The 60,948-nt window shown below is 41.8% G+C and overlaps 2 protein-coding genes and 1 long non-coding RNA gene across 11 annotated transcripts in view; all 3 read left to right on the top strand.

Annotated features, from left to right (window-relative positions):
* The first annotated feature begins 1,113 nt into the window (after positions 1-1,113).
* Positions 1,114-2,665, top strand: LOC148005108 (uncharacterized). The gene is made up of 2 exons (XR_015622862.1): positions 1,114-1,434; positions 2,191-2,665. It is a non-coding gene; the product is annotated as an uncharacterized LOC148005108 (long non-coding RNA).
* Positions 2,666-20,171: 17,506 nt separating this feature from the next.
* Positions 20,172-51,950, top strand: Ppp1cb (protein phosphatase 1 catalytic subunit beta). 4 transcript variants are annotated; one of them, XM_087552333.1, is made up of 9 exons: positions 20,172-20,235; positions 20,387-20,529; positions 37,423-37,554; positions 39,708-39,938; positions 42,001-42,105; positions 43,993-44,064; positions 44,622-44,773; positions 46,404-46,538; positions 50,166-51,950. In XM_087552333.1, the coding sequence occupies exons 2-9, from the start codon at positions 20,478-20,480 to the stop codon at positions 50,268-50,270; spliced, it is 984 nt and encodes a 327-aa protein (XP_087408459.1). In that variant the 5' UTR covers positions 20,172-20,235; positions 20,387-20,477; the 3' UTR covers positions 50,271-51,950.
* A 6,096-nt stretch (positions 51,951-58,046) lies between these two features.
* Spdya (speedy/RINGO cell cycle regulator family member A) overlaps positions 58,047-60,948 on the top strand; it is a 44,710-nt gene continuing 41,808 nt past the window's right edge. For 3 of the 6 annotated variants that reach the window (XM_087552228.1, XM_087552224.1, XM_087552230.1), the window contains exon 1: positions 58,047-58,158. The gene's annotated coding sequence lies outside the window, so the exon portion shown is untranslated. Of the gene's footprint in view, positions 58,159-58,306; positions 58,745-60,948 lie in introns of those variants that run through there. The other 3 variants (NM_138855.2, XM_087552226.1, XM_087552227.1) reach the window with 3 other exon arrangements.

Raw genomic sequence — 60,948 nt, 5'->3', positions numbered from 1 at the left:
ACTCGTCAGCTTTGTACTCAGCACACCTTTAAAATCTCTGATAGAAATCCAAAGGAGGTAGAAAAAAAAATTCTGCCCTTAAGCAAAGAAATAGTTGGATGCCCCTAATGTCTCAGGCCAGACGAATCTCTCTCCCTTTTGTTTCCTTTTACTCTCTACTTTTCTCTCTCCTCCCCATACATTAGGGGAGTCTGAACAGGGAAAATATAATATTATAAAAGTTCTTGGTTCTGCTGGGCATGGCAGAAGAAGAAGATGGAGGGAAGAGGGAGATGGATCTCTGAGTTAGAGGCCAGCCTGGGGTACAGAGTGAGTTTCAGGACAGCCAGGGGGACACAGAGAGACCCTGTCTCAAAAAACAAAAACAAAAATATATAGATAGATAAGATATATACGTGTGTGTGTGTGTGTGTGTGTGTGTGTGTGTGTGTGTGTGTGTCTGTGCGCGCGCGCGCGTGCACACTGATTTATTTTCTAGTTTGGAAAGACAGACTTTTGTACAAAATGGATGGGCTGGAGATGTTGTTCAATTGGTAAAGACCTTATGTAGCATACATGAGGCCTGGGCTTGATCCCTGAGCCTCCTAAACCAGGCTTGGACTCTAAAGGATATGCTAGAGAGTAATTAGATGAGGTCATCAGTGACAGCCTCTCTGAAGGGTAGCATTTTAGATGAAACTTAAATGACAAGAGAGGAGCTAATCCCTCCCCCCACCCAATACAGGGAGCAGGGAGGTGCTATTACAGGAGAATGAGGATGGGAAGGAGGTCAGGGGCAGCAAAGGTCAGGACAGAGCTCAGCAGTAGGGGCCATCTGGGGAAAGACAGGAGGAGAAGGAGACCAAGAGGAACAATCTTCCATTAAGAGGCTATAAAATGTGTGCGTGGCAAACACCACCCATAATTTCCTCATTTAGAGACCATGGTCACTGCGATTACTTTATGCTGCCTTGTTTTATTTGCCCTGTTTTTAAAATGTGTGATAAGGAAGGAGGAGTGGACCATATGGGCTATTTCAGCCTTCATGACATTGGCCCTGGCCAAGTTCACTGTGTATCTTTTCCAAATTTACAAGGCTATGTATGACTCAAGCCAACCATGACAAGTGGCTGGGAAAAGCAAAAGGGTAGGGATGTTTAAACTGGGTCGACATGGGCCTCAGTGTCTCAGAGGTCATAGGTGTTGAAAAGCAGAAGGGAAAAAGTCAGGACCCAGGGGAGTGACTCCGGCTGAACAGTTCTCGTAAGCTGAGTAAACTCCCTCTCTGCCCCCGAAAGGATGGAAGCATCAGAATTCTGAATTTCTACGTTTCTTCCCATTTGGTGCATGTGCAAATTAATGGAAATATAGAGCTTGCTTTAAAATGTGTGTTGGATCCAGGCATGTGCCTCAGCACTTAGAAACCTGAGGCAGGAGCACTGCCAGGAGTTCAAGGTAATTCAAGGCCAAGGTTATAAGACTGTGTGTGTGTGTGTGTGTGTGTGTGTGTGTGTGTGTGTGTGTGTGTGTGAGAGAGAGAGAGAGAGAGAGAGAGAGAGAGAGAGAGAAGAGAGAGAGAGATAATGAAAAAGTAGAGGAAAGAAAATGGGGAGCTAAGCAGAGAACTCTAGGTGTAAAATCTTTGCTGAGCAAATATGAGAACGCGAGCTCAATGTGAAAAAGCAAAGCATGGTGGTACAAACTTGTAAGCCCAGCCTGAAGAGTCAAAGATGATTACTGGGGCTCGCTGACCAGCCATCCTGACCAAATCAGTGAGCCCCGGGTCTCGGTGAGAAACCCTGTCTCAACCCTGGCTCCTGAGGAACAACACTCAAAGTTAACCTGGGGCTTCCACGCACACATGCACACATAGCGCACAGGCACACTCTCACACACATGCGCCCATAATACATTCTTTTTCTGTAGTATGTTGGTCTGAGGTCAAGGGTTTCTAATTCCATCGCTCTCAGCTCATTTAAGAAAGAGCTGGCTCTGAAAAGATGATTAGCATTAATTAGATTATGATGAGCTGACTAATAAGTACAATATCATTTATTCATTATTGATATCTGTTGCTCAGCACAGGCTCTCAGTGGTAGGATTTATGGCTGTGGGAGGGCCTGGGGACTGAATCCAGGACTTAGTACAGGGCAGATAAGCACTCTACCACAGAGCTACACCTCAATCCTTAATTTTATTTTGTATTTCCAGACAGAATCACTAAGTGGACTGGCCTCAAACTCAACAATCCTCTTGCATCAGCCTCCAGAACTGGAATTACAAGCAGGTACTACTGTACTCAGCTAGATCAATGGAGTTAGGAAACCAAATTAAGGCCAGAAAGGAGGCGTCTCCCTGTATTCCTAATACCTCAGAGGCTACTGAAGGAGGATAGCCAGTCAAAAGCCAGCCTGGGATACATAGCCAGAACCTGTCTCCAAAAAAGTGGGGATGGGGGCAAAGGAGAAAAAGAGGAATGGATTTCCCGTTGAAATTGAAAAGAAGTTGAAATTTTAGATATTCTGCTATACTCAAAGATTGGTGCCTAGCTGAAGTGTCATCACAGAGGGGTCATTCAGCAGCCGATGGAAACAGATGCAGAGACCCACGGCCAAACATCAGGTGGAGCTTGAGGAATCCACGGAAGAGTGGGTAGAAAGATCGTAGGAGCCAGAGGGGTCAAGAACACCACAAGAGGGGTTGGGGATTTAGCTCAGTGGTAGAGCGCTTGCCTAGCAAGCGCAAGGCCCTGGGTTCGGTCCCCAGCTCCGAAAAAAAAAAAGAACACCACAAGAAAAATCACAGAATCAACCTGGCTTATGGGAGACTGAACCACCATCCAGGGAACCTGCATTGGATTGACCTAGGCCCTCTACATATATGTTACAGCGGTATAGCTTGGTTTCTGTGTGGGACTCCTAACAGTGGGAGCAGGCTGTTTCTAACTCTTATGGCGGCTTTGGGACCCTTTTCCTTATACTGAGTGCCTCCTCCAGCCTAAATACAAGGGGAGGTGCCTTCTCTTACTGCAATTTGATGTGCCATGTTTGGTTGATATCCGTGGGAGGCCTGCCCTTTTCTGAAGAGAAACAAAGGAGTGGATGGGGGAGGGGAGGGGAGCAGAGGGGAGGTAGCAGGGAGGGACAGGGAGGAGAGGAGAGGGGAAATTTTGGTAGGGATATGGTCGTCGTCATCGTCGTCATCGTCATCACCACCACCAAGCTGAACAGCGTTGGTGTTACAGAGCATTTCCATCAAGCAATAGAAGGCTGATGCATCCTTTGTTCATCATGGGGAACGTTGACAATCATTTTCTGGGGTGATGGAAAGAAGCTCAAATAGACCCAAGACAAGATTCCATCCAAGTCCAGAACTCTAGAGTTTATCGGGGTTGCTCGATAGGCACACAGGTTACTTAAAGGTAAAAACGCTTACAGTTACGGTCAGCTTACAGTCAGTCACAGCACTGGCGAGCCCTCCACAAAGGAAGCTATGCTACTGAAGGGTTCAACCTGCAGTCAGCCTCTACCTACACAACCTCAGGGGGGAGGGACCCTTGTGAGGAACGCATGAAGACTACCAATCTTGCTGAGCCTGTAAGCCTTGTGAGAGCCCGCCTCACCCAGTCCCTCCACGAGGGAATATTAACAGGTCGGATCTCACGAGGATCTCAATCAAACGGTCATAGATGCTCTGACTCAAGAAGGCAACGGCCACCCAAGTCCAAGAGAGAGGGACCAATCTCATAACAAGGGAATATGGTTCCAGTTGGGCAAATGACAGTCAATTCATCTGGACAGGGAAAGCCAGTACCAGAGAAACAGTGGCAAAGTGTTCTTTTCAGTCTTTTCTCTAAGCCTGCACCCCAATTCCCAAAAGCTAGTCTAGAGGTCATTCACAGTTCATTTGCCTGGAGGATGACTTTTAAGCCACACCTGTAATCCTAGCACTGGAGAGGCTAATGAAGCAGGACAGCCAAGAGTTCTAGGCTAACCTAGGCTACATAGCAAGCCGTGGTGTGGGACACTGTCTCCAAAAACAAACAGCCGCAGGTAAATGTGTATTCATCATTTTTTCTATCCTACTTCTGAACCAGAGCGTCTGGTTTTGGATTGGGAATATCCATTTCTCCCTGTTCTCTGAAGGACTATAGTGAACATTTATGTTCAGAAAGTCATTGTTAGTAGCCAAGATGTATAGCCTTGAAGCAGTTGCTAAACTCCTTTGAGCCTCGGTTTGCCTGTAAAACAGAAACGCAGCAGGTTCTGCCTTCTAGGATTATTTCGGGCATCAAAGGATGTATGAGCTAAGAGTATAGCACTCGCTCGCTCACTGCTGTTGCTATGACCTCCTTTGCTGCCGTTTTTCACGTCCTTATTCAGCGACCACAATTCTGTTCACTCAAATTTGAGTTTCTCAAAATCAAGCACACCCAAGTTCACTGGTTACAGTACCAAGAGATCACACTCTTGTCCGACTCTTAGTATCGTCTCTCAAATTGCTTTGTATTAATATTTCAATGCTATGATTCTTAAGGCTGGACAAGATGGCATAAGTGCCCTAAGCCATTTTCCAACCGCACTTCTAGCAGTCGCCACAGAGTTTGACTTAAAGTTCGTTCACCTTTGACCTCAAAGCTTGACATATTTTGCCCTGCCTTAGAAGATGAGTGGTATACTATTTCTGAGCTGAAAGTTTCTTGTGTGTGTGTGTGTGTGTGTGTGTGTGTGTGTGTGTGTGTTCCTGTGGAGATCAAAGGCTAACCTCAAGTGTTGTTCTTCAGGTTCCAATAGCCTTGAACTCATAGAGAGCTGCCTGCTTCTGTTTCCTAAGTGCTGGGACTTTATAAAGACATGCACCACTATGCCTGCCCTGCCTTGTTTTTGGGAACAAGAGTTTCTTACTGGCCTGGAACTCATCAGATAAGTAAGGCTACCCGGCCATCGAGGCCTAGGAATACTTCCATCCCATAAGTGAGATTACAATAACAGCACAGGCCGTCATGCTTAGGTTCTTTCTGTGTTCTGAGGACAGAAGTCAAGCCCTCCTGCTTGGAAGGCAAGCGCTGCACTGACTGAGCTGTCTTCCCAATTGCAAGCTGGAAGTTCCTTATGGACTTCAACCACATACCAACTTATTTAGAATCATGCCTCTAAATGCTTTAATTACACACTATGTTAGATTCACACTATCCTTAAAAAACGAGCAAAAATTAAAATTAGAGTCCTGTCGTTGGCTGAGGATCAGCAATCAGAAGGCGGTAGGGAGGTCCTGTGCAAGCAGAGCTGGAGGGCGAGCCACACAGCGTTTTCCAACCTAGCCGGACTTTGAAGGGAGAGCTGCCTCTTCATCGGAACACTTCAAAGCCGTTTATGAACTCTCATTAGGCCTCAAAGCATCGCTGTGACTTGGATAATTACTCCAACCAAAGAGGGAAGAAGATAAGTGGTGCAAATTCCTAGACCTGGTTGAGCCGGCAGCAAAACCACCCAGCCAACCTTTTGTCCCTACAAGGCAACTGTTTCTGCACCTGTTTTCCCCAAATGTCAGCATAAGATTTAGAACTGAGCTGTTGGGGGTTGGGAAGATGGCTCAGTTAATTGAGCGCTTGTCTTATAAGCACAAGGACTTGAGTTCAACCCCTGGAACTCAATCCCTAGGATCCATGCCTAAAAGCTGGCCGGGTGCACAGTTGTAGTCCAGGCAATGGGGAGACGGAGGTAAGGAGATGACTGGAGCCCCGTGCCTGGACAGAGCAGCTTACCTGGAGAACTACAGACCAGTAAAAGACCCTGTCAAGAAAGGAAGGAAGGAAAACAAAATAGGGGTTGGTAAGATGACTCAGAGGTTAAAATTATATTTTAGGAGAAAATTAAATTAAAATTTAGGAGAAAAAAATCTCTGGAAAGTTATCCTCTGACCTCCATACCATGTGCTGCCATGGTACACACACACACACACACACACACACACACACACACACACACACTAGATTGGTGGGTGGGTGGGTGGATGGATGGGATAGATGATAGACTGATAGATATTTAGATACCTACATACATACATAGGTAGGCAGATAGATGATACATACACAGACAGATGATAGATGGATGGATGGATAGATAGATAGATAGATAGATAGATAGATAGATAGATAGATAGATAACATAGTTTTAAAAATTAAAGCAGAAAGTGTTTGAGGACTGTCCTTTGGCCTTTACACGGTATCCAAACACACATACTTGCACATACATAAAAACAAAACAAACAAACAAAAAACCGGGACCTCCTGAAGAGTTGATCTATTTTTACAAAAACAAAAACTGGCTAGTCTCACCAGGAGGAGGAAAGGAAAGTATGGCTGGTATATTGGGGGAATAGCCGGGGTTTGTCTAGCTACTCTGAGATCTTTTATGTATGTCTGCTTTCCAGTGGACTCCTGTCCCTCCCTCACCCCCCACCTCCCAGTAACTGAGCTCCTATACTGTGATACTGGCCAGACTAGAACAACTGGGGTTCCGTTTGGCTGGTCTAACCTGGCTTAAAGAGCGCTGTGGAGAATCAGCCCTACCAGACAGAAAGCGTGTGCTCTGCTCTACCCCATTCTACTCCAGTTCAGTTTCTGCTAAACATAGCTCAGCTCCCAGCTGGCAGGACTCTGAACTATTTTTAGCTGGGTTCAGAGATCAGGGCAATAAATGGAGATAGGTACCTGAGATTTAGATCTAGTTAAATACACACATGCGCAGGCACACACGGACACACACACACACACACACACACACACACACACACACACACACACGGACACAACACAGCTCTTCAAATTGTTTTATTCCTCTCATTACAAGTGATATTGCCTTCAATGTAGATTTCTTTTTTAAAAAACTGTGCCAAGAGGAAAGGTCACATATTGAAAACAGCAAAAGGAAGAAAACTGAAATGCCCTGTAACCGGACATGCTGCCAACACTCTTCATAAGAACTTTTGTGTAAGCATGTAAGTGTATGCTTGCCTAATCACCACTCACATTAACTTAGTAAGACCTCCAGCATTAAACCAAGCTCTCCCTTGCCCCTTCCTACACAATGTGCCGCAGAAGTAAACCCATGTCTGACTTTTCATTAATTTCATGATATTTGTTTCATTTAAGGCTTGTTGGTCTGGTTTTGGTGCTCTGAGAAGGGGTCTCTCGTGGGTCATTCTAACCATAAGCTCACTGTGTAGCTGAGGGGAACCTTGAACTCTCGATCCTTCTGCCTCTGCCTTCCGAATGCTGAGATTGCAGGTGTGCACCAAGGTGCCCAGCTTGGTTTGACCTGTTTTTAAATTCCATGCAAATGAAACTCTGCCCCTCACCAGTTTTACACGAGTGTGACATTCGTCTGTGCTGTCACATGTAGTAGGTAGGGTTTGGTTTTACTGTGCGGAAATCTACCGTGCGAACTTGCTGTGGTTTTGTTACGGGCTCACTGTGTGGCACTTAGCTTGTTTCCAATTTGGCAGTTATTACAGTAAAATCGAAAGTGAGCCTTTTAGTGGTTGCACGCACTCATTTCTCTTCAATACCTTCTAGGGCTAGGACTGCTAAGCCACAGGATCGGCTCACATCTAGTTTTCAGAATGGTACCAATATTCTGAAGTAGCCATATGAGTTCACATTCTCACTATCAATGTGAGGAATTCTAGTGGTCTGTATCCTCGCCAACACTTGATGTTATCTGTCTTTTAACACTAGCAAAGTTGTGGCTTTCAGTACATTCTCTGACGTGTGTCTTCTGTACTTTCTTAGATACTTGATGAATATTTAGAATCCTCTGTAAAATCCTTGTTCCTGTTTTTAAATTGGGTTATTTACTTTTTCTCATTGGTTTTTAGGAGTTGAGTTGTTGAATGTACATATGCATATATATGTGAATACACAGACACACAGACATACACACACAGACACACACACACAGTCATACACACAGACACACACAGACACACAGACACAACACACACGCACAGACACAGAGACACACACTCAAACATACACACAGACACACAGACACAGACACACACACAGACACAACACACACAGACACACACACACAGACACACAGTCATACACACAGAGACACATACACACACAGACAGACACACAGACACACAGACACACAGTCATACACACAGAGACACATACACACACAGACAGACACACAGACACACAGACACAGACAGACATACACAGACACACAGACACACACAGACACACAGACACACACAGATACACATACACACACAGAGACTCACACACAGACACACAGACACACACACAGAGACTCACACACAGACACACACAGACATACACAGAGACACACAGACACACACAGAGACACATACATACACTCACACACACACAGACACAGACATACACACACAGACATACACTCACACACAACACACAGACACACACAGAGACACACACTCATACATACACACAGACACACACACAGACACACAGTCATACACACAGACACACACAGAGACACATACTCACACACACCCACACACACAGACACACAGACAAACAGACATACACAGACACACAGACACACACAGACATACACAGAGACACACACACACACAGAGACACTTACTCACACACACACACAGAGACACACAGAGACACATAAACACACACCCACACACACAGACACACACACACACACTCACATTTTCTTTAGGGAAGAAGTCCCTTGTGACTATCCAATGCCAAGCGGCCAGGCCTGAAATCATATACATACAATTGATGAATTATAAATTATAAAATTGAGCAGGTTACATTATTTGTATAATAATATAATTTATATTATTATGTGTAACAACTAAACAAAAAGAGGTCATGAATTTAAATTTAGGAAGGAGCAAGATAAGGTACATTCAAGGGCTTGGAAGAAGGAAAGGGAAAGGGAGACAATGGAATTATATTTTAATTTAAAAAATAAAGAAAGGAGTGGCATGGTGGCACAAGACTTTAATCCCAGCACTTCGGAAGCAGAGGCAGGTGGATCTCTGTGAGTTTGAGGCCAGCCTGGTTTTCACAGTGAGTACCAGGGCTGGAGAAACCCTGTCTCCAAAAGCCAAAATAAATAAATAATTAAATAGGATTAAAAAGTTCTTATTTTTTAAATTAAATTTTTGTTTTCAGCCTTTTCTTTCATAGTTAGTATTTTTTTTTCACTGTTTAGGAAACTTTGATGGCCCTAAAGTTATGAATATATCCTCTGATTTGTTACTCACAAGCTGTACTTTTTGTTATGTAGGACTCTACATAAAAATTACTCCAAGGTAATTTTCACAGGCTATAAAGTAGAGATCAAAACTCTTTTCGTAAGATTAGATAATGTCAGAATATTATTGACCAATGATTCTCTTGCCTTCACATCCCAAGTGCTTTGTTAAAACTCCTTATATAGATCAAAGTAGCTTTGAACTCATAGAAATCTGCCTGCCTCTGCCTCCCCAGTTCTGATAAAGGTGTGTGCCACCATGTCCATCCCTAGGTGGACTTCTTGATACTGTGTTTCCCAGGTCCTATACATGAGTGTGATGTATAGCTCTGTTTCTTTAGTCTTATGGCTACCATGGTCCTTTTTCACTTTAGTGTTAATGTATGCATAACTGTCTTTAAAGATTCTCCTAGAACATTGCATTTAATGAGTTATATATTCCACTATATGGAAATACCATAATTAACTGCATCCCTAAACACTGGGCATTTGTTTCTACTGTTTGTTTTTACAGGAAATTTGGAGAGAGTAATTATTCCAAATTATCTCAGAGCAAAAGCACTGCTGTGTAAAAGGATGTGTCTGTGTACATGCACATGTGCAATGTATGTGTGCGTGTATGTGTGCAAATGTGTATACTGCTGGAGACAGATCTCAGGGCCTTGCACAAGCTAAGCCAACACTCTATGGCTGAGCTATATCCCTGGCCCTGAAAGAGACTTTAAAAAGAGATTGCATATGTGTGCCCGTGTGTGGTGTAAGTATACACTCATGTAGGTGCTTGCATATGTGCGTGTAGTGCACAAGCTCATGTGTGCGCATGGGTATGCAGGCCAAAGGTTGAAATTAGCCATCTTCCTCAGTGTCTCTCCATTTTATTTTTCAGACGGGCTTCCATTGAGTCTAGAGCCCGTCCATTTAGTTAGAGTGGACTCTATCACCTGTGGACCCTTAACTCAGCACTGGATTTACTGATGCACCCACTGTGCCTAGGTTTTCATGTGAGTGACAGAGATTCAGACCCAAGACCTATTTGTGCAGCTCACACTTTCCAACTGAGCCGTCTCACCAAACCCCTCAAGAAAACACTTCTGAGGAGAAAAAAACAAGACCTCCCACCCAACCAGCCTCACATACCTACACACTCACCCATACACCCCAACCCCCAGAGGGAAAGGGAGAGGGAGAGAGAGAGAGAGGGAGAGAGGGAGAGAGGGAGGGAGAGAGAGGGAGAGAGGGAGAGAGGGAGAGAGGGAGAGAGGGAGAGAAACAATTTTTTGGATTCTTGGTTGGCAAAAGATTAAACCATTTTAAACATTTTTTTCTTTTCTGACTAAACATTATATTAGACATTTTTCATGACTTACACAAAACCTATTCTATGTAGAAAATTCCAGATTCCTAAAAGTGAAAGGCTAGAAAATGTTCTACTCAGCCCATGAGCGGAAGAAATTTTGTTTTTTAACTGCCATTAAAAACGGCATTTTTTGGCATGTTTCTCAGATTTTTAATATTCTATGGCATAGGCCGTAGAATAAGGAGCCCAACAGGGTGGCTCACACCTGTAATCCTGCTGTGGAGGCAGAGGCAGGATATCCGCCAGTTGCAGGCTAGCCTATGCTCTACTGTGAGTTCAAGGCTAACCTGAGCTACATAGTGAATCACTGTATCAAAACCAAGGGCTGGGGGTGGAGCTCGATGGCATAGGCAGGGCTAGGACTCAGTCCAATCCCCAGCAGTTCAAAGGGGGAAACAAGGAGATGGGTCCTGACATTTAGATTCCCCCCAACTTCTAACATCTCACTATTTCACTTCATGCAGCTCATGAAGTTCATGGGGTCAAAATAGAAGAGTTGAAACAACCAAAGCCTATATAAGGAAAGCCCAGAATGACTTATGGAAATACATATGTTAAACATAAATGGTAGGAGTTGCCCATCTGTGACGGCTCACATCGCTTGTCAGCTTGACAGAACCTGCAATCACCTAGGAGACAGGCTTCTGGATAGCCTTGTGAATGGTTATCTAGATAAAGTTAATTAAGGTGGGAAGACCTGACCTAAGTAAGGAATGCTACTGGGGTTGAATAAAAAGGAGAAAGGAAGTCGAGCATCCGTATTCCCTTCCCTCTGCAACTGATCGCAGTGTGAACAGTGGCTTCCAGCTCCTGCCCTTATGACTTCTCTATTATGGTGGACTGTACCCTGAACTGTGAGCAAAAAATAAACCTTCCTCCTTTATTGCTTTGATTAGTTGCAGCAGTAGGAAAAGCAGCATGCCACCCAAAATATGGAAACAGAAACAAATAGATAGTTTTAAGTATGAATAGCCAATGTCCAGTCATCGTCCTTAAGTACTTGAGAAAAGTGAACAAGAAGTTCATAAATCGTAAACACAATAAAGCTCATTAAAATAAACAATTAACATGTCATCAGCCTATCACCAGATACCTGCTAAACTACCAAAAATAAATAGAAATGTTAAAACGCCAATAATGGATAGATGGTGGGGAGACCCGCCATGGTTATGAAGCATGAAATTATAGGTTTGGCAAGGGCAAAGAGCAGAGGGCAGGGCCAGATCAGGGAGAGCAAGATGTAGAAAAGGCAAAAGACACACCTTGGATTGGGCAAGGCATGGTACACCCAGCTAGGTATTTAGATGCTATCCCAAGGGTGAAGTGCAGTGGCTGGATGGGAGCTGGTAAATGGTGCAATTGTGCTATTCCGGTGAAGTGTGAGTCGGAGGAACGAGGAGGAAACACAGTTGGAACAGTGTTCATGCTCAAGAAGATGAATTGACACTATCCTTCTCCTGCCAGCCATAGATGCTTGGTGAGGAAAACCACCTGACTTTGCTGTCTTCCCAGCATAGTGGATACCCAATAACTACATATGAAATGAACACACCCAGATCATTTCCTGGGTCAAAGAGCATCCAGTTCCCCTGCCTTCATATCCCGGGTCCTTCAGGATTGTTATCTAGTCCTATACAACACCATCTGCTCCGGGGTGTCCAGCCTCCCCACTACTGTGCAAACTTCACCGGGGGCAGTGAAGAGCCCTTTCCGGCTCCTTACCAGAATGAGTCTTTTTAATAAGTTTTGTTGTGCTTCCTCTTGCTTGGTTTTTGAAATCTACATCCGTGAGAAGTTGGGGAGGGAATAGATAGTGCTGTGAGGGGACTTCCAGGGGCAATGTCTCAAAATACAACATTGATTATCGTGGAGAAAGTTCCCTAAGTAATTCTTGGTTTTGAAACAATCTCACTTTGCAGTCGAGTCTGGCTTTGAACCCACCCCATAGGACTGGCTTTGCCTCCCATGTGCTGGGGTTATAAATGTAGACCACCAGAGCAAACACAGTAGCCACTTCTAACTGCAAGTCGCTGATCTAAATGGCCCAGTGTTTCACATGCCAGGTCAAATCCTCTCTCTCAGCATTGGTGCTCTGAAGACTTTGTGACCTTCCTGACCTCCCTGACCTCTTTTTAGTTGGAATTCTAAAAAAGGCTCAGGAACTGACTCACACCTCTCAAAGCAGTCCTGCTGGATTTGCACAAAAGAAGGACAGATGAAGGGCTTCTTGGGTTTGTTTTGGTTTTTCTGTTTGTTTGTTTGTTTGTTTGTTTGTTTGTTTTGAGTTTTGGTTTTTGAAGGGAGGGTTTCTTTGTGTAGTACTGGTTGTCCTGGAACTAACTCTGTAGACCAGGTTGAACTCGAACTCAGAGATCTGTCTGCCTCTTCATCCGAAGTGCTGGGATTAAAGATTTGTGCCACCACTGTCCAGCTAGATGAAGGTCTCTTGTGTGAGTATTGATCTGACCAGGGAACTATATGCCAAGACAGGAGACTTCCTGTCCTTCTTCAAGTAGGGGGCTTGGAATCCTTCTTGTGGTTCACTTCCTAGAGGGCTACCTTCACTGTCTGAATTGCCTGCATTCCTTTCTGCTGTGAGTCTCAGCTGACACCCACTTGGCTGCCCCCACAGCCCCAGGTCGTCCCTATACATTCCTCTTCCTCTCACTATAGCTTCCAGAGCTGCTACCTAACTAGCCCTAGGCAGTTTGAGACAATCAACGCCCCTCAGCCTTCAGTTCCAATCTAGGAAAGGAAAACTACTTATTGTAAGCATTCTCAGCCTGTGACCCTGGGATGTATCTCAGCGGGTTGAGCTCTTACCAAGCCTGGGTTCAGTTTCCAGGACTCCATAAAACTGGGTGTGGTGGAGCACGCCTGTAATCCTAGTATTCCAAAGGTAGACTGGTTAGAGGCTAGAAGTGACGTGATGATCCTCGGCTGTATAACAAGCTTATGGGCAGCCTTAACTACGAGAAGCCTCGCCTAAAACAAAACAAAATACCACAAAACACAAATCAAACAAACAAAAACAGAAAACCCCAACAACAACAACAACAAAACCAGCAGCACTCGGCATCTCCAGCCTATGGCGTCTAATAAAAGAACAATGGGTGTGGTTTGGGCACTGGGACCCAGAGCATCCCTGTGAGAGTGCTAGAGTTTGGGTTGCTCATCACACTCTCTAGGTGGATTATGCAAGCTTTCCGTGGAAGAGCAAAGATCAGAGCAGCCTCTGGTGAGCAAGTGGGATGGCATCCTCTGGGCTGCTGGTATTAAAGCGAACCATGGAGACAAAAGGAAAGTTGTTCTGGTTGTCCTGAAAAACAAAGAATGTGGGCAGGCAGGGGATGCCAGGTTCTAAGGTCCCAGAGCAGGAAGAAGAGACGCAGAAAAGAGGAGTTCCTTGAGTGGTGTTAAAATCCTTGAGAGACAAAGAAGAGTAGAAACAGCAAGGTCCAGATTGCAGCAGGTTCCAGCTTCAAGATTATGTCAGCGAGATTTAACCTTTATAGACCTCAACTTTTAATTAAAAATAATTGCGTCTTTTTTCTTTTTTAACTTCTTAGCATAGTCTGCTCACTTGCCGTTTCCCTTTTGTCCTTCCATCCCTATCCTTCCATTCAGAAGCCAACCTCTTCCTAGCAACCAAATCCCTGGACACCATGGCTCTGCTGAGTTCACCACCCTAGGGTAGGCTCCGAGGTATCAAAGCATCCCTGCCTTTTCAGTCTACAACGCTAAGCTTTGGACTAGGACCATATGAAGTTGGAAGAGAATAGTCTTCATACTTATTATGCAGGGCAGTAGAAACCCCTGAGAGGTGTTTTCTGCCGTGGCCAGTTAGAATCCAGGGGAATGTTCTTCACTGATGTTTCAGAGACTGGTTGAAGTCTGCACAGCCATCAACTTTTCCTTATAACTGCATTAAATATCAAAATGGTTTTTGCAGACCAATCTGGAAATTCATCATGGTCTCTGTGGAAAAATATATTCTGTGTTCCAAACAATTGACCTTTTGGAGTTGAGCCAGTTCCTAAGTTGGGGACACTTTGTACACTGTTATATTGTATATATGGGCCTCATTTGTGAGCCTTAGAATCAAATAATTCTCAGAAGTCAAAGGTGCTTTGAAGACTTTAGTAATAGAAACCTTTCGTAGATAATAACACCACGAGTCAGAAACACAAGTTTAGTCCTTCATCTTCTTTGGTCTCACACCTTTAAGCCAATTCCTTTCCTCCAAACCAACTCAATTTAGTTGGATTTGAGCTTAGTTTTCTTTTCCTCATGTGATCACTGACTTTCCCAAAATATCTCCTTCAGTGTAAAATTAAACACAGTTTCTTTTTTTTTTTTGGTTCTTTTTTTCGGAGCTGGGGACCGAACCCAGGGCCTTGCGCTTCCTAGGTAAGCGCTCTACCACTGAGCTAAATCCCCAGCCCCTAAACACAGTTTCTTAATGTTCAATTGGTCCGTTACACATTTAATTTTAAAGTCTGATCATTGTAAGCTTTCTGTAAATAACAAAGACCACAGGTTATTTCAATTAATCACATGTGTTGGGGGTGAAATGGTTCACTTAGTAAAGGTGTTTGCTGTTCCAATCCCTGGACCTCATGTAAAGGTAGAAAGAGATGACCAACCCCACTAAGTTGTTCTTTACCTGTGTACATGCACACAGACTCTCACACACAGCAATCATACAACTTTTTAAAAAGAACATATGAAATGAACTGAATGCACTTTAAGTTGCAAATAATAACTCGTAAATACTATATTCAATCACTATTTTCTACCTAAAAAGATCTATTGGTGATGAGTCTAACCCCAGTGAATATTTCTCAGTCACAGATAAATATATGGTTTTATATTAAATATAAATATAAATGTTTTTAGTTTGGGGAGATCTATTGATTTCATAACATTTTAGAAAGCTCATCTTGATATAGTTCAAAGGCAGAGCAATTTCTTAGTAAGTGTGTGGCTCTATGTTCAATCCCCAGAGCTAAAAGGAGAGAGTGGCAGGGAGGGAGTGGGGAACAAGAAAGGAAGGAAGGAAGAGGGAGAGAGGGAGAGAGGGAGAGAGGGAGAGAGGGAGGGAGAGAGGGAGAGAGGGAGAGGGGAGAGGTAGAGAGAATGTTAGTTAAACCTTCAACTGAGAAGGTGAATGGGTTTTGGTTACAGGAGACAAACTTGTATTAATGACAAAACGTTTCAAGTATTTCATTTGAAACAAAGTTTCACTTTGTATACTTTCCCTCCCCAACAAGAGGCTACTGGTGTGAACTCCTGGTGTGCTGTGTCTCCTCGAATACTGAAAGAGAAACATTTTTACATATGTAGATGATAGCTTTTTTCTTTGTAACAAACTAAGGCTGGCCTAGATACTTACGGTCTCTTTAAACTCCTTGTAAGAGAAAGGCGATGGCCATAGACTCAACAGTTCAGCCACTAATCTAACTGTAATGGCCCTCTACTGAACCTCTCTCCCAGCTAACTGTGGCTAGTTAACTCCTTCAATCACTAGGGATTTGTTTTCTAGTCAGTTTATCTTGAAGGATAAAGATAAAATGTTCCACTGAAAATCAACTCCCCCACTCCTGATGGCAGTGGGGCTGGTGGTGCCGGGTGGGTGAGGAGAATGTCTGTGTGTCCCTTTTGGGGGCCAGGATAAAGGAAAAGTCTTTGCCCAAGGTCAGGGGAGAGGCATTTGGTTATATTTGCTTTAATTATTTTGGACTAGGGCAGGGTAGCATGTGTACAATAAAAGTACATATGTATGTATAAATATAAAAGATGGGGAGTGTCTTAAAATGATTGAGAACGTGTCTCATGACCGAGTTCTTTTGGTTTGTTTGTTTTTTGAGACAAAGACTAAAGAAGGGAGCCACCACACCCAGTTTTAATTACTTTTCTATAGCTGCGATAGACACCTTGGCCAAGGCAACTTTGAAAGTGTTTAGTTTGGGATTTACAGTTTCAGAGGGTTAGAGAACGTGACCATTGTGAGGGAGAACATGGCAGCAGGCAGATGTGGCACTGAAGCAGTAGCTGAGAGTTGACGTCCTTTTTGATTCTTGGGTTTGTTTGTTTGGTTGTTTTGTCGGTTTTTTGTTTGTTTGTTTTGTTTTTGATAAGCTTTCTCTGTGTAGCCCTGGCTGTCCTGGAACTTGATCTGTAGACCAGGCTGGCCTCAAACTCAGAGATCTGCCCGCCTCTGTCTTCCAAGTACAAGGATTAAAGGTGTCCATCACTGCGGCCCTGGTAAATTTTTACATTTCTCTTGAAGGGACACCACAGAAAAGTTCGTTGGACTACTAGTAATAAAAATCCTCTCAGCCCTGTGTAATGACACACACGTTTAATCCTAGCACTAGAGAAAAATAGGCAGGCAGATTGCTGAGTTTGATGCCAGCCTGGCCTACAGAGTGAGTTCCAAGCCAGCAAGGGGGCTGCATAGTGAGACCCTGTCGCAAAGCCAAAAATACCAAAATGATGCTCTTCCCTGAAAAAAAAAAAAAAACCAAAAAACTCCCAACTTTTTTTTTTTTTTTTTTTTTTTTTTTTTTTTTTTTTTTTTTTTACTATGATCCATTTCTCTCTCAGTCTTCCAAGACACTGGAAAATCTGACAGGAGTGGAAATCCCGAACTTCTCTATTGTTTCCTCCAGCCCATAATTCTGTTAGACCAAATCACGCTCCATTTACAGCAACTCTCTTTTCAATGTTCACTTTCTCTCTTTTCAATCCCTTTGGAGGGGAATACCCCCTGCCCTTTTCAGCATGTCTGCATATAATTGAACCCTAGTTGTGGCTAAGACTTAAAGTTCTTTCCCAAGGGATTTATGGGTCTCATAAAAACATAAGACATCTATGTAAGCACTCCCAAGTATTCTGAATTCATAAACTCATAGTAGAGATTTGGAGAAGTGACATCACAATATTTACCTCCATCTATAACTGATGTTTCAGTTTCTTAGTTTCTAGAAAGCAGAGAGTTAATTTTGTGGCCCATCTTTATCAAATCAACAGGATCCTATAGCACGCATTTTGCAAATAAAGCTCCTGGTTTAATCTAATCTTTCCCATGCTTAGTTTCCTTTTTTCTATTCTCCTCTGTACTTCTAAAAAACATTTTTTATGTATATGGGTGCTTTGTCTGCATGTATGTTTGTGCACTATCTATGTTTAGGGCCCACAGAGAGGGTTGGGGGGGGGCATCAGATGCCCTGGAACTTGTTAGGTCTCAAACCCAGGACAAATGACAGAGGTACTTAATTAACATGTTAAAGTGGATGTCAGCCACCAGGTTCTCTCAGCCATTCCTACCTGTCACAGGGTATGGCTGGCATACCCACCCCCTGGGCTGCCCTTCCCTATATAATCCAGCCATTTTGGTTATCTGCTTTTTTTTTTTTTTTTAGCATCTTGCCCTCTTGGCTGCTGATATGGCTCTCCTCTCTCTTTCTCTCCTCCTCAGGGTCATGTTCACTCTAAACTTTCCCAGATGCCTCTCCCTCTAACTATGCTCTCCTTTTTATCTATAATAAACCTTCTCCTCCATCAATCTTGGAGCAATCATGTTCTTTCCTTTTTTATTTTATTTTATTTTTTTCAGAATCAAAATTACAGATGGTTGTGAATAACCATCGTGGGTGCTGGGAATCGAACCCATGTCCTCTGCGAAAACAAGAAGTGCTCCTAACCTCTGAACCATCTCTCCAGCCCCTGTATTTGTTTTTAAATTACCCCAACTGTAAGCATTTATTTAAGTTAACTTAAATACTTTCTAGAATAAAGTTAGGCATAAATGAATAAAATATAGAGAAAAGGAGCCATCCCTTTACCACTAAAAATCCCCAAAGCAAACTGCTAACAGGCTAAATTTTAAGATAGAGAAATAATTAAGGGGAGGGAATAAGGAAATTCTAGCATTCATCTGGATGTGTATGCACTTGATTAGACAATGTCTTTCCAAAACAAAGCACATATTCACTCGTGTGCATGCGCGCACGCGCACGTGTACACACACACACACACACACACACACACACAAACCTTAGTTCCTAGTCTCCAAGCTTGAGATAAAGCATATGCATGATTGAGAAAGTATATTGCAATTTAGTATACATTCTAGCACTAGATTCCTGGGTTGGAATCCCAGCTCTGATGTTTGTTTGGAGTGAGACTTATTCATCCATTGTGTCTCAAATAATCTCATCCACTTAGCAGATGTAATAATGCTCCCTGACACCTAGGGCTTGCTGTAAGGGTTAAATGAGATAATATTGTGTATTACATCTAAAATAATGCCAGGACACATGATCCCAGTAAGTGTTAGCTATTAGCGGTATGTGAGCAAGGGACTCAGCATCGTCAAGTCTGAGATTTGGAAAAGCACAGATTTGAGAATAGGTAAAGGCTTTGACCTGACCTCTTCGAATCTTTGCCTAGATCTTTTTTCGTGGTTACTCTTCCTACTGCCCTTTGATGGCAATATTAGGTGTTGGAAGGAAAGGTGAGCCACGAACATTTCCAAGTCCCTGAGTTTCTATTTCTCCCTGACTTGTATAAAGTAGATAAATACTTGGTGGGTGCTGCAGACTCAAAGATTGAGTTGGTTTCTTGAGATGGGAACTTTTTACACACACACACACACACACACACACACACACACACACACACACACACACACCAATTATGTAGCTGAAGATGACCTTGGACTTCTGGATCTTCTGCTTCCACCTGCCAATTATAGGGATTACAGGCGTCTCATGCCCAGCAAATGTGATTTTTATCCTCTAGGAACCGAGTGCAGGAGAGAAATGTTTAAAATCACAGGATAAGATGATTAAGCAATATAATAAATCAATGAGCAGAAAAGAACTATAGATAGTGGTATCCTGAGTGTTCGGAGATGTATGATATGATGAACGGGCTACAGAAAGAGAAACCGGAAGCGTGTAAAATCTTATTGCTGTTGACTGAGGCCAACTTTTAGTCTTGTTTCATCTAAGGCTCGCCTGGCGAAATCAGCCACACTGGTGACGCGATGAAGTTCCTCTGATCTGCAATGTCAATCTTTTCAGCAGAGAAGTCTATCTCTAACACACCTAGGTTTCCAACATGGGCAACTGCAGCCCACGTTTCCGGGCTAGCGGAAATACGAGCAATTGTTTGGAAAACCAGTGAATGAAGCCAAGAAAAGAAAAGCTAGGCGGGAAGAACGCAATCATTAATTCTGCGGAACCACCAGGCCCCAGGGAGCAGGAAAGAGGAAGGTCATTCGTGCCTACGCGGGCTCTGCGTTCACTTTGTACAACAAGGCTGGCTCCGCCCTGCGCCTGCGTACTGGCGACTATTCGGCGCAGTGGCCCTGGAGAGGGAGGGAGTCGCACCTGCGCGTTAGCGTCCGCGGAGGGGAGGACGAGGAGCAGGAGAGGCTGGAGGGGGACGTGGCGCGCACGCGCGCCGCTCGGCAAGGCTGGGCAAGGGCGGAGGGGAGGGAGTGACGCTGAGGGCGGGGCTGTCCGCGTCGCCCGCGAGCTTGCGGAGCTGGGCGGTGCCGAGGAGGAGGAGGAGGTGGAGGAGGCGGTGGCGGCTGGGGTCTGACGCGGCCCGGTTCGTGGGGGCCCGCTTGTTTATTTATTTATTTCTAGTGGGTGCCGCCGGCGTGTGCGCGCGCTCTCGCTGCTCGGCGGGGAGGGGGGGGGGGGAGGGCCGGCGCCCGGGGGGAGTTGGAGCCGGGGTCGAAACGCCGCGTGACTCGTAGGTGAGAACGCCGAGCTACCACCGCCGCCGCCGCTGCCGCCGCGGAGAAGCCCTTGTTCCCGCTGCGGGGAGGAGAGTCTGGTGCCTACAAGATGGCGGACGGGGAGCTGAACGTGGACAGCCTCATCACCCGCCTGCTGGAGGGTGAGTGCGGCGCCGGGTCTCCTCTCAGCCCGGCCGCGGGGCCCTTCCCGCTCGAGCCGAGCTCCCGGAGGAGGGCGGGCGGGTCGGGTGCCCCAGGAGGCCCAGAGCGCGGGCTGGCGGGCGGGCGGGGAGGCCGGGCTGAGGCCCGAGGCCCATCGACCGGTACAGCCTTCCGGAGAGGCGGCCGTGCTCTGCTTGGCCGCTGTGCTTGCCTCTGCTGACTGTTCCAGAGAAGGGGCGAGGATGCCTGCCTCTGGGCTTTGTGTGTCCGTGGAATGTGTATTTCTCAATTCTCTTTGTGCGTTGCCCTTGGCAGCCCCCGATTGTCGTTCCGGTAGTGAATTTTACAAAAAAAGTCCTTCCGAGTAAGGCTCTCGGATCGTTTGCATTTTACTGGATGCTCTAGAAAGAATTAAGGAGAGGATACGATGACTAGCTTACCATTTATTCTCTGGCGTACAAAAAATAGTAAAAAATCTTGGATCAGGTTAAAGACGTCCGTTGGAAATATGAATCGCCCGGATACATGTGCTGGTTTGGGGGGGCTTACTTTTTTTTTTTTTAAACATGTTTGAGCCGTGTTTAATTTCTTCACAAACTTAGTAAATGTCTGTTGTAAAGAACCTCTTGGGCTTAAAAGGTATTTTACAAGTGTTCGCAGCATTTAAAGTTCCGGGTTCTTAGGCTTTTATAGATCAGTTTTGTGTTGGTGGGAACATAGGGAGAAAAGAGATGGAGAGGCCAGCGGTTACATGTATTAGTCCGTTGTGGGATACTATTCAAAGTTAAAGGCGGGCCTTGGTCAAAAGAAGCCTTTTACTCTAAAATTTGCGTCGTCACTAATTGTTTGGGGAGTGTGTAAAAAATGAATTGTCTTTTTGAATGATTAAGAGTCCTCTTTGTCAGCCTCCTAATGAATGCGTGTGTTTACTACAGCGAAGCATTTTGTGTTTGTGTTTGGAATTTTACCAAAGAGCGAGGAGAGGGGTGACTTCTTCAGTTAAAGTATGAAGTATCTATTCTTTGTTTAAAAAGAAAAAAAAAGAAAACCTCTATATTTGCTCCAGATGTTAAAGCTTGCCAGCAGTCTTAAGGCTGAGAAAGGCAGAACTTTTACCAGGAACTCTTTCTTATTTACCTTTTCCTTGAGTATCAAGTTATTCCTGGGAGGCCCCCTGGTGCTTGCTGAGCTCACTACTCGGGACTTCGTGGTCTTTAATTGATAGGAACATCTTGCTGGGTCTGTGAGAAATTTGTTTAAAAAAAAAAAAAGTATGCTTGTAGTGCATGGCTGACTCTATTAGGGAAATATAGTTATCTTAGATTTTTATATCTTGTCACTCTTCGGAGAAGGGGGAATTTAAGCCCACCGCTGTTTTCATATAATTTAAAATTTAAATTGTTTGAATCGGATTTTACTAATATTTTTAATTTTTCATAAATACCTTACAGCAGATGCATGCATTTTAAATCGATCTAGAAGCCCTTAAATCAAATGTACTTCTGTATGGTTACAGATACTTAATGTAACTAATAGAGTGAGAGTTGTAGAGAAAAAGGGAAAAGTAACCTCAGCTATATCATCGTTAAATATTTGGTTCTAGCATCAGTTGCCACCACCCACTACCCCCCCCCCCACTTTCGTGGTTAGTAATTCTTGTCAAGATGCATTGTTCTTTTTTCTAATAGATCAAGTGTTTATTGATTGCACTGCCAGGCACCAGGAATCAAAAATAAGGCAGTTCTCACTCAAGGAGCTCAGTATAAACAAGTGACTTTTCAGCGTTTGCTAGCCTTTCTGTTCTTCCTGTGTTGAACGGACAATTTATCAGTAGTTTTGTTACACCCTTATTCCTTAATCCAGTTGAAGACTGTTTACCTCCAGTCCCTCCCTCCCCAAATCTAAACCTGTTCAAATAATTTTCAAAGACTTGGATTTTCTAGTGAGTCATTTCAGTCCTTTAAAAAAAGTTTTTTGAGACAGGGTTTCTTTGTGTAGTTCTAGCTTTCCTGGAACTTGCTCTGTAGAACAGGCTGCCTCAAACTCTGCCTCCCCCAGTACTGGGAATTACGGCTTGTACCTCCTCTGCCGGGTGGTCTACCTTAGTTTTCAATGATGTTGCATTCTAATTTAACTCAAATTCAAGTGGTGCTATTCTGAAAAGTTGCCTAGCAGAACAGAATGACTTGGTTATATATATTGTGTGTGTCCTAAATGACAGTGAACATTAAAAGATACGTAATTATAGTTAATATAAATTTCAGAAGACGATTATCATAGCAAGGTACTACAGTTAGTGGTCATTGTATTGAAGAATGTGAAGAGAACCCCTGTGCTGTGCTCTAAGGACAAATATGATAACTATGACAGCCTTGGGAGATAGGTGTGTGAATTCAGTTTGTTCGGCCATTTCACAGTGCATATACACTTAAAACTTGTACCTAAAAAGATGTAGCATTGTCTGCCGATTAAAGATTGCTTTTTGGGGCTGGGGATTTAGCTCAGTGGTAGAGCGCTTACCTAGGAAGCACAAGGCCCTGGGTTCGGTCCCCAGCTCCGAAAAAAAGAACCCAAAAAAAAAAAAAAAAAAGATTGCTTTTGGCTGGGCAAAAAGATGTGGTTGGGTCTTTAATCCAGCACGCAGGAGGCAGAGGCAGGCAGATCTGAGCTCTAGGCCAGCAAGACAACACAACACCAACAAAAAAACCCCCTTGCTTTTATAAAACTGTTTTTGCATTAAGAGAAAAAAATTGATTAGGACCTAGCCTCATTAAAGTGTTTACTTTATGTTACGGTATATTCATTTAAACTAATGATTGCCAGTTGAGTGCACACACTTTCAGAAACTACTTTTTGTTTTTTGTTTGATGTTAGGACATTTAAATAAAATTCTGGTGCATCGTTTGGACAGGGTGTGCTTCTCCAGTATTATTTTCTTGGTATAAGTTTTACAACTGAACAGAAACTTATATTGTTTTGTCACCTGTAGTGACCCTGCTACAATATTCTTGTGATTTCTCATAATTGATTGATTACTTAAGTTCAGGTCAGAAGTGGGAGTCACCTGGGGATCTTAGGCCACATTCCAAATGCCAAGTTTATTTTGGAAGAAGTCAAAAGGAGTAAGAAGTAGAATCCTGATGCTTTGGGAAAGAGAATCAAATGGTGCCCTTGGAGGCCAGAAGATACCCAAGAACTGGAATTATGATGTTGGGAGCCACCTTGTGGGTGCTGAGATTTGAACCCAGGTCTTCTGCAAGAACAGCCAATGTAACTGCTGAGCCATTGCTCCAGCCCAAACCTTCCCTTTTAAAGACAACTTTGAGATGCAATTCATGTACCACATGTTTTGCCTATTGCTGCTGTGTTAGTGAGTTTTAGTGTGTCCTGTCTTTTGCAGCTATCAACACAGTCAGAACGTTCTCTTTTCCTCCCTCCCCTTACACACACACAAGTCCTGTCTCCCCCTAGTCTAGGCTGTAGAGGAGATCGTTAATCTGCCGTCTTTCTCCATAGATTGGCCTGTTTATGCACATATTATGCAAATGGAAGTGTATATGATATGGTCTTTTGTGACTAACTTTCTTTTTCTCTTTTAGTTTTTGAGACAAGGCGTTACTATGTAGCCTTAGCTGGCCCCCAAACTCACAGAGATGCTGCTGGGATAAAGGCTTTGTGACTCCTGGACCTCCTTTAATGTTTTCAAGTTTCATCTATGTAGTAGTACTTCATTCCTTTTATGGCTGAATAATACTCCATTGTGTCTATGTGGTTAATAGCTATTTGAATTGTTTTCCCTTTTGACCTTTGTGGACAAGTCTGCTCTCAACTTCTGTTCAGTTGTTGAGTGGACTTAGGCTTTCAGCTCCCTAGGCTATGTTGCTTGGAATGGTATTGTTGTTACATGGTAACTCTGTTTAGACTTTTGGGAAATTTGCAGCCGGTTTAAAGCTTCTTTACTGGTTACATTGCTTCAAGTTGAGACAGAAATTTAAAAGACAGGTTGAAGTGGGTGCCAGCTGCTCTGGCTGCCGCCTCTTTCACAGGGAAGGAACATCCTCATACTGTGTGTGGACATTAGAAGTAAGAGCAGGCTGGAGAGTAGATCATTGGAGGTAGACTCTCTTCTTTTGAATGTTCAGGGTGAGAGGTGAATCAAGCAACATAGATAGTGGTGTTCTTTTCTTCAAACTAAGTCATAGATAGACCAATCCTTGTTAGTCCAGCAAGTAACAGAAACTGATTTGGGGGTGGGGGCGGCCCAGAGATGTTTTCTGTGAAGTTCCCAAATCATTGAAGTTTAGAGATATATTGGAATTACTATCTGAAGAGAACAGTAAGCTGACTCTAGTATGACTTTTGCTTTGTTGCCACCCTCAACCCCCTTTAAGTATTAAGGGACATTATGCTGAAGATGCTCTACTGCTGAGCTACTTCTCCAGCTCTTTTATTTTTTAACAAATTTTGCTAAGAGAGTAGCCATTCTGGCCTTGAGCTTGCCCTGTATCCCAAGCAGGCCTTGAACTTTGAGTCTTCTGACCTGGACTCCCAAGTAGCTAGGATTACAGGTGTGTGCCATTATACTCTTTGAGTTTATCATTTGACTTCCATTTTCAGTGGCCATAGTGGCAAATCCATACCAGTAGATAGAAATGTCAAGGTATTTTTATATGACTAAACTCTCATTGAGTATTTCTGAAAACAAGAGTTTCAGAATTTTAGTGTCAGTAGGCAAGAAGTGGTTTACTGGGGTATGTTTGGTAGGCTCTTGACTATCCTGGGTTTTTAGCTTTGTTAGGGTACAAATTTATAACCTCTGACAATTATTTCTTTTGTAACTATAAATAACCATTTCAGGGCTTATTTTCTATAGAAAAAAATAGGGTCCATGAAGGTTGGAAAGGGAAGTCAAGGTCACTAATCTTTCTATATATCACTTTATTGTGAAAACTGAGTTGCCATACTTCCAAAGTTGTTATTAGTAGGTAAAGTGTAATTTTTACAGCTGTTCTCTGCAGTCCATTCTTAACAAAATCTCCATTTTAATTAGTGAGATGGAAAAACTGAGACAGCCTTTATTTTACTGTGGGAGGTACAAAATCAAAAATGGAGAAGCCCGTTCTGATGTGAAAAGAGTTATAAACAGTGTTAGCCAAGGCTCCTGGTTTGGTGGAGGAAAACCACCACCAGTTTCTTGGTAGGAACTTGTAATGCAAGAGGCACAGGTGTCCTTTGTCCAGCTCTTCATGTAGCACAGTGATTTATAAAGTATTTCTAACCTTCCCGAATCACTGGCCAGATAGACTCTCTCGAATTTCCTTGCCCTGTATAAGGAAGGACAAGCAGAAGTTGTATGCATAGCAGAGACATGCTTTTGGTAGTTGGTTTCTGTTCAGACTGTAACAGGGAGGTTCTGACCCAGCTTATTTCACCATAAAGGAGTTTTAGTCCAAGAGCATTAAAATATCCCAGATTAACAGAAGCTACTACCAGAATACCTACAAAACACAACTTTTATGATTATTTGAAGCAATAGTCATTGTAATTTAGTATAAATTTGTGAAAAAATAATTGCATAAATTATTGAGAATGTTATTCATTTGTGTAAACCTAAAGTCTGCACAAGAGACAGCTAAATTCTTAACCCTCTTTGTTTCACTGTGGTTTGTTTTTGTATTTTGTTTGCTTGCTCTGTTCTCATGTAGCCTTGGATGGCTTGGAACTTACTGTGTAGACGAAGCTGGCCTGGAACTTGCAGGAATCTGCCTGCCTTTGCCTTTGCCTCCTGGAATCAGGTTCAGTCTGTTTTGATTCATGGCCTTGACTGAAATATGTGAAGAAAACCTGTATTTGTATTAAATCTATGTTGGTATTTAAAAATTACATTTATTTTGAATGCATGCAGTGTGTTTGTATGTGTTTATAAAAGTCAGAGGACAGCATTTGGGAACTGGTTCTTTGCCTCTACCATGTTGGATAGCTTTGTCTGTATCAGTATTTTTACAATGGTGTCTTTGCCAGCCATGGTCCCCATCTGTAATGCCCAACACTGGGAAGACCCTGGTCTCCACATTCCAGGCCAGCCAGGGTTTAGATGATCGTGAATACTTTCTGGAATCAACGGGGCTTTTTTTTTAAAAATGCAAATTGTAAATTTTTTTCTGCATTAACCTAAATCTATCTTGTATTGTAAATGTCTTATGCATGACTTGGTTGTGATGGACATTGGTCATTTGGAAAATAATTCACTGAATTATATAGATCTAAAATTATCTAAATGTCAATAGATCTCATCAGAAGAGATCCTAAGACTGGGGTATTAGTGGAGACAAGGTTTCCAGTGTTTACTTCATCATTGCCTACAAGTACCATTTTGTTTGAAATAATTGTTTTTGTTTGATTTGAGAGTATCTGTTAATTATGTAAGTCTGGTAACAATACTTTTTCAGTCATGTGTTTTCCTTTGAGACAATTACTGTGTTGTGTGTAGCACATGTATGTTTGGATACTTCGCATTTTCTTGTATAAACAATTAAAGATATAATTTCAGGAGCTGGGCTTAATTGATATTCTTACTGCTTTTATTTCAATTTTCTTACTGAATTGCTTGGCAGTGAACACTCTAGATTCCTAGTTGTTTGATACCTCTGGTCAGGTGTCTGTCTAGAGTTTTAAGGACATTGCTTTTGTCCCCTTAATGTCAACACAATAGGAGTTCATACTTTGAACTGTATACTTTATTCCAGAGTGATTATGTCCCAGCCTGTTTATCAATATCTTTCACTCTTTGTACTACACCAGCTGTTTTGTTTGCCAGTGCATATGGGGGAATTACTTACAGTGGGTCACACTCAGAAAATCACTAAAAGTTTTACTTTGGCTTTTGTTCCTAATAGACTTTTGTGCTCAATATAGAAGAATTGCCTGTTTAGAATTTAGGAACTCTAGAGTAGCTGACATTAGTCAGTGATGGGGTGGTAAGAGGAGGGGTGTAAAGGAGATGGAAATACCTAAGATTTCGTGAGGCACACATATAAAGGGATAGAATTGGTTCTTTCTGTTTTCCTGCTGTCCTTTTGTTTTAGAGTAAATTGGAAAGTACAGATGACAGTGAAAGATAAACTTTACTGTGCATACAGGATGCATGAAGACACATCATAAATTCTCAGTTCAAAAGACAATCCTGTAGTGGAAAATTTTCACACATAAAAATTATGCTAAAATGGTGAAGTACAGTTTGGGTTTTTGTAATCACTGGGATAGAATTCTTTTGGAGAGACTAACATTTTGCTTAAGATTCAAAGTTAGCCTTCTCAGTATTGATCATCAAATTTGATTTGTGCTCATATGCTAATAGTGGTCTGTAATGAGATTTTATGTATTTAATCTTGGAAAATGTTCTTTCACACAGTTAAGAGCTGCCAAATGTTAACAGTGGTCTAATAAGTATATGATTTTAATTGAGCATAATCATCTAAATGTCAATATATCTCATCAGAAGAGACCTTAAGACTGGGGTGAGGTGTTAGAGGAGACGATTAGAATACATTTATACAATTCTTTTGACTTTTTAAAAAAAATTATTCATTATATATAAGTACACTGTAGATGTCTTCAGACGCACCAGAAGAGGGCATCAGATCTCATTACAGATGGTTGTGAGCCACCATGTGGTTGCTGGGAATTGAACTCAGGACCTCTGGAAGAGCAGTCAGTGCTCTTAACCTCTGAGCCATCTCTCCAGCCTGACATTTGTCTTTTAACATGTGGTGTTACATATTTTCACTGCTAGATGAAAGCTGCTTAGCTACACAGTGAATAGATTTTTGATGTGGAAATTGCTTTTGCACCTAAGGTCTGAAGGAGGTTATATCTTGAATTGGGAAACAAGTTGCTGTAGATTGATGAGGATAAAGGTCTAACTCATTTTAACTTTTGCTAGCATGAGAAATGAAAATGCTATTGTCAGAATGATGTACACTATGTTTGCAAACTGTGGTGGGGGGAGCTCTTACAGTTTTAAGTTGAACTTGTTAAGTAGCATTAAGTGCTGGGCAGTGAGGTCACACATCTATACTTCTAACTCAAGCAAGCACTCAGTCTGGGGTAGGGAGATCTTGAATTTGAAGTTAATGTAGATTACATATCAAGACCCTGTCTAAAACTGTTCTGTACTTAGTGAACATGCACTGCTCTTGCACAAGATCTATATTTGGTTCCCAGCACCCAACTTCCTGTAACTTCAATGCTAAGAGATGCCATACCTCTGGTCTTCATAGTGCCTGACTCATACACTCATACCTACACATAGACACATTTATTCACATAAACTAATTTTCATTCTAAAACTTTTATCAAGTTAAAATTACTATCATAATCGAAAAACTAGCAATGATTAAGTTCATGAGGACAAATGAAGTTGGTTACTGATACTGCTGGTTTGATAACATGATAGGTTAAGGTATTTTTCTATAGAATAACAATCATAGACCCTTTACATTTTCACAAACTTTATAAATTGTCCCCGCAGGCGCCCCCCTCCCCCGTTTTATATTTACCACCATTGGGTGTAACTTTTATCAGGTTCTGCTGAGTTGTTTTTCTCAGCTTCTTTAAAAACATTCTTGCCTGTAGTCCCACACTGGCTATCCTAGCAGTCTCAGTTTGAACACTAGCTCCTCAAACAGCTTAGAGTGTACTAACAACTGCCAACTAGCCAGGGCTATGAACAAACACTCAAAAGTTAGCTCTTTAATTGTTGATATTGTCCTCAATGTTCTTAATTGGCTGATTGTCTTTAAAATTATTGTCTCAAGTTTTTTTTTTTTTTTTTTTTTATTTATTTAATGTACAAGTTGTTCTGCTGCATATGCATCCACCTGCCTGAAGAGGGCATCGGATCTCATTACAGATGGTTGTGGACCACCATGTGGTTGCTGGGAATTGAACTCAGGTCCTCTGGAAGAGCAGACAGTGCTCTTAACCACTGAGCCATCTCTCCAGCCCTCAAGTTTTTTTAAAAAGATTATTCCAATCAAATGTAATTGACTTACCATTGGTAAAATAGCTTACTACACTTGACTGATACTTGAAAATTTCTTTTTCAATTCTGAGTTTGAGGCCAGCCAGGGCTACATGGTCTGACCCTGATTCAAAAAACAAAACTAAGCAACAAAATGAACAAATGAAGAATACCACAGCTATGCCTCTAGGGTAACAACAAAAAGGATAATGGTCAAATCTGTTACCAAAACTACTAAAGCCCAAACAGAATGGCTTTTTTAAACAGCAAAAGAAAAAAGAAGTGCTTACCTAAAATTCCAAATCTAGTAAGACTATCTTTTACCAGTAAAGGAAGAAATAAAGGCAGGTTAGAGCTAAGAAGATTGGTTAGTTAAAGGGCCTAGAAAGATGGCTCAGTGGTTAAGAGAGGGGTAAAGTCCTAGCATCTACATAGCAACTTGCAAACGTCCATCCAAGACTCCAGACCCAGGGAATCTGAGCCTCTCTGGCATCTGTAGGAGGCATTTCACCAGTGTGATACATATGTGCAGGCAAAACACGCACTCATACACATACATGTTTGAAATAGAAAAGTAAGGAGGAGCCTGCCATGGTGGCACTGGCCTATTTTAAGAAGTATTGTGGGAGGGGCAGGGATGGATGGGTTGGAGAGTGGGTAAGAGCACTTGTTCTTACAAAGCACCAGAAAAGTGGAAGCCAGAAGACAACTAATGGGAGTTCAAATGAATTGGGTTGATGTCCCCCACCTCAAGAAATGCAAAAGCAAAGAAAGAAGGAAAGAAAGGACAGATAGGTTAGGCTGGAAACAAAAGCAGAGTGGTGAATCCTGACCTGACTTGTCAGGACCATAGTGAATGTAAATAAAAGAAAAATCTAATCAATACAGACCCGAAAATCCTGAGCAAATTTGTGTCACTGTAAAACCCATTAATGTGTGTTAATTATGATCTTAAAAACTCAGCAAAAATGTTTTCATGTTGAGTCTGGCTATGTATAAAAGATAGCACACCATAAACTAATGGGGTTGTTTTAGGAGTCTAAATTCACTAATACTCAGAATGTCAGTTAAGGTAAGTCATGTTAACAATATAAAAGGGGAGAGTTAGTGGTTGTCTTGATTTAAAAGTATTTGGTAATTGAATACTTTTCCCAGCAGAAATTGCTAGTAAAGTAGAAACAAGCTTATCTTCAAGATAAGGAACATAAATATAGTTATCAGACCTGACCTGAGTTTCTGGATGCCATTTCCTCCCATTCAAGAACACATCGGAAGAAACTATAGCACTTCTGGTCCTGGACGTTCTGGTTCTGGCCAATTCAACAAGGAAGAGAAAATCAACAAGTATTATATCTTGGTCACTGTTCCAGTGCTATGAAGAGACATCAATCATGACCAAGGCAACTCTTATAAAGGAAGCACTTAGTTTAGCTTTATAATCCTGATCCTCTGGCAGCAGCGAGGTAGGGTTGGGGAGGAGGAAGAAACTCTTGACTTGAGCTTTTTGGAAACTCAAAGCCCAACCCCTCCTACTCGGTGACACACCTACTCTAACAAAGGACCCACCCAATCCTTCTCACACAGTTTATCCAATGGTGACTAAGCATGCAAATCTATGAGTTAGTGGGGGGGGGGCAATCTCATTCAAACCATCACATTCCAGTCCCTGGCTTTCTTAGGCTTGTAGCCATATCATAATGCAAAGTACATTTAGTTGAACTTCAAAAGTCCCCATAGTCTTATCACAGTCTAGACATTGTTTAAAAGTCCAAGTCTTTTTTGAGACTCAAGACAATCTCTTAACTGTAACCCTGTGTAAAATCAAAAGGCAAATTACATACTTCTACAGAGGCGCAGAATATACGTCACCATTCCAAAAGGAAGGCAAGAGAGCATAGTGATGAAATATAGGACCACAGCAAGACTGAAACCGAGCAGGATAGGCTCCAAGTTCTGTATCTGTGTCTGATGTCAAAGCACTCTTCAGATCTCCAGTTCCTTTCAATTTTGTTGACTGCAACACACTTCTCTCTCCTGGGCTACAATCTGATAGCAACTGTCCTTGGCAGGTATCCCATGACTCTGACATCTCCAAACATCTTGGGTTCTCCAATACAGTACAGGCTTCAGTCACACCTTCATACGGTCCATACTAGGAAGTCTTTGAAGTCTCTGCTAATGACATTAATCTAAAACTCTTTAATTAACCTTAGACAGATGCTTAGGATGTGGGCAAAAGCAGCTACATTCTTTGCCCAGTTATCACAAGAATGGTCTCTGGGTCAGCTGATCATATTCTTCCCGTCTGAAAACACTTGAGATGGGCCTGCACAGTTCAAATTAGCTTTCAGCAGTACTCTTTCAAACCCCACCTACAGCATTCAACTGCTTTCCTAATATCCTCAAAGTCTACTTCTACCAACAAGCTGCATGATCAAGCTTGTCACTCCTGGTAACAACTTATGTCTTAGTTATTCTTCTGTTGCTGTGAAAGAGACCCCATGACCAAGGCAACTTTCTGTTTCGTTTTGTTTTGTTTGTTTGTTTTTTTTCACTAGACAGGTTTCTCTTTGCCTGTCTGTCCTGGGGCGCGCACACGCACATACACACACACATACACACACACTCTTTCCTATGCTAGCCTGGAACTCAGAGCTATTCACCTGCCTGTGGTCCCCAAGTGCTAGGATTAAAGGCATGTACTATCATGCCTGACTTCAAGGCAACTTTTATAAAAGAAAGCATTTAATTGTGGGCTTGTTCACAGTTTATTCCAAGACTATTATGGTAGGCATGGTGCTAGAGCTGAGATGTGGGGGTGGGCACAGTTGCCTGAGTAACTGAGTTTGGGCTTTTGGAACTTTGAAGCACATCCCTAGCAGCATGCCTACTCCAACGAGGCCACACTTCCTAATCCTTTCCTAAGAGTTCATCAACTGGGGACTAAGCATGCAAATAGGGGACATTCTCATTTAAACCACTGTGGATTGGAAAAGAACTAAAACTTTATAACAAGTGATTGGCCTTAAAAATTCAAAGAAACTGTCAATTTATAATAATACACAAAGTCAGCATACAAAATTGATTCCATATATTGGGATATATATATTCCAGTGATATCATATAGTGGGAAAATAAAACATTTCCCAAATGTTTTCTCAAAGTTAGCTTGATGAAAAATACACAAGACTGGCACAGTAAATACTACAAAGGGAAAATAGACATTGTTGAGGAAAATAACCAGAGCTAGTAACATAGCCTGCAAGTAAAAGCACATACACGATGCACACACAAGAAGTGAAATAAAAGAATGAATGGCAAATAAAAGGCAAGGAAAAGTCATGTGTTGGAAGACGTAAAATTAAGACATCAGTTCTACCAGACTTCTCAGTTCATTTCCCATAAACCCCACGAGTCCCACAAAATTGGGGTCAAACATAAACACAAGCCAATTTAAAGAGTTTGGAAAACATAAATATCCAGATTACTCCAAGAACATTAAAAGTTCAGAATCAAAATGTTCCTAATCCCATATTGAGACTTTACAAAAAACTATGGTAGCGTGACGATATAAAAAAGAGATAGTACTAAGAGAATGGTTTTTGTTTTTACAAAGCTGCCAATGCTGTCTAAGGGGAAAGGATCTTCTGTAACAAATGCTATAAATCAGTTAGTTTTGTGCTTGGGTAAGAATGAACTCTGGGCTGAAGAGATGGCTCAGCAATTAAGGACTCTTGCTGCTCTTCCAGAGGCCCTAAGTACCCATGTGATGGCTTACAACTGTCTGTAGCTCTAATTTCTGGGATCTAGCATCATCTTGTATCTTCCACTGGCACGGACATATATGCGGGCAAATCTTATTTCGAACAATATACCAACTTAAGTTACTTAACCAAATGTCAAAAAATAATGTTCTTAGAGAGGGTAGTGGTTTTTTGGTAAGATGCAAAAAGCACTAAGAAGTGAAGACAAGATTAAATTGTTTTAAAATTTGTGTTCATTAAAGAACTTTTCATTGAAACAGTATTAAGCGAAGGGAAAAGGTCCATCAGGTTGTAAATAAGAAGCAAACAGAACATTTACATGACTATAGGAAAAGGCACTGAAAACCTTAGTCATGGGGGAAATGCGCATTAATGTTTCATCGAAAGCTGCTATATATCCAGCAAAGCCATTAAAATTTAAAATACGGATACTAGCTAGCGTTGGCAAGGTTACAGAGTAGCATGATGGCTCGATTATAAATTGATACAATGTAAAACTGTGCTGGCATCTCTTAAGTAAGTCAGCCTTCTCTGTGACTTTGCTAAGACATGTTCAAGAGAAATGTACTTGAAGTTATTGATAACATGATGGTGGCACCGAAGTAGTAAGAGTCCCTCAGTGGAGCACCACGGGACTGCACAGCTACCTGAGTAGCCTGTGTCAGAGAAAAGATTATGAACAAAAAAACAGGTCAGATTACCCTGAAGTGAAGGAATAGTGATCTTGGACATTGTTATTTTGGGCACAAAGGAATGACTGGCTACAGGGAGCAGCATCTCTCTCCTGAGCTAAGGAGTGGCTTAATTGGTGTGTGGTGATTAACCATTCATAGAGTATGCATTCAGGCTTAGTTATTTCTGTACACTAGTTATGCTTTTGTTTAGTGATAGTATAGTAGATGTTTGCTATATTGGGGTCTTATTTAGCATGGCCTTGTTCAGACTGAAGGATTTTACCAGGAAATTTTATATATAAAGTGGGTAAAGTACTGGTTGTGACAGGTTCTGAATTGTTCCTGTTGCTTTTTGTTTCCTACAGTTCTGTGAAATCTGGGTGTTATGATCCTAAATTATCAAATATTTTATTGTACAGTGAGATAACTTGGACTTTCTGGGATACCAGAAGGGCCAAACGACAGATGATAAATAATAGTGTCTGAGCCTAATGACATTTGCAGACTTGACTGTACCTTTATAATGTGATATGACCTTACATCTGGACCTGTAAGTCAGACACGGGAGTCCTGTGAGTCTGTGGGCTGGTCTAGTTGCTCATGTAACAGGAACAGCTGATTTCTCAATTTTATGCCACCTCTACCCCTCCAAGACGACTGGGAAATGTAACGTGCTCTTATACCTGGGAGGTCTTCAGGGCATCATTCTGAACTGAAAGAACTGAGTTGTTCTGAGTACTACCTTGGTTTTCTAACATTTGGCCAATTCAGTTTTGAGATTTGATCGCTTGCTAAAGGCCCTTGGAACCTTTAGTTTGTGCTAGATTTCATCCGTCCCTAAGATCTGCTTCAGTCGGAAATGCACCTTTATGTGCTACTAGGTGAGGAGAAAAATTATTAATCCTGAGAAGCTGTTGGTTAGAAATACAACTTCAGCTACCATCATTGCAAATTGGTTTTGTTTGATAAAATTTTTAGTTTTGTAGATTACCATGACTAAGTTAATCCATTTTAAACTTTGTAAATATGTTAATAAAAGTCATAGAATTATTTGCAGGTTTAAAAATTAAACCTATAGCTGGGGTAATGGCTCTGCAGGTGAGAGTTCTTTGACCAAACATGAATGAAGAGAACTCCCAGCACCAGTGTTAAAAGCCAGGGGTAGCGGCCTGCGCCTTAACCCCCATCCTGTGGAAGATGGCTATCAGCTTAACTCCATGTTCAGTGATGGAGCCTGGGAATAGGGTGTTAATGCAGACGGTCCAGTGCCCTTTTCTGTGTTCTGCTCAACTCACAGATGAGCCTGTAATAATAAATGAACACATTTAATTTATAGAGAACAGAAAAGGATGTCCACTTACACCTGACATTTTAAACGACCCACACTCATCTTCTGACTTCATTATAATTGCCATTAACTTTCAATTAATTTTGTTCACAAAGTATAAAATATAAATTGTGAGCCTCATTGATGTTTTTTAGGGTCTCATGTTGTTCAGGCTGACTTTGAATTTAGAGTCCTTTCATCTCAGGCATATGCCATTCTGCCAACTTTAAATGCTTTTGTGAGAACCAAAAGTGCTTCTGTTGGCGCCATTGCTGCTATCTTTAACAGCTAATACACAGTGGGCTTCCAAGTGCTTGCTGAATTGATGACTTCTGAACAATCATTTTTAGTTCTGCATTTACTTGGCCAGAGATCTTTAATCTTTCATGGGGCATACTTTTCTCACTTAAACTAAAAAAGTTTTTCTAATTTAAAACTAATGCCAAACCAGCTATGGTGACCTTAAGTCCTAGCACTTGGGAGACAGAGGCAAGTGGATCTCTGAGCTTAAGGTCAGCCAGAGCTATACAGTGAAGCAGTAAAATAAATAAATACAAGCAAACAAAATCCAAATGCCAAAACCAGGTGTAGTGGTAGATGCCTGTAATCCCAGCTCTTGGAGAGTAGAAGTAAGAGCATCAGGAGTTCAAGGCCATCCCCTGTTACTTAGTGAGTTCAGATTCAGCCCAGTCTATATTAGATCTTGTCTTCAGCAAACAAGAGAGTGAGTGTTTGTGTGCGTGTGCGTGCGCCTGTCTGTCTGTCTGTCTGTCTGTCTGTCTGTCTGTCTGTCCATCTGTCCTTTCTTGCTTGAACATAATCAAGGACATGTGTATGCATGTGTGAGGACAGGAAACAGCCTCTTGGTATCATTCCTTACTTACCTCCACTTTAATTTTGTCTTTTGAGACAGTCTCTCACTGGCCTGGAATTCACCCTTGAATTCAAAGGAATCCGCAAAACTACTCTTTTAAAAATATAAACCCAACACAGCTTTACATGAATGCTCAGATTACAGTGTTAAAAACTTGGATTTTTTCCAAGCAAGTTGGGCTGGCTGGCCAGGGAGAGCCCCAGGGGTCTACTTCCTAGTTCTGCCTTCCTGGTGCTGGGATTACTTCACCCTGCTTTTTAACATGGGTTCTGGGGATTTAAATTAGGTCCTTATGCTTTTAAGATAGTCTTATTAGCGGTATATTTGCCAACATACATTTTAAGTAACCCACACTCGTCTTAATTATAGTTGCCGTTAAGTTTCAATGTATGTACAATGTTGCATCCTTCTATCTCTTTCTTGCTATTTTGAAGTTAAAATAGCCACAGAATATACAATTTTAATGTATGAGTGACTGATTTGACTTTGGTTTTGAGACAGGGTTTTCTGTATACTTTTGGAGTTCATTCTGTAGACCAGGCTGGCCTCAAACTCATAGACTAGAGATCCACCTGCCTCTGTCTCCTGAGTGGTGGGATTAAGGGTGTTTGCCACCACTGCCCAGCCTGACTTTTTAAGCCTGTTTGAATCTGACAAAGGAATCATAGCAGTTATTAGCAAGAGGGAAGAGAAGGGGAGGAGGGAGCAGGGGTGGCATGTTTTAGTGTTTATTTTAATCAGCAACTAGAAGTGTTGTTGGTAAGCCTTGGTGCTGCTGATACTTGACAGAACTGTTTGAAGCTGGGTCACCTCACCCACCCCCTTTTCTTCATGGCTACTGGCTCCCTAATGATGCTGCTCTGCTTCTTGCTAGGTATAAGGCTTGATTTAATGGGAGGCTAGGCCTTCAGAGATGCTAGCCTTGAAGTTCATTAAGTATCTTGGTCTACTGGCTCACGCTGGCCACTGGAGAACAATGAACATTTACTTGGTGAAGATTTGAGGAGTATCCTCGGAAACCAGCAACACTGGGAATTAAATACCACAGTTCACAAAATAAACTCACTGTTAGCCATACAACCCAGTCCATGTGTGGTTTTTGGTTTGGGTTTTGGGTTTTTGTTTGTTTGTTTGTTTGTTTGTCTTCAAAATACAGATGTAGCTCTTTTTAAGCATCTTTATTTTATGGATAATTTTGCAAAACTGGTGAACTTCCTCATTGTTTTATCAGTACGAGGATGTCGTCCGGGAAAAATTGTGCAGATGACTGAAGCAGAAGTCCGAGGACTGTGTATCAAGTCTCGTGAAATCTTTCTTAGCCAGCCTATTCTTTTGGAATTGGAAGCGCCACTGAAGATTTGTGGTATGTAATGGGTAAAGTTAAAAATGAGTTTTCTAAAGCACATTTTCTCTTATATGTATATTGAGGGTGAATTAGAGAAAATGTCTAAATTTGATAGGTTTATTAAATTAGAATCCATTGGAATTCATAATAATGACAGGTTAGAAGCAACAGAAGTATTTGGTACATTACAGAAGGTCAAAGGTTGCTATTTGTAGAGTATAAAGTGGCCCAGGAGATAAGGAGAAGAGTGTTAAGAGACATGAGCAGATCCTAGGAGATTGCTAAAATCAGTGGAGTGTAGTTTAAAGCACATCCCAAACTCGCCAGATTATAAACAGGAAGTGCCAGAGATTGCTCTTTAGTGCCTTTAAGGGTGTGAGGAAATTGCATGCTAGAATGCTGCTTAGAAAGAGCAGTTAATAGGGCCAGGCAGTGGTGGCCACGCCTGCAATCCCAGTGCTCCAGAGGCAGAGGCAGGCAGAGCTCTAAGTAAGGACAGCCTGGACTACAGATGGAGTTCTAGGATAGCAAGGACTACACAGAGAAACTGTCTGGACAAACAGTTTCTATGGTTTCTATGGTCATCTAGCTTGTGATTTTCAAGATACTACTTACAATCTGGATTTGTTCTTTTAAGTCTATTAAAGAGAAATTAATAAATTAAAAGCAACATTTTTCTATGGTTCATATATAACAGGAAGTTGTGTAAATACTACAGCATGCTGGTTTTTCCTTTGGTAATGCAGGTATTCTTTGTAATGGTTACAGTGTTTCTGAAGATACTTCTATGCACTTAGGATAGCTTTTGCCAAATGCAAAAATGCTTGTTTCTAAGCTTGTTTCTACCTTGAGCCCAGGTAACTTGAAGATGTTTGGGGTATTTTCTTTAAACTGCTCAGAAGTGTTTGTTTGCTAATGTGTTTACTATCCTTCCCCAGGCTGCTGCCCTTTCCCTACCAGGGTTCCATTGAGCTTAGAATCATACTGTGAGGGCAAAGGCCCTGGGGCCTGGGGCCTTGGGGCCCTGGCACCTGGTTTGGAGGAGGACCTTGTCCCTCCCTGGAGGTTGCTGGTCTGTTGTTAGGAACAAGATTGGAAGGGACTCATTCTATCAACACTCAGAGCTTCATATTGTCCCCCAGCTGTGGTTGCAGGGTAGTGGAGGCTATGAGTATCTCCTAAGCTCAGCTTCTAGGGTAGTCAGAGAAGCAGGTCTGGGTGAGGTAACAGGGTTTGGGGAAATCATAGGGGAGTGCAGTAAGGTTAGCATTATGTAGGTTGAATCTCAGGAGAATGGGTGACCATGTTCTCCTTGGACAGGGACTGCTTGTGGAAGGGCTCCCTTGAGTCCAGACTGAGAATTACCCAAGTGGTTGCACTTGTGCCAACTTGGAGGGCCTCGTTCCAGGGGCTATTCATTGTGGTTAGATTAGGGTACTACAGATTTAGTTTACATCTTTTGTTCTTTGATTCTCTTTCTCTGTGAGGTTTATCAAATCCTGTGGTGCCTTGTACAGCATCCATCAAATGCATAGTAGCAAAGTACATGTTGATTAGTCAGCGTAAAGTATCACCCTTAAGGCAAAAGCAGTAGTTTGAAACTTTGTAGAAATGTTCAGTATCTTCTAAAGTAATAACAGCAAGTTGAAAATATAATAAGCAGAAGAATACATTTAGAACACCAATGCTGAACATTATCACTTGACAGGTCACACTGTGAACCACCAGTAGTTTACAGTCATGAACACTTGTGTGGTGGGGAGCTACAGCTACTGCTGCTGCCACTCAGCGTCTCCCAAGGATTGGAGCACATCTCACTAGCCTGGAGAGAGTCAGTAGAGCTGCAGTGTAACACCAAGTCAGTGATCGTCCGGATTTCATACTAGTACCCCTTCAGTGTCACTTAATATAGCAATAATTTGAGGTAATAGAAGGTACAACAAGTATAACCTGAGTTTAGCTAACAGCTAATCAGAGTCACTGTGCCAGTTATCTATTATTTCATAAGAAATTGCCTGAAATTTGTGTGGAGTACAACAGTATTAGTTTATCATCCCAGTCTCTATAGGGTAGGGAGTCAAACACAGCTTTGCTAGATCTTCAGGTTCTAAGTCATAGAAGCTGCATAAAATTACAGTCAATTTTTCTAACCTGACTTCTTTTGCTTTTAGGAGATATTCATGGACAGTATACAGACTTACTGAGATTATTTGAATATGGAGGTTTTCCACCAGAAGCCAACTATCTTTTCTTAGGAGATTATGTGGACAGAGGAAAGCAGTCTTTGGAAACCATCTGTTTGCTATTGGCTTACAAAATCAAATACCCAGAGAACTTCTTTCTTCTACGAGGAAACCATGAGTGTGCTAGCATCAACCGCATTTATGGATTCTATGATGAGTGTAAGTGGTGGGATTTGAAACACTGGAGAGGAGTTTCATGTGCTTATACAGTTCAGAGGAAGTTCTTTGATTTAGGGAAACTGGATTTTTTTTTTTTTTTTTTTTTAAATAGGCTCTCAGACAAAGACCCAGAAAGAGAGCCAAAAGCTAGGAAACACATTGAATTGCTCTCTTGGGATCTCCTTGGTCATGTTTCAGGCTGGCTGCAGCTTAGTTGGCTGAAGGAAGTCCTCTTTTAGTTAGTTATCTGGTAAAATATCCAAGTGAAACAAACACAGGTCACTACAGACAGTGGTCTTTTTTTCTGCTGTTTGATAAGGGGTGCTGTGTGTGTGTGTGTGTGTGTGTGTGTGTGTGTGTGTGTGTGTGTGTGTGCTTGTGCATCATGACACACATTTGGAGATCAGAGGACAGCTTGTAATTGGTCCTCTCCTTGTACCTAAAAGTTGGAAGTGTAGAGAAATGGCTCAGCAGTTAGGACCCCCTGGGCTTGGTTCCCAGCACCTGCATCAGGAGACTTACAGCTGCCTTTAGCTCCCTCCAGTTCAGGGGATCCCAATCTCTTTATGGCCTGGACATCACTTCATGCATATGGTTAATACACAGAGGCAAGCAGGTGCACATACATACATACATACATACATACATACATACATACATAATGCTAATTGTCATTATTTCTTTTAATCTATTTATATACCTAGAGAGGCTACTGAGTCCGTTGTTATACAGTGTTCTTGTTTTTAATGAGTCTGATTCTTCCCATTGTCATTACCCTGCATTTGGATTTGTTTTTTTCAGTTAAATTAAATATGGTAGTAGGTGTATTTGGTCACTTACAGTTGAGCCATTTCTAGTAGTTTTCTGATTAAATTTATTTCTGATTGCTAAATTATCCATTGGAATCTACTTTTTCCTGTTTTTTTTTTTCTTTCTTAAATATGGTAGTCTTCATCAAGCTCATAGCTCAGTTCCTGTGCTGATATAACATGTTTGTGAATGTGTTGTATATGCTAGTCACTTGTAACATTGGAATGTAGAAATATTCAAGGCAAGTTACTAAAAAGACATCCAGAATTTATGTTATAATAGTAATCATTATAATCTGTATTAGAATTTTATATTACATTTTTGTTAATTAAGTCAGACGTGCAGAGGAAGTAAGTTGAAGTGCATCAGAGTGAAATCTATCGTTCTATGAGGTGTATTGGTATGTTCTTAGACGATTAAGTGAGGCATGAATGCCCTTATGGGTAGAAAGGACATCACCTGGAACAATGTGTGGGAAAACTGCTTGTAAACAAAGTCTATAAATTATACTTACTCATTAAAAGGTAAGCTTGGACATGAAACAGGAAATTAATAGTTGTGACTTTCATCCTTTCTTTGGCTTGGTAGTTGAACTTAATGCCAAATCAGGAAAATCAGGTAACTTTTAGTGGAAGCTGTCTTTGTTGTAACTGGGCTATGGGAAAATTATAGCCTTGTGCTTTTCTCTTGCTGTAGTGGCAAGGTGTAATTTGCTCTAAAGTGAGTACCACTTAGGCACTTGGAAGTGTTCCTTTGCTGGCAGTAGGTTTATACGTCGTTACTCAGTGCATTAAGTTAACATGGACCAACTCCAGAGGTACCATTTCACCTGTGTCTACTTACTTGGCTAGGAAATGTACTGAATGGGGAGAGATTAGCTAATATTTTATAGATGATTTCAGAAATATTGTACTATAGTGATTTTTATAAGATAAAGTTGTTTGATGAATGTGTTTCATAGAATAGTACAGTCTTTGAAGTCTTTGGCAACTCTACAGAAGATGTTGAATGTTTTATTCTTTTAGAACTATATAAGCAAAAATAAATTATGTGTGGTACAACCTGAATGCTGACAAGTACTCAGACATGAGCTACATCTCAGTGCATGAAACTAACATAGCTTATTGCTTACAGAAAACAGGGTTAAGTAATCAAGCACAGAGAAGAAAATTCAAGTATCATATTCTGGCTTTCAGTTAACTAATGAGAACAATTATTGATTCGTTAATTCTCTGTTTTCCTTTTTTTATAGGCAAACGAAGATTTAATATTAAATTGTGGAAGACATTCACTGATTGTTTTAATTGTCTGCCTATAGCTGCTATTGTTGATGAGAAAATCTTCTGCTGTCATGGAGGTAGAGTAATAAGTTTGCTCTTTAGAACTGTAGCACAGTGCTGGGGAAGCTGAGTGTGACTGAGGTGTACAGCCATTAGAAGCCAGCTAGCCATAGCACACTCCAGATTGCTTAGGAGCCCTACCCGTCTCAAGATAATAAATCCAGCACTGGTCCTTATAAAGAATTCCTCATATAAAGGTGTTAATGTAAGAGTGGTCCATACACACTAATCCCAGGATTCAGAGGCTGAGGCAAAAGGATCTCAAGGCCATCCTGGGCCATAGATTCTATCTCAAAATAGAAAAGGAAAAGAAAGAAGATAACTATGTGGTGTATGGAGTATTTTCACTTTGCCTCAGTCTAGGCTTAACCAGCTGGTCAGATCATTTCCTGTGGTGCTAGACTCTAGCTCATGCCTCAGATTTTAGTAAAAGGCACAAAGCCATCATTCAAAATGAGAGGCTAGGGGTTGGGGATTTAGCTCAGTGGTATAGCGCTTGCCTAGCAAGCACAAGGCCCTGGGTTCGGTCCCCAGCTCTGGGTGGGGGAAAAAATGAGAGGCTAATTACATTTCGGTCTGCATTAAATACCCTTTATCAAACTCTAAACAACATAATTCATAGGACTTCTAAGTTTTGTGCACTACGTCAACATGCTAGGAAGTGAGGGCATTAGAATATAGAGATTAGAATTCAGGCCAAAAAGGTTAAGCTTTCCACCTTAGCACCCAGTGTGTTTCAGTGTCTCTCACAAGGAACTCCGTTTCTGATTTATGCTCTTGAGGAGTGTCAATGGCTATGACTATGACTGGGGGACTTTGTTTATGAAGTGTAGTCATCATAAACAATTTGGTCTACTTCAGATGAAGGTTTTTTGTAAGTTCATATACATGAGAGTTCACCGGAGAATATGTAATAAACTTTCCTATGATGTTGTGGGCATGCACACATACATGCATGAAAAGTTTTTCAAAAGTTAGGAAAGATTATGGTAAAGCCCTGTGACCTAAATTCAGTCCTTAATCAGTGATCGTCAGGCCAGTGAGGTCATCCTTAGAGCAAGGTAGAGACAAAGCAAATATACCTTTACTCTCAGCACCCAGGACACAGGCAGGTGTATTTCTGAGTTCAAGGCCGTCCTGGTCTATGTACCAAGGGCCATGCCAGCCAGGGTTTCACAGTGAGAATCTGTCTCACCACACACATGTGCACACACTCGCACACACTGTGGAACAACTTAATAACTATTAGGTTTTCATATAGGGAAGAAATTTAATGAAATACAGGAAAATTTGTTTCTTGGTACCATACATAGTAATGCTGAAAGGATGGGTGGCGAGGCCTGAGATGTGAACAGTTTATTCTGACAGCATGATTCACTCTCTCTTAGTTGAAATAATGTTGTTCCCCTTAGATACTAAACCTTGAAGGAACGATAGCTCTTGGGCATTGGCTATGGCAGTTTGGAGTGTATGTAGTTAGTTCATTCCTTGTGGTACTTGAGCTGCCTGCTAGAGAAACAATACCTTACAATTATGTTCTACTTTAAAAATAGATTCTTGTGCTTTTTTTTGTTTATCTTTCTGATTAGTGGTTTAGTGCACATTTGTGCAAATAATGAGCATGCTGAGGTGGGCGTGGGGAGAGGTTCCTAGGGGACCAAGAGAGGGGCTTTAACTTGACAGTAAGAATACTTGGAGGTTTGGTGGTCATGAAGGCACAAAAGCAGTAGGAAAGGTGCAGCTAAGCCTTCTCAGGAAGGATGAGGGCAACTGAAAGAAAAGAGTAGAGTTTTTCCTTGGAGTCTCTTGAAGGATAATGAATTAATCCCTTGGTAGAAAAACAGAAAAGATAACATAAGTATAATATTCTGCTAGATATCAAGTCTTTCTCTGTTTATGTTTAGGACTGTCACCAGACCTACAGTCTATGGAACAGATTCGGAGAATTATGAGACCCACTGACGTACCTGATACAGGTTTGCATATGCAGAAGTTTAATTAATTGCTTTATGTAAAATGTCAATGTGCTTGAACCTAATTATATTTAGTGAAAGTCATTCAGAAACCTAGTATCATCCCTAAAAACAGTTAACAAAGTGATCAGAACAATCTTGAAAGAAAAAAATTAAAGGAAAGTAGTAGCCTTGCCAGTCTAAATTATTTAAAGGCATTAATGTGTCCATGGCTTCATGGTAAATAAGTACAGTAGCACACTAGGCTGGTGCTCAGTGTAGTGTAGTGTAAGAAACGGACAAGCCGGCTGTGTGGGGAATGATAGCCAGGAATTAAATAAACAAGGCTTCCACGTATTATACTTGAGTGTGCTCACATGTTTCCTGTATGTAGAAATCAGAAGGTACTACCCTAGGAAGCCAGGAGAGGTTGTACTTGTGTGGCTGCTTTTAATAAAAGAATGGTTTAGGGACCAGTGATGATCATCAAGGTATAAGAAGGCAGGAGAAATGTGCTGTAAATGTGTGCTGTGTTCTGTGCTTTCTTCTGTGTCATTTTTTTTTTTTTCTGTTTTCTAAAGGTTTGCTTTGTGATTTACTGTGGTCCGACCCAGATAAGGATGTACAAGGCTGGGGAGAAAATGATCGTGGTGTTTCTTTTACTTTTGGAGCTGATGTAGTCAGTAAATTTCTGAATCGTCATGATTTGGACTTGATTTGTCGAGCCCATCAGGTATACAGTATATTTTATTGTTAATTTCACACATTTTCACTGATTGGTAGGTAGATAGTTTACCTTGATGCCTTTCAGTTACTGTAACACTTGACCAAGGCGTCTTAGAAAGAATTTAATTTTGAACTCACAGATTCAGAGGGCTAGAGTCCTTGGCTGTCAACTGTGGCTTGGAGGGAGGTGGCAGTGGGGTAGGCACAGCTCTGGAGCTGGAGCTGAGACCTTCCATCTTGAGGCAGAGAGAGAACTGACCGTGGCTTGGGCTTTAAACCCTCAAAATCCCCAGGGATATCTAATACTCCAACAGTTTCACCTTCCGAGGACCAAGCATTCAAACAGATGAACTGACGCCTACGCAAGGTAGTCAGGGAAGGGGCTGGAGAGTTGACTCAGTGATTTAATAGCACTGGCTTTTCTTCCAGAGGACCTGGGTTTGATTCTCAGCACCCTGCGCCAGTTCAAAACGTATGAAACTCCAGTCCCAGGAGGTCAGACACCTTCTAGCCCCCAACAGCACCAGGCATACAAGCAGTGCACACACACTCGCAGCAAACACCCATCCACACATAAGATAATTGATTACACACTTAAAAGGTACTAAGATTTATATGGGAATAGAGTAGACGAGGAGGCCAGACTCCAGATCCCACAAGTCAGTGACCAGGCAGGCAGTGTTAGCTAAGCCAGCTCGCTCTGCATGATTGTTTCAAAAGAGAACATTCTATAGTACAGTGAGCTAACTGCAGCCCTAACGGTGCTTTACTGAAGTTTCCAGGGGTGGTCTGTTCTCTGTGCGGCCTCTTCGTAATGTGGTAATACTCTGATGCACCCAGATGTGTCAGAATTGCTTTTTGACAAAAAGAAACAGGGATGTGATAATTTGTCTGAGACAGTTATGGAATGCAATTATAAACTAGTTTATAATATAGTTATTTTATTTTTTAAAAACACATTGGCACTGTAAAAAGAGTGTCCACTGTTCTCAAAAGTGTTCATGATCCTTAAACCATAATTAGTTTATAATACATTGACTGAAAATATTTTTGTCCTCTTAATTTTATTTTTAAAGTGTGTATTTTATTTTCTATGTGTAAGTGCATGTATGTGAGGACCTAATGCCTACAGAGGTCAGTCAGTTGAGCACGTCAGATTCCCTGACCTAGAGTTTCAGATGGCTGTGGGCCACCATGTGGGTGTCTGAGAACCGAATTCAAGTCCTGAAAGAGCAACACGTGCTCCTAACCTCCGAGCTGTGTCTTCAGCTCTGTTGGCCTCTTTTCTTTGTTGGTTTGGTTTTGTAGGTTAACTTTTTTTTTTTTTTTTGGTTCTTTTTTTCGGAGCTGGGGACTGAACCCAGGGCCTTGCGCTTCCTAGGCAAGCGCTCTACCACTGAGCTAAATCCCCAGCCCCTGGTTTTGTAGGTTAAAAAAGTTGCATGTGTGTATGTAGGTGGGAGGGTGTACAAATGGAAGATCCATTTTTTTCTTACCACATTTGGGAATAAGATCAGGGTCTCAGCACCAGATACAGAGAGGCTTTGTTGTGGTCTGGCCTTTGCTTCAGTAACCTGCATTAGTACATGTGGTTCAAATGACCCACTAATAAGCGTTTTTGTTATTTCTTTTGATAGGTGGTAGAAGATGGATATGAATTTTTTGCTAAACGACAATTGGTAACTTTATTTTCTGCCCCAAATTACTGCGGCGAGTTTGACAATGCTGGTGGTATGATGAGTGTGGATGAAACTTTGATGTGTTCATTCCAGGTAAGACATGAAGTACAAATGTAACTCTGTCTTCCCTTCCCCTCTTCCCCTTCCCCTCCCCCCTCTCTTACCTTTGAGACAGGATCTCCCAATATAGCCTGGGCTGACCTTGCACTTGCACTTGCACTTGCAGTCTTCCTGCCTCTCCCTCGTGAATATCAGGATGATGATCATATTGCCCTGCTTGGCTTGTTTTCTAACAATTTAGACATCCATTGATACCATTATTAAGAGCAATTTTTCTTCTTAAATAATCTGTCTTTGGGCAGAGTGTGTTGAAAATGAGTTTAATTCATAATTTAGTACCATTCAGGGCTAGAGATAGTTCAATGGTAAAATATTTTCTTATCACATATAAGACCTTTGGTTCAATACAGCAATGGAGGGAACCCCCACTCTACCCACTCAGGGGTGGGGGAAACCCAGAAAAATGTAATTCCCATCCAGACGCCATTAGAACTTTCTTTTTTGGTTATGGACTTTGTAGCTTTGGGTTTGTGTAACTGAATAGAGTTTCAGAACACTTTAGGATGAATCATTCTTGTTTCAACTGTTTAAACTGTTAATCCTTCTGTTATATACTGAATAGTGTCTAATTACTAAAGGAATGTGAATAGTAAACTGGGGAAGTGGCTCAGGGAGTCAAACCTTAGTCTGGATTGCAGTACTCATGGAGCAGTGGCATGCGCCTGTAACGCCAGGTTGAGGAGGAGGAGGAGACAGGAGGAGACCAGGGGTTTGCTGGCTAGCCACCGTAATCCGTAAATAGACTTCAGGTTCATCGAAGCAGCTGAGGAAGATTGGCTGGCCTATCTCTCAGACACTGAAGGTATCCTCCTACACAGAAAAGAATAAATACAGTGGATAAACTAGGTTTTTGTTTTCTTTAGCAAGATTAGTGTATGAGATAGGCATTGGGGAAGAAAGAGATGAAAATAAGAGTATTTACCTGAGAAGGGGAATTTCCAGTCATCTTAAGTACACTTAAATGCGCATTTCAGAGGACTCGCTCTCGATGCTTTGTTGTGCTGCTTGTGGCTGAGAAAGCTCACTGCAGCAAAGGTGACTTGATGAGTTTGACTTTACATGTTGGGATTGCATTCATAACTCTCAATACCAACATCTGAGGATGCACACATTCCACGTATAAAATGGCACAGTATTTATATATTCCCTTACATATTCTTCCTTTCTGTACAGTTTAAATGATCTCTAAATTGTTGACAATGCTTGGGACAGTGTATATGCTGTTTAAATTAGAATCATGTTGTTGACCTGGTGGTGGTAATGCATCTTAATCCCAGCACTTGGGAGGCAGAGGCAGGTAGATCTCTATGAGTTCAAGGTCAGCGGGGTCTACAAAGTGAGCTCCAGGACTGTCAGGGTTATATAGAGAAACCCTGAGGGGGAAAAACAACAACAACAAAAACCCCACCAAAACCAAAAAATTCCTGATGCTTAGAGAAGGCCAGAAATGTCTAAACACATTCAATCCAGAAACTTCTTTTTCTGAATAATTTCACTCTAATACAGTTCAGTCCAACAGCTGAATAATTGGTTGCAGATCACTAGTGTGTACACCTGTCAGCAAGGTTTCTATGGCTCTTTCCCCTGTGTTAAACTACATCCGTCAACTATAGCTGAATGTCAAACGGTTGGTTTCTTCATTATATATTAAGGGTTCTAACCAACTCTTGTCCTTCAGTAATTGTCATAAAGGAGTCTGATTAATGTATTTATTTCTTTTACTGCGACACCTTAGTATGTAGAGTAGTTTTAAGAAGTACTATATAGGGGCTAGAGAGATGGCTTAGCAGCTAAAACCACCAGCTGCTCTTCCAGCAGAGCTGTGTTCAATTCCCAACACCTGCATGGCAGCTAACAAGTGTAGCTCTGGCTCCCAGGGATTCAACACCCTCACATAGACATAAATGTAGGCAAAATACTAATGCACATAAAGTTAAATGATTTTTTTTTAAAAATGACATAAATTTTTCCATCCTTTTTATTTTTATTTGTGCCCACTATGAGTGTAATGAAAAGTGACCAGTGTTTAAGCATGCTGTGGTTGCATACATCTTCAATCCCGTTACTCGGGAAACAGGCAGTATCTTTGAGTTCAAGGCTAACCAGGACTACATAGCAAGTTTGAGGCCAACCAGATGACATAATGAGACCCTGTCTTTAAGAAACAAAATGTTGGGTTGGAGAGATGGCTCAGCGGTAAAAAGCACTAACTGCTCTTCAGAGGTCCTGAGTTCAATTCCCAGCAACCACGTGGTGGCTCACAACCATCTGTAATGGGATCTAATGCCCCTTCTGGTGTGTCTCAAGACAGCTACAGTGTACACATAATAAATAGAGTAGTATATGTACACATATAATAAAGTCTTTTTTTTTTTATTAAAAAAGGAAACAAAATGTTGCAAGGGCACAATGGAACAGTTTAAACTGATAGAAATGCAGATTACTACAGCTGCCTTGAAACACAGTTTGGCAGTTAATTAAAAGGGTAAACATTGCGTTATTAGATGATTGAGCACAAATAGGTACACATAAAATCCTATATAACGTTGTTTATAATAGCTAAAAGTGGAGGCAACCCCAGAGCCCAGCTGAAGAATGGATAAGTAGTATGCGCTATCCTGTCTTTCCATACAAGAGAACAATAAAAGCAATAAAAGTGGCTGCAGACCCTGACAGACAGCACAGCATGGGAGAGTTTTGAAATCTTAAGTGGAAGAACCTATTCACACAGATCGAGTTACTTGCTAACAATATTAGTGATGCTAGTAATTAGCATAAGTTACATGAAATAATGCAGAATAGGCAAGTCTGTAAAGACATAGGGTGGGCGATTGATTGCTAACAATGAAGAGTTTTGGGGCTTGGACAGAGACTACTAAAATCAGACATTGTAGTAAATATATAACATGCTAAGTAAGTATAAACATACTAAAAACATGTACACTTTAAACTTGAAGGTATGGAGTGAGCCGTGGTGGTGCATGCCTTTGATGCCAGCAGTGGGGAGCAGAGGCAGACAGATCTCTTGAGTTTGAAGCTTAGCCTGGTTTACAGAGTTTTAGGACAGCCAGAGCTACACAGAGAAACCGTGGGGTGGTTATCCTATGGAAAATACCATAAAAAACTTAAAGACCTACCTGTATATGAAAGGTACAGGCTTATGCCTGTAGTCTCAGTACTCAAGTGGTGAGATTGGCCTGACTACAACAGTGTATCTCAGAAAACCAGGGCGAGGTCAAAATTAAGATGAGAACCCAGGGTTTTTGACTTAGACCAGTATTTTTTCCTCTCTAATAAGGTAAACTAGTACGGAAGATTTTAATGTAGCTTTAAGGGCTCAGCGGTTACGGAGGCTGTATCTAAGCTTGTGTTTCTGAACTCTAAAGTGAATGTTAAGTGTTCTTCCTTGGGGAGGGCAGAGCTGGAGACCAATCCTAGGTACTTCCTGTTGAGCACTCAGGGAGCTGCTCTGCCAAACTAACACTGGAATCTAAGGGATGTTTGTGCAGCGTTGCTGAGCTGTTACTTTCTGTATTCTCACCGGACGATTGATGGTATTTATTGGAAGAATAATATTGTTAATAAATTATTTATTTCAAGATATTGAAACCATCTGAAAAGAAAGCTAAGTACCAGTATGGTGGGCTGAATTCTGGACGTCCTGTCACTCCGCCTCGAACAGCTAATCCACCGAAGAAAAGGTGAAGACAGGAATTCCGGAAAGAGAAACCATCAGATTTGTTAAGGACATACTTCATAATATATAAGTGTGCACTGTAAAACCATCCAGCCATTCGACACCCTTTATGATGTCACACCTTTAACTTAAGGAGACGGGTAAAGGATCTTAAATTTTTTTCTAATAGAAAGATGTGCTACACTGTATTGTAATAAGTATACTCTGTTATAATATTCAACAAAGTTAAATCCAAATTCAAAAGTATCCATTAAAGTTCTATCTTCTCATATCACAGTTTTTAAAGTTGAAAGCATCCCAGTTAAACTAGCTGCGTTAGTTACCCAGATGAGAGCATGAAGATCCATCTGTGTAATGTGGCTTTAGTGTTGCTTGGTTGTTTCTTTATTTTGGGCTTGTTTTGTTTTGTTTGTTTTTGCTAGAATAATGGCATCTACTTTTCCTATTTTTCCCTAACCATTTTAAAAAGTGAAAATGGGAAGAGCTTTAAAGACATTCACCAACTATTCTTTTCCTTCACTTATCTACTTAAGGAACTGTTGGATCTTACTAAGAAAACTTACGCCTCATAATAAAAAGGAACTTTAGAGGCCGATAGGTTTTAAAAATATACAAACTATTTGATCCAATGATTTTAATCAAACAGTTTGACTGGGCAAACTTTGCAGCTGATAATGACTATTTCGCTTTTTACAAATTGCCACTGATTTGGATTTGTGCACTCTAACCTTTAATTTATTGATGCTCTATTGTGCAGTAGCATTTCATTTAAGATAAGGCTCATATAGTACTATCCAAAACTAGTTGGTAATGTGATTATGTGGTACCTTGGCTTTAGGTTTTAATTCGCACGAAACACCTTTTGGCATGCTTAACTTTCTGGTATTATCCTCACCTGCATTGGTTTTGTTTTTTGGGGTTTTTGTTGTTGTTTGTTTGTTTGTTTTTAGATCCACAGAACATGAGAATCCTTTTTGACAAGCCTTGGAAAGCTGGCTCTTCTTTCCCTCTCTATGTGAAGGATGTATTTAAATGAACACTGGTCAGTGGGACATTGTCAGCTCTGAGTATTGGGTGCTTCACTGTCTAATAATTGCCATGTGAATGTTGTTTTTGACTGTAAGGCTATGTCACTAAAGATTTTTACTCTGCGTTTTCATAATCAAAGGTCATGATGTGTATAGACATGCTTTGTAGTGAAGTATAGTAGCAATAATTTCTGCACATGATCAAGAGTTTATTGCAGCATTTCTTTCCCTGTTCTCTCTTTTTTAAGGGTTAGCATTAACAAATGTCAAGGAATAGCAAAGTCAACAAAGACTTTAGGAGGTGGAATTAAGAACACACAGATTTGTGATTCTTTGGATGTGACACTTATTGGATGTTATTCTAAAGTCTTATTGAACATTGTCAAATTTGTAAGCTTCATGGGGATGGACATAATGTTTATATAATGCCCTTCTTATGTGTTACCATAGATGTGAAACCTTATATTGTCTTTGAAAATGTTAAATTGAGAACTCTGTTAACATTTTATGGATTGGCACATTATATTACTGCAAGAAACATTTGATTTTCAGCACAGTGCAAAAGTTCTTTAAAATGCATATGTCTTTTTTTCTAATTCAATTTTGTTTAAAGCACATTTTAAATGTAGTTTTCTCATTTAGTAAAAGTTGTCTAATTGATACGAAGTCTGTGTTGTTTTTGTTTTACAGTGAGACATGCAAGCACAAATTGACATAGACTGAAAGTGTTCCTGAGCGGTAGCCATGTTCCATTAGGTCACACATGGTTTTATTAATGTGATTTAATAACTTTCATACTGGAGTATAAATCAAACAATTGCTAGTAGGATTTTAGATGTTATCTCTGAGTAATCAATACTTAAGGTAGCTCAAGAAAACAAGCTTTAGTTTCAATATTAGTTAATCTACCCTAATCTGTATCTTGAATTGTTTTTTTATAAATGTTCATTCAAATGAAAACAGGGCAGGAAAAGTAAGCAAATTAGTATTGGTTGTTAAAGGAGAGACATTAACCATGTTGAAAAATTATTCAGATCTCTTAAAACTGCGTTATAGCTTCTCATTACAGTACTCAGTACATCATGTTTTCCTGACAACATTAACACAGATTATTAATTAAACCAGTGTACTGACAGTCACAAAGACAAACATTAAAATACAGCTTACCTTTAACCTGGTGAGTGGTGAAGCAGCCGGGTGGGTCTATGAGTTGAAGCCTAGTCTACATGTTACAGCATCTGTTCACTAGGTGCAAAGCTACAAGCAATTGCAGAGGATTTGGGTTCAATTCCCAGCACTCAAAAGGCTGGCTGTAAGGCCAGGTGAAGGGGATCTGCAGGCACACACATGGCACACGTGGTGGGTATATAGACATACATGTTGGCAAAAACCCTCACATACACAAAAATAACGTTTAAAGGATTTTTTTGTTAAGTGTTGAGTAAATAAAATGAGTGTTTTTGATTGGAGCAGTTGTCACTGTTTCTTTTGTTTGATTAGAGCCAGAGTCGTCCAGGTTGGCTTCCAGCTCTAGTCTTCTGCCTTAGCTGACACTGTAGGCATGACCCATGTTGGCTTAAAACAGCCATGTTAGGGGCTAGAGAGGTGGCAGTGGCTACTCTGCCAGAGGTCCAGAGTTCAAATCCCAGCAACCACAGGCTTCTCACAACCATCTGTAATGGGATCCCATGCCCTCCTCTGGTGTGTCTGAAGACAGTGACAGTGTACACACAAATGCAATAAACAAATCTTAAAAACAAAACAAAACAAAAAAATAACCCTCTGACAACTGGTAGTTTAAGAATGCCCCAGAAACTGTCTGTGGTAGAACACATGAACCAACTTGGCATACCAAATTAAGCTACTTGTTGCTTCAGAGAGTTTTGGATTTTTTTTTTTTTTTTTTTTTGTTCTTTAAGATTTACTCATTTTAAGACTTTACTCTAGCAAGCGCAAGGCCCTGGGTTCGGTCCCCAGCTCCGAAAAAAAGAAAAAAAAAAAAAAAGACTTTACTCGAGTGTTTTTGCCTGTGTGTATGTGTGTATACCACATGGGTGCCTGTAGAAATCAAAAGGTGTTGGATCTCTTGGGATTGGACTTGTGGATGGTTGTGAGCCACCGTGGGTGTTGGGAATTCAGCCTGGATCTTCTGCAAGAGCATCAAGTGTTCTCAACTCTAGCCCATGCTTAAAAACTCTTACTGTGAGGTGTAGTGACTCACACCCACAATCTCAGCATTCAAACATCTGAGGTAGCCTGTGTGACAGTGCACAGATGATAGCCAGGTAATGCTTACACCATCAAGTTAGTTGTTAGCCACTACACAGCTCTCCCTGAAAGCCACAACGAGGGTGTGGCCTTGATGGCGGCTGTCTGTGGGGTGTGCATCACAGTCTTAAAGGGACAGGCTTGTGTACTGGCACTAAGAAGTCCAAGTGCTCAGTTATGTAAAGGTTCTGTGGCTAGCTCTGCTTTACAGGCACAGTGGGAACTTACATATTCAAAGTCAAACATCCCCAGATACTTTCTTGTGCTGATTTCTATCCTTGTAGTGAGCCACTTCACATATTCCTGAGAAACTGGTATACTTACATAACACTGTATTTTTTACACATTCGTCCAATCAGTATTTTAAACAAGACTTGAAAGCAGAAGAGATTGTTGCCTCATTTGCAAAACAATGATTGTGTCATGGTTTCAAGAAAATCTGGAGAAAGGCCAGCAAAAATATTTTCAGTAAGGAACAAAAATTGGTACTGCGGAAGAAACTGTACAGAAAAGCAGATTTTATTTTATTTTTGTGTTAAATGACCAAGCTGAATGCTTGGTTTCAATAAAAAAAAAATTGCACAAAAACGAATTTTGCACAGCTTGTGTCTCCCAGTAACAGGGGCTGGGCTGGGGAAAGATGGGTATTCATGAATGTGGTTGCTATCCTTGGCACTTAGGGGTGCCGGAGAGGGAGAGGGAGAGGGAGGGAGAGAGGGAGGGAGGGAATGGGAAAAAGTCACCTTTCACCTATTAGGAATAGGTGTGGTGCGTGGGCAAAGGAAGAGGAGCATGCAGACTCTAAACAGTATTGGTAATCTGTTCCTTGGATATAAAGTCGGAGTGTGGGGATGGAGAGATGGCTCAGTGAGTGAAGAGCACTTAATGCTCTTGCAGAGGACCCAAGTTTTGTTTCCCCGAACCCATACCAGGCACCTCACAACCTCCAGTTACTCCAGTTCCCGGGCTCTCGTGTCCTCCTCTGACCTCTGATGGTACCTGCACACACTCAAATCTTTAGAAATGAAATGTTTGATGGGTGGTGCCTATTTACATCCTTGTAATTGGTGTGGTCTACACAGTTATATATGTTCTTTGTACATGTTCTTTTTAAGATACATACGATTTTCTTCATGCAAAATTGTATATGCAAAGAAAAATAGCTTTATTTTAAAAACCTAGTTACCTAAATGAGGACTGCCGAAAATGCAGTAAGGATTCAAGAGTTGCACAGCAGTCTGTTTCCATCTCTGTCACAGCTCTGTGGACAGGGTGTGAGATCTGAGGGTGAGACAGGGCTCAATAAAGCACCCTTGCTGGACTTCAAAAGACTACACTCCTGCGGCCCTGTTCCAATCCCTGCATATAGCAAGCAAGTCAGGCTCATTGATTTAAGCTGGCCTTGAAACATTGACATCAGAAGGAAATTTAAAATGGTGAAGAGAGCATATTATAAGCTAGGTTTTAATTTTTTTTAAAGTGGAAATGTTTCAGATATATTTAAGAAATCAAGAGTAGAGGCTGGAGGGTGTCTCAGTAGTTAAGAGTATCGACTGCTCTTCTGTCACCCACAATGATTCTCACAGCCATCTGTAATGAAAATCTGATTACCTTTTCTGATGTGTGTGAAGACGGTAGTCATATACATAAAATACTTTTAAAAAGGAAGACAGTATAATGTATAGTCCGAAAAATTGTGATTATGGATGCATTATTTAAGTATAGTGAGAACTGCTTCTGTTTCAGACTGCAAAAAATGGACGGGTCTCAAAATTCTCAGAAGGTGAATACCAAGAGCATGGTTCAGAGATTGAAGAACAGGAAGGACAAGAAGAGGCAAAAGAGTGTTTTAGAGGTGGCTAAACTGGAGCTGGAGAGATGGCTCAGTGGTTAAGAGCACTGACTGCTCTTCCAAAGGTCCTGAGTTCAAATCCCAGCAACCACATGGTGGCTCACAACCATCTGTAATGGGATCTGATGCCCTCTTCTGGTGTGTCTGAAGACAGCTACAGTGTACTTATAAATAAATAAATCCTGAAAAAAAAAAGATAAGGTACTTGAAAATTAAAAAAAAAAAAAAAAAAGAGGTGGCTAAACTGTTAAGAACACCAACTGCTCTTCCAGAGGTCCTGAGTTCAAATCCCAGCTACCACATGATGGTTCACAACCATCTGTAATGGGATCTGATGCCCTCTTCTGGTGTGTCAGGACAGCAACAATGTACAAGAAAAGGGAAAAGAGCCGGAAGATGATGGCTCCCACCTGTAGTCCTACTACTCAGAGGCAGAGGCAGGCAGATATCTCTGAATTCAGAGTTCAAGGCCAGCCTGGTCTACAGTTCCAGGACGACTATAAAGCTACACAGAGAAATGTTGTCTCAAACCAGAGAGACCACTTTTATGTGTGTGTGCCACCTGTGTGCCTGGTGCCTACAGTTAAGAAGAAGGGTGTTGGGTTCCCTAGGACTGGAATTACCAAGAGTTGTGAACTGCCATGAGTGCTGGGTATTGAAGCTAGATCCTCTGGAAGAAAACCCCAAAGAGACCACCAGGAACCTCAACTCCAATGCAAACACATGACAGCTTTATTCAAGCTCAAGCTTGGGACACAAATCTTCCTGATGCAACAGGAGGGAGATTGACCCTGAAACCACAGGCAGAGGCTTCCAAGCCTTGGCATCACATGGGAGGGTAAAGAATTTTGGCCCTTAAGGGGTTTACAGCACCTGGTTAAACCTCAAGGAGGGAGTATACATCAAAAAGGAGAGCCTTGACTTGGGAAAGACTAATATTCATAGCCCACTCTGTTATCAGCCAGCTGCAGCTGCGGTGTCTATTTTACAGCTGCCAGGGACAGTTTGTGATTTTCCTCAGACCTCAGGGGTTGGGGACCACGCCTCTCTAAGGGCAAGTTAACTTAAAATGGAGTTTATTCTGCTACCTCAGTCTTTTCTCTTCATACCCAGTGACATCTCTCCAGCCTCCAGAGACTTGTTTAAATATGGAATCATGTCAGAGTCTCAGATCTGAGAAAGACGAGAAAGAAACAATGCTTTCTGTGTATCTGTCCACTAATAAGCCCACAATATAAGATTTGTCCCAGGATGACACATTTGTGTTCGTACTAAGACATACTAAGGTCACTCAGCTGTCTGCAATTATACTGCCATTAAAAAAAAAAGTAATAGTAACTTCAAACCAGAACTCAAACTCCAGTGCATTCACATTGTACAAAAGTCTTAAACCAAAAAGGAACACAAGTGAGAACTGAAGGCCTCACTGGTTGTAACCTTTTAAGGCAAAAAGGGATCGAATGGAGGCCAGCCTTGACTACACAAAATCCTATTTTACAGTGTGTGTGTTGTGTGTGTGTGTGTACTTCACCTCTCAAGGCTTATGTGTCTTGTGTTCTAGTTAGTTCTGTATGTCATCAACTATTTTACAACATGTGCTGGAAAATCACACTTTATACTAATGGCAGAAAATTAGTGATCACAAAAATCCCTGACACCTGGGGGGAGGGCGAGGAGGGAAGACAGCAGGGAAGGCTCCTCAAGGAAAGCCAGATGAAGCATGGAGAAACCTCAAGAGTTTCTTGACAACACTTATTCACTTAAAGGCCATGGATAAAACAAAAACAAAAGAACCTCAAAAGCCTCCGTCCCCCAAGAAAAATTAGTTCTCAAAGTGATCCTTGTGATTTTTAGTGTAAATATAAGATGAGTTTGATGATCAGAGTTGCTGACCGAGGAATTAATTGCTGGGAAGTACCGCAAACAGGCGAGGCCGAATCTCTCTTAATGCTATAATTATAGTAACAGAAAACCATAGAAGCAGCATCAACCACCAGAATGATTTAAATATGGTCCCTTTCTGGAGTATGCACTCAGTGAGACTAACAGCATGGGAAAACGGATGCGGTGTGTCAACAGAAAAAAAAAAAAAAAAAAGCGGATTCTGCATTAGAGGGATGGGACTGGCGAGCATTGAATACGCAACTGCTATATCCCAGACGTCTCAGGAAGGCATGGGATGACAAAAGGAGCATTTAGGGCTGTGAACCGGAGAACGTTGCCCTCTCACTGAAGGCCACTTTATTCACACCTTTTGGGCTAGCGTAGTTGGTATCTTCCTCTTCTTACACACTTGTGCACACTCTGTTCTGGAAGCAGCATTCTCTCAGCACCCAGGTGCGAGGCGCGTGCAGAGAGGCTGGGAGGGAGAACGGTGGGCAGCTGTGGTCTGCAGGGCAGCTCCGTCTCCTCGTCCTGTACGGAGCTCCTCAACCGCTGCACACAGACAGCGTTCGCAGGAAAGCGCGATCGCATCAAGGAGGTCCAAAGAGCTAGAGCGGAATAACGGCAGAAGGTAAAGGCGCCCAGCTCAGCGCGGGGACGGGGCGGGGGCGGGGCGACAGCGCCGACCCCGCCCCCGGCTGATCCCGTGTTCTGATTGGCTCCATCGGCCGCGTGCTCCCGGCCCGCAGCTTAAGGCTGGTAAGCGGGTGTTGCGGCCTGCGGCTTGCGACCAGCGCGCAACCGCCTGAGGTAGATCGCTGAGGCGGAGGCTGCGGGCCGCTCGCGCTTCGCTGACCTGCACAGGTACCTTCGCCCGCACCGAGCGGCCGCGCCTGATGGCGAGTCCCGAGTGTCGGCGGCGCCTGTGCCCTCCGCTCGCTCCCTCAGTCCTGCGTGAGGAGGCGGGGATGCCGCAGCCCTCAGCGCCGCAGCTCCCGGTCTCGCGGCCTCGAGCGTCCGGTCCGCTCCAAGGGCCAGGACGTGGGCGAGCATCCCGGAGGCGGGGACAGGAGCTGGCGGCGCGGGGCGAGAGGAGGGACCCCCGGGCAAGCTGCGGAGACTGGCACTGCGGCCCCGGCAGGTGGCGTGGGGTGGTGCACGGTGGGGACCGAGGCTCTGCCTCTTCACGGGGTCGACACACGGGTCCTGCCACTTTGTTCCGTGACCCACGCCCTCGCCCCGAGTCGCCCCGGGGTATTGAGTTCTGAGCTGCTGTGGTCTCACCGCGACCCCCTAGCCGGTCTCTCCAAAAGAACGAACGTTCTCGTGCCTACTTGCCGCCAGTCGCCAGGGAATTGGCTGTTGATTTTCACACAGAAAAACTATTTCTATTTCATGATCCTGTCGCCAGACGCAGAGAGAACTTTCTTCAGATGCGTACAAAATTCAGGTGTATTTACAAAACAAGCAAACAAAAGAACCCTAAACCTCACAAGCCCAGACATCGTCTTTATGAATTTTGCTGAGAATTTTTTTTTCAAATGTTGGGTAGAATGCATGCAAGTGAATTAAGGGATCTTTACCTTATGCTGTAAGACTTTTCCTTGAGAGGGGCAAACCAGTATCTGCTCACCCTAAACAGGGAATCAGTGACAGACCAAAGTAGGAATTCCACCAAGTCCAGTTTGGAGAAGCCTGAGTTTACTGGGGTTACTTACAGGAGTATGGGTGAGGGCTTACTGACAGAAGCCTGTATAAAGCTGCTTCATGAAACACCCACCCAGCACCGGGGATGGCTGGGAGAGCTGCTCTCCTCAGTGGTCCTTAGGCTGTAGAACCTTGAAGAGGGGGCTGGTGAAGGTGTGAGTTATTTTTCAGAGCCTTGTTTTGTTTACTTTGTGAGTCTTAAGCAGCTTCCCTTTAGGACAGAATGTGTCTTGTTTGAAGAAAATTACATAGCTTCTCTTATTTCCCCTTTCACTCTTCCTCTTGAGAAATACCCCATCTTTTAATTTGTTTCCTCTATTTTTTTATTTGTTTCCTTTATTTCTTTCCTCTTTCAGGAGAACTCTTACTCTTTGATGCATCTAAACAAAGAGCTATATTAAAAAGATACTGCAAAGTGGAATTTGACACAAGCCGTAGTTTTTCTTTGTAAGCTCTTAACTGCACAACTTTGATCCAGTCTTATTAACTTCAGTGAATCTCTACTTGGGACATTGCCTTTTCCTGTTTTCTCAAGTCTTAGATGAAATAATCTGATACACGGAGTTTGCATTTTTGCATTGACCTATAGTTTCAATATAAAAACATTGTTTGAAAGTCACTTACCATTGAGTAAAAGTTAGCTCCTGGAAAATGTACCACAGTATTCTGTATTCTGGTATGTCCTACCTCTGAACCTAGCCCTGCCCCATCAATTTGAGAAGCTTGATGACTGTGTTGTTGTTGTTGTTTTCCCCAGAAGAAAGACAGATGAAGGAATCAAAAGACAAGAAAAATTGTAAAACTTATCATTCCTTTTATCTAATTTGATTGTTGGTTGGTTCTGTTTGGTTTTGAGATAGAGTCTCTATGTGTTGTCCAGGCTTGTTCTCAGACTAAAGATATAGCTGTGCTACAGGTACTGTGGCTAGCAATCCTCTACCTAGTTCCTCTCCCTCTCCCTCTCCTGCTCCCTTCCTCCCTCCCTCCTTCTATCTTCCTCCTGCCCTTTCTACACACACCACACACACCCCACTTGTATTCCTGCTGCCTTCCAAGGCCAGAAGGCATCGAATCCTCTGGAACTGGAGTTGGATGCTTATGAACCCCTGTGTGAGTGTTGAGAATCAAACCCGGATTCTGTGGAAGAATGGCTAGTGCTCTTAACTGTTGAGCCATCTCTCTAGATCCTCTGCCTAATTCTTAATATACCCTACATTGATTAACACTGTAGCCACTAGCCTTATGCGACCATTAAGTACCCGAATTTGTCTCGGTACAAATAAGAGTACAGTTTTTACTTAATTTAAATATGAAGTGGAAAGAGTATAAAATAGTCTCTTATATATTTTTTTTGTTATTGTTGGGCTTTTTTTTTCCAAAACAGGGTTTTTCTGTATAGCAGCCCTGGCTGTCCTAGAACTCAGTTTGTAGACCAGGCTGGCCTTGAACTCACAGAGATCTGCCTACCTCTGCTTCCCAAATTCTGGGATCGAAGGCATGGGCCATCACTGCCCAGCCCTACTTCATTTTTATAAACTATATTTCAAACTATTTAACGATTAGCATCAAAATTGAGATATGTATAAAATATTTAAAATGTATCAGACTTAAATGATTTAGGATATAAAATATTTCATTAATTTTTATATTGAGAGATGTTAAGCCTATGTTAGATCTATTGCACTAGACATATCAAAATTAACTTCCTTTTTTAAGCACTGAGGATTGAGCCCAACTCATGTGTGCTAACAAATAGCTATAGTTCCAGCCCTCATGGTTTTTTTTTTTTAAATACAGCTTTAAAAATATAAAACTGTGGGGGACTGGAGATGGTTCAATGGTGAAGAGCACTGGCTGCTTTTCCAGAGGGTCCAGGTTCAATTCCCAGCACCCACGTTGTGTTCACAACTGTCTGCTATTCCAGTACATCTGATATTCTCACACAGA

The sequence above is a fragment of the Rattus norvegicus genome, chromosome 6 (assembly GCF_021556685.1).
Source record: "Rattus norvegicus strain SHRSP/BbbUtx chromosome 6, alternate assembly SHRSP_T2T, whole genome shotgun sequence".
NCBI classification, from domain to species: domain Eukaryota; kingdom Metazoa; phylum Chordata; class Mammalia; order Rodentia; family Muridae; genus Rattus; species Rattus norvegicus.
The sequence above is the reverse complement of the archived record's forward strand: the minus strand, read 5'-3'. Positions and strand labels throughout refer to the sequence as shown.

Excerpts from the sequence above, each read along its gene's own strand:
- Ppp1cb (XM_087552333.1), top strand. The coding sequence starts at position 20,478 with ATGGCGGACGGGGAGCTGAACGTGGACAGCCTCATCACCCGCCTGCTG. Across the intron at positions 37,555-39,707 it reads AGCGCCACTGAAGATTTGTG|GAGATATTCATGGACAGTAT; the intron begins GTATGTAATGGG and ends TTTTGCTTTTAG. Across the intron at positions 44,065-44,621 it reads CACTGACGTACCTGATACAG|GTTTGCTTTGTGATTTACTG; the intron begins GTTTGCATATGC and ends TGTTTTCTAAAG.